The sequence below is a fragment of the Xenopus laevis genome, chromosome 5L (assembly GCF_017654675.1).
Source record: "Xenopus laevis strain J_2021 chromosome 5L, Xenopus_laevis_v10.1, whole genome shotgun sequence".
In the NCBI taxonomy this organism is placed as follows: Eukaryota; Metazoa; Chordata; class Amphibia; order Anura; family Pipidae; genus Xenopus; species Xenopus laevis.
In genome coordinates this window covers 119,235,141-119,295,456 of record NC_054379.1, presented here as the reverse complement: position 1 = coordinate 119,295,456, position 60,316 = coordinate 119,235,141, and the positions used below count along the sequence as shown (strand labels likewise).

Below are 60,316 nucleotides of genomic sequence, written 5' to 3'. Positions count from 1 at the left end.
TCTTATGGCGAATTAGTGATGTGAGGGCTGACCCGAACCCAACCTCGCTCACTCCTTTCCGCAACCTTCCAAATACCGACTTCCGGGTTGAGCTTTTATAGACGTGCGCCTCTTGCCCCGCATGGGGCAATTCAGGAAGTCTGGCGCCTTATGAACTGTATTAAGGGCGTTTTGTGGTTTTCCAGGAATCGCCTCATTCTGCGGAGGGAGAGGACAAGCATCCAAGACTGCAGCAGACTTATCCAAAGTCTGCTGCGTGACTACAACATCCGCCACTGCCTTGAGGAAGAAGAGGACTAAATACCATTTCCTTCTCCCTATTCTCCCCTCACAGTTTAAGCAGAAAATAAAGTTTCGGGCAAACCAAATCCACTATCCTCACCCCTCCCCCATCCCCCCCCCCCCCCACAAGCTTTATTATTGTACAGAAAGACATTTTGGAAAAAGAATTAATGTAAAGTCTTGTGTGTGTATATATATATATATATATATATATATATATATATATACATACATACATACATATATATATATATATATACACATATATACACACACATACACAAGACGTTACATTAATTCTTTTTCCAAAATGTCTTTCTCTACAATAATAAAGCTTGCGGGGAAATGATCTACCATATATTAACATTAGGAACAGTAACAAACAACACAGACACAGGAAAATACATCAAATAAAATAGTACAACACATATATTATCAAATATATTTACCGTTACATGAACATTTAATTGGAGGCATAATAGACAGAGGATGAAGGAGATGCCTCTCCCACAGAGCTTACAATCTAAAAACAAGCAGCCATGCGGAATAAAATGAAAATCCCCCGTTGCTATTATTGCTCTGCCAGACAGCGGCCAAAGGAAATGCACAACTCGCTAACTTATTAGATAAACTGAATGTAAACATGAACCCTTCACGTGCCTGCGCCTGGCCGTGAGCGCGCTTCCTGGACCCGCCCCCTGCCACGTCACCAGACAGGCCGGAATAGACATGGCGGAACGGAGGAGACACAAGAAGCGGATCCAGGTAGCCGGGGATATCCCTTTGCTCTAGGGAGATTGGTAGTTTAGTGATGTCGCCGGAAACTGAGGCGCCTTTACATTATATGTTTTGTTGCATGGCCCCTTTGTTACTGTACGTATACCTGGGCTCAGTTGCTCTCCCCTTCCACATATACACATACAGACATATTCACATTCACATACACAGACAATGGCGGAGGAGGCCGAGCCCCCAACATGATTTCTACCTCAATTGAGGGGCTCGAATGTCACCGTTACAGCAATATAGCGGCTAGCGTCGTGTTACACCTCCCAGCTTCTTTCTGGTGGGGCATAGAGAGATGTAGTTGTACAACAGCTGCACAGACAAAGGCAGAAGATGAAGCAGATGTTTCAGGGCAGGTGAGATCGGGCAACGCTACCCAAACCTCACACGTCTGTCCCATTGGAAGTAACGGGATGCTACATATGTGCAAGTAATTATTACCAGTGGGGGTAGTGCCCTGCTCTGGATTGGTCAGTCTGCAGCTCCACTTGCTCCCCTCTTTGCTGTATTATAGTGACACCCCAGCTAATAAATCGTGTGCCAATGTGACTGCTGGCTAATGGAGATATACAGTATATATATATATTTATATATGAAGCTGCACACCTGGCATGCTCTTGAAGCATGCAGTTAATACAGCGCTGTGATTGTGCTTTTAGTTTAAGAAACCTCAAATACTTGGCCTTCCTGCTACCAATCAAATAGACTTCACCCTAACTAGCCTTCACCCCAACCCCCACCCTAACTAGCCTTCACCCCAACCCCCACCCTAATTAGCCTTCACCCCAACCCCCACCCTAACTAGCCTTCACCCCAACCCCCACCCTAACTAGCCTTCACCCCAAACCCCGCCTAACTAGCCTTCATCCCAAACCCCACCCTAACTAGCCTTCACCCCAAACCCCACCCTAACTAACCTTCACACTGCCCCCCCCCATCACTGCTTCTTATTAAACAAGTCCCACTTATCCTTTCTTTGGAAAATACCTCACCCCAAACCCCACCCTAACCAGCCTTCACCCCAAACCCCACCCTAACTAACCTTCACACTGCCCCCCCCCACCACCACTGCTTCTTATTAAACAAGTCCCACTTATCCTTTCTTTGGAAAATACCTCACCCCAAACCCCACCCTAACTAGCTTTTACTTCAAACCCACCTAACTAGCCTTCACCCCAAACCCCACCCTAAGTAACTAGCCTTCATCCCAAACCCCACCACTGCTTCTTATTAAACAAGCCCCACTTATCCTTTCTTCTGATTATTTGCTATATAAACTACTCCCAACATTCTTTAGCAAATAAGGATGTTTCAGTGCATGCTGGGAGTTGTAGTCCACCAACAATTGGGGACCCAAGTTTAGAAACAAGGGGCTATAAGGCAATAATCTAAGACAGCGGCCCCCAACCACTTGATTATTTCAGAAACGCTACAGAATTTTTAATTGATTGTATTACAAAGTTTCTTATTTCAGTATGCTGAAACTTGTATTAAATTTTCATTTTCATGATCGTTTCCCTTTAAAAGAACAGGCAGACTTCCGTGTATTATATATGTCCCAATAAGGAACAAGCCAGCTTTTCAGCCCACCTACAAGGACTGTTGTAGCTGTGTCTTTGGAAATGTATAATATAATGAAACATGGGTAAATGTGTTCAGTGTGCACCTGTTCTTTTAATTTACTGCTTTAATCTGCTCTGCTGCCATTTGTACATGTCCAATCCAAACAAATACAAATAACTCCTGCTAAACAGGCCTAGTGAATGTAGATCCAAATGTAAATAAGAATAGTAAGTAATGTAGTAAACTAACTGAGGTAACATTGCCTGGGAATTTGATGTAAAATAATAGAATAATTTAAAAAAAACATAAAAAAAAAAAAAACACTCTGCAGCCAAGTAGTCCTTTATTACCCAGCATTACTTGGAAAACCATTCAGGTCTCAGGCAAATGGGATGCTTCACCAAACTCAGCACCCCGTGTTTATGGTTTCTCCTTTTGAACAAGTTCTGTATTGATGAGTAATATAGAACGGATTGGTTAGATGGCAGGTATGTGATTTTGGGACAGACAGAAGGCAGACTATAATTCAGTGCCTTTGCAAACCCCTGGGTACATGTTTTGTCCAGTATATGGAATGGCACAATGCCATGGGCAGACCTGTGATTTTTGGGGTAAACAGATCGCATATTGAAGCTCAGCTATGTAACTATGTAAATGGTGGTTGGCAGCTTGTTAGTTAGTTTGCTTCCGTTTAACTAGGAAAGTTGAGACTAAAGACAAATAATAAGCTGGAAATCATTGTTTGATTCAATAATATACAAAGTTACAACTTGAAAATAAATGAAGTACAATTGTTTTGTTTCTTTTTGTTAAAGGAGACATATAGGATAAATGAAAACCCCCTAATTTTGTTGGCAATAATGTATACTGTCTTCAAAATTAGCCCCTTTACTGCTCCCCATAGATGTTCTCTGGTCCCTGTCTCTGTTTCAAATGAGGGGTGACAACATATCCTAATGGTCACTGCCAGAAGCACAGTAGGAGGGGGACAGCCAATTACAGCCCTGTAGACAGTTCCCTATCAGGTCAGTCTAGTTGCTGATTGGTTCCTATCCTACAGTGAAGAGTGCAGACGGCTCCCCTGCACAGCCTGGGAGAGGAGGCAGTAGGCAGTGGAACAGATGGGCGGGACTAGTAGGGTTTTTGCAGAAATTAACCAGTAACCAGAAACACTACCTTTTAAAGCAAATTTCTAAAAGAGTTTAATGCACTGGCACATTCTTGTTTTTTTTTTTTTACAAAATGTCCCCTTTAAAACATACTGATGGACAATATCAGTTTATAATTCACAAAAGCCATGAATATCTTGTAAATTATATCCTTATAAATGGTGAGTTCTGATGTCATCAGTTATAAACGGTGAGTTCTGATGTTATTTCTGTCACGACTCACTGAAATTTGTGTATAATAATAAATAAAGTACTCCCAGTTGCAAAATATGAGGATATTAGAAGTTACCTTAGCGTTCCATGACCTGTATAAAAACACTCAGCATTTGGCCTCGTGTTTTTATATGGTCATGAAACTCCTCGGTAACTTATAATATCCTTATAGTTTACAAGAGGGGGTACTTTATTCACTATATAATACACAAAAGCCATACATATCCTGTAAATTATATCCTTATAAACGGTTCTTAGTGATGTCATCAGTTATAATCGGAGCTTAGTGATGTCATGGAACTCCTTTACAATTTTGTTTAATGCTAAAATACTTGTAGAAGTAGGCTGGGAAAGGCCACTACAGTGTACAGGTACCAATTTAAAAACAGTGCATAATAAAATGAAATAATGTTGTGTCTTGCAGGAAGTGGCAGAGCCAACCAAAGATGAGAAGGCAATAGCCAAGTACCTGCGCTTCAACTGCCCTTCCAAATCAACTAATATGATGGGCCACAGAGTTGACTACTTCATTGGTATATTGCTTCTGCATGCTATATGATTTATGTTTAGCATGGAATCTCCTCCAACACATATACACTCATTTGTAATCATTGGTCCAGTTATTTGTAGCTTCTCACTGGCTGGGGTCTCAGTGGATGGTGATTAGGGTAAGAGCTCTAAAATGACTTCAGCTGCTGAGTAATTTAAGAGCATCTGTGTGCTCCCTAAAGGTGGCCATACAAAGGCCATTAAATCTGCAGACGGACTGTGTCGGCAGGTTATTGGCCTGTGTATGGGGCCCTCCGACAGGCTTCCCCCATCGATATCTGGCCGAAAGTCGGCCAGATATCGATCGGACAGGACTAAGAATCCAGAAGGATCGTGGCCGCATCTGTTCGTTTATGCGGTCCCGCGATCCGACGGCCCATATTCCGTGAATTATGATCCAAGCTGCTCGTAATCTCTCTCTGTGTAGTGCCACCTTTAGACTCCAGCCAGTAAAAAGCAACGGGGTATGAATCCAATTAAAGAAACAGTAAAACCCAAAAAATTAAAGTGTTTTAAAGTAAAGTGTCATGTAGTGCACTGGTAAAACTGATGTGTTTGCTTCAGAAACACTACTTTAGGACATATAAATAAGCTGCTGTGTAGCAATAGCAGAAATTGTAAAAAGGCTATATGGCACAGGTGAAATAGTGGATAACAGATAACACCATTATGTTCTACAGAGCTTATCTGCTGTGTAAGCTGAGTCTTTTCTCCTTTGAATGGCTGTCCATTGCTACATAGCAGCTTATTCATATAATCAGTAGTGTTTCTGAAGTAAACACAGCAGTTTTACCAGTGCATTATATTTGTATTACTTTAAAACACTTTCATTTTGTGATGTTACTGTTCCTTTAATGCATCCTGAGATAGTGATGTCTGTAAACTGTTAGAAGCAAGTCTAAGCGAATCTACCTAGTTTGTTAAATAGAGTTTAAAGGTAGAGTTATGCGTGTGAGTCTAGGTACTTACGTGTTCTATATTCTAAATGCTTCTTTATTTCAAGTTCTAAAATAGTTTTAAACACTATATATTTTCTAAATCCTGAAATGTAAGTTCTAATTCTAGTAAAAATGTATTAATATATCCTGAAATAAAAGGTTTTCCAGGTCTGAAAACCAAACCTTTCCTCCGTAAGGAACAGTGCTGCTGTCCTATAGACAATAAAGACAGTTTTATTGAAACTGGAGTTCTGTCTACTGGAAGAAAATCTCTGTAAGGAACCACAAGAATTCCACATGCTTATTCCTTCCAAATCATGGGCCCACCCAACTGCAGGAAGTGACACGTAGCTGCATATTGGGTGCATCAGAATGCCAACTGGCTCTCTGGGAAGAACAGGGCTTTTGGCTGGTAAAGGGAGTAAACTTGCAGTACAGACCTTAGGTGGGGCCTTGTACAAATACTACAAGCATTGGCAGTTGAATGTCTCTTCTCTAGGTAGTCTATTAGGAACAAGTTGCTGTAGTCCCTAAGGTTGTTCTAGCTCAGTGGTCCCCAACCAGTAGCTCGTGAGCAACATGTTGCTCTCCAGCCCCTTGGATGTTGCTCCCAGTGGCCTCAAAGCAGGTACTAATTTTTGAGTTCCTAGCTTGGAGGCAAGTTTTGGTTGTATAAAAACCAGATGTACTGCCAAACAGAACCTCAATGTAGGGTGACAATCCACATAGGGGCTACTAAATGGCCAATCACACCACTTATTTGGCACCACAAGAACATTTTTCATGCTAGTGTTGCTCCCCAACTCCTTTTACTTCTGAATGTTGCTCACGGGTTCAAAAGGTTGGGGTTCCCTGATCTAGCTGGAAAAAATGTACAGCCTATTGAATTAGAACAGAAAGAGAACTTGGGATGGAAGGAGGCAACGCTTATAGCAGAACTCTTTCTGTTCTGTCATAGGTGGGTGGAAATATCTCTGTGGGGAGTGCTGCAGAAAGATGCTAAAAAAATCCTTTAACTTAGCCTCAGAATATCAGCTCACTAACTTATGTTTTCATGCAGCTTCCAAGGCGGTGGACTGTCTAATGGATTCGAAATGGGCAAAAGCCAAGAAAGGAGAAGAAGCTCTCTTTACTAATAGAGAGTCGGTGGTTGAATTCTGCAATAGGTATGATTATGCAATAATTATATTCATTTTAGTGGATTGTACCTGTTCCTGGTTCAAACATTTGCATGTAGTAACTTTCCAGATATATTCGGGAAAGGGCCATAATGGGAAATAAAGTCCCACAGATAACTTGGAATACAAAATTATACCACATATTTCTTCCAGGGATAATTCGGGAAATAGATATGCCTATTACACACAGACCACATATTCCTGCTAGGGATGCACCAAATCCAGGATTCGGTTGGAGTTTTGCCTTTTTCAGCAGGATTGGGCTGAATCCAAGTCCCTGGCCAAAACTTTTGGGACTTTTCATGTGACGCAAATCAGGAAGTTTTTTTTTTTCTGTTTGGCTCTTCCTGGTCCTATATTGAATATGCAAATTAGGGTTCCGATCAGTTCAGTATTTGGACTAATCTTTCAAAAAGAATTCAGGGTGTGGCTGAATCCCAAAATAGTGGATTCTGTTTATCCTTATTCCCTGCTCTCAGCCATGAGTTGAGATAACCGGTTTAACAGAATGATAATTGACAGATTATATAGGACATGTATCTGGAAGGGCCAACTTGCTCTTTGTATAATATTGATTTCTTACTCTTTAAAATACATTTTTAGTAAAACCTTTTTCATTGATAAAATGCACAGTGCAATACACAGCAAATAACTTTTTCGACATAAGTTGTTTGTGGAAGTATAGGTAGCACTTATATGTGTTCTAGTTAATATGTCAGGGAGTGGGCAGTCTCTCATTGCTTTTGGCATTCTTTCTACTCCTACTTGAACTCATCTAGTGCAGGGCTTTTTCTAAGTTTCCCTGCATACATTGCATAACTGACCATTGAGACTTTTACTTTTCCAGTGCAAATCGAGTAAACCTACAAATCACTCATTGTGACTGTCCATTAAATGACACAAGTTTATGCTATGCAAAATGTCTAATGGCATCCAGTATAGGAGTCACAGTAAATGTGTGGCTGGGCAGACTGGACCTAAGATATAGTAAACTCACATTGCTTCTGACTATCACAGTGGATAATATGAAGTGAATCAGTGAGAGCAGCACAAGAAATAATTAAAGGACTCCGATTTGACTAGATAAAGCAACAAGTAGCAATGATACTAGTCAGAATAAATCCACAGATAGGCAAGAGAACCAAGCACTTTATTATTATCAATTAGGGATGCACAAAATCCACTGTTTTGGGATTTTACTGAATCCCAAACCAGGTGTTGTCAGTTTGTTATGCCGAGGGGCTAATGAGTACTGTGCACTTTAAAAATGTTATAACGTGATGTGTGTGACAGAAAGTCACTTGGTTTTAAGGATTTGGTTAGATCAGGCACTTGGATTCGGAAAAATCCTGCTGGAAAAGGCTGAATCCGAAACCAAATCCTGTCTTTGGTGCATCATTAATATTATTTTAAGGTATATATGAGATTTATGTTGAGATAAGATGTTTTCTTGTTGAAATATCCGTAGTGTACAATTACCTGGAAGGACCTTAATGCAAACATACCATGGTGAATGCAGTAAATGCTCTGTCTAGTTTAATAATGTTTTCAGTAAAATCAGCTAAAGGAATGGTAAGAAACTGAAGGCATCCTTCTCTCTACCCACACATTCATTTTTGTACCAGTGGCTCGCAGACGTTTGTTTGTTGGTGACCTTTTCTTTAAATACTATTTTTATTATTTATAACGTGTCACTGTAACATTGCAGTTCAATGTTTATTGCATTAGTCCATAGTAGTTTCCTCTTAAACTGGCATATCCAGGTTTGTGTTAGAAGATTACTCCAGTGGCAGCTAGGTTTACCAGGTGTTCATGTTCCCACCCTCTCCCCCAGAAGTTCAGTTTATTAGGACATCAAAATTCAGCTGTTAAATGCCAGATGATGCAGGGAGCTGTAGGTCAACACCTACAAGACTGCAGGTTGAGAAATCTTTTTTTTTTTTTTTTTTATTGTTAAACATTATTATAAGACTGTTATATTTGTTTGTTTGTCAGTTTCATTGAAACAGGTGAACATTTATTGGGTGGGAAGATATTGAAATTTTAAACAAATGTGTGACAATATGGTGATCTCTCCATGGTATAGTAATATATAGTTATAGTTAATTCACATATTATGTGCAAACACCAACTTAACTTAAAGCGACTTGATTTGGTCTCCATTTTAATTGTAGTATTAAATATATAAAAATATATATATAAAATTCTACCCCCCCCCAATCTGTTTTAGTTTGTCACAGTAATCCTTTTACCGTGATCTCTTTTTAGACTTCTGAAGAAACAGTTTTTCCATCGAGCGCTGAAAGTGATGAAGACAAAGCCCGAAAAGGAGGTGAAAAAGGAAAAGGAGAAAGAAAAAGGAAAGACTGATAGTGGAAAGGAAGATGAGAAAAAGAGCAAGAAAGATCCTCCCAAAGAGGAGAAATCAAAAAAGGAAAAGAAAAAAGAAACTGAAAAGGAGGAGGTAAAGAAGGTGAGTATGAGAACTGCTGAAAACTATGTTCTTATGTAGTACATACAGTATATGTGGCAGGATGAGGTTAGGAGAGTAGGTAGTAATCTGTATTCTTCTGTTTTTGGCACAGCACATCTTGACCATGTTAAAGAAACAAATATTTACTGCATTATTTTCTGACCTTCAAAGCCAAGGCTCCTCCCTTTTTTTTTTTTTCAAAACTGTTTCATGTATCTGTTATTACAGCTTCAGGGAAAATAAAGAACTTTTTTGCACCTTAAGATGAAACCTGCTTCATGCTCATTTCAAAAGGTGCCCTTAGATCACAGAGTTTTGAACTTACATACACAGACTATATGAAGGAGGGGTTTTAAGTACAGGTTGGGTATTTAAACGTTTCATCCCAGTCCTTATTATCTAAATCCACTATTTTTGTTTTGCTCACACCCAAGCTTTAGCAGTGACTTACTGTGGACTGAGTGGTGGAGATTTACATCCAGATTAGATATTAAACCTTTAATAGCACTCAGTTTGAGTTAAAGGAAAACTATACCCCCAAAATGAATACTTAAGCAACAGATAGTTTATATCAAATTGAATGACATATTAAAGAATCTTACCAAACTGGAATATATATTTACATAAATATTGCCCTTTTACATCTCTTGCCTTGAACCACCATTTCGTGACTCTATCTGTGCTGCCTCAGAGATCACCTGACCAGAAATACTACAACACTAACTGTAACAGGAAGAAGTGAGGAAGCAAAAGGCAGAACTCTGTCTGTTAATTGGCTCATGTGACCTTACATGTGGTTTGTATGTGTGCACAGTGAATCTTAAGATCTCAGGGGGCGGCCCTTATTTTTTAAAATGGCAATTTTCTATTTATGATTACCCAATGGCACATACTACTAAAAAAGTATATTATTATGATAATGGTTTATTTACATGAAGCAGGGTTTTACATATGAGCTGTTTTACTCAGTATCTTTTAATAGAGACCTACATTGTTTGGGGGGTATAGTTTTCCTTTAATCAGGTTTTTGCCATATATACTGTACATGCTGATGCCTTTGTTTAATAGGATGAAACTCCTGGAACTCCAAAGAAAAAGGAGACCAAGCGCAAGTTTAAGCTAGAACCACATGAGGATCAGGTTTTCCTAGATGGAAATGAGGTGGGTCAGTATCTTTAGCTTGGGGTTTTGTCTGGGTTGGAGCTGGAGTTGTTTTTCTGCAGCAAATTCTGTTATTACAGTTTAAAGAAGCTTTATTGTGGTACTGCTGGGGGAAAGATAAAAACTTGAGGCACACTGGCAAACATTGGCTAATTTTGCATCAGTGCAGTAAGCAATAGTAACTAATCAGGGATTTACTTTTAGTTTGTAACTCGTACTGGCAGTACGAGAGTACTGGTAGTAAGTACGACAATTTAAAGCTGTTTGCCTTTGGTTGCTGTGTACTGCTCTTGTCCAAAATAGCACAGGGTTTGTTCTCAACATGCAAAAGAATCACTGTTTTCTGTGAAAGGTCTGCCTAGAAGAATTCATCCATCTTTGTATTCTGTCACAGGTTTTTATACTTTTAGCTTAAAGCGATACTGACACGTTCCTATAAAAATCATAGGAATGTGTTCATATCTAGGAGCTGCTGCACGCCAAATAGTTTCCACTAAAAGCCCCCCCCCCAAACTGCCCCCACCCTGCGAACCTTCTACGTTGTTTCAGTGATGCTGGGCTGGGGGTGGAGCAATCCTTCCATAGGCTGCAGTCCTGTTTTCATTTTTAATTAGAATATGGATGGATCGCTCCGCCCCCAGCCCAGCGTCACAGTAAAACAACACAGAAGATCATTTAGCAGTGTGAGAGGGTCGGCTTAACGTTTGCAGGGCTGGGGGCAACTTGGGGGGGCTTTTAGAGGAAAATATTCTACATGCAGCACCTCCTAGATATGGATACGTTCCTATGATTTTTATAAGAACATGTCAGTATAGCTTTGAGGGCAGTGGCACATGGGAAGATTTGTTGGCCATGATTTTTTATGCGTGGCTGCAGGTGACAAATCTCCCGAAAATGCCTCTCCATTGCCAATAATTAAAAAATCACTGGCGGTAATCCCAAATTATCACCTCTGGAGGAAACTTTGGGTGATTTAGCTTTTGTGCCTACCCAATTTTTGCAATGAGCCTATCTCCTGCTCATGGTTACAAAAACATAATTATATCATTCACCTTTCCACAGTTGCAGGGAGAACAAAGTTAATAAATGAGCATTTACTCCCAAATTTCAATCTCACTGTATTGGAGGGGGCTGGGGTGTTGTTTAAACGATTGTTCTAACACGCTACCCTTGGGGAAGAATCAGCCTTTGTGAAATTAATAATTGTTTTCCCACCTTAATTTCATTGTTTTCTACATCTTTAGGTATATGTGTGGATATATGACCCAGTCCATTTTAAAACATTTGCCATGGGCCTCATTCTTGGTAAGTAAGAGTAACCGTTCAAAAAAGTTTTGATCTTTTACCTAGCCAAGTGTTTTTTGTTAGTCACTATTTTTAGCCAGAGTTAGTATGTGGCATTCATACATGCTTGTTGAAAGTTTGTTCAGTCATGTTGTCATATAAGAGTGGTTAGCTTGCTTTCGCAAGTGCTGGGGCCATTGGTTCGATTTCAGCTAAGGCAATTTGTAAGATGTCTGTATATTATTCCAACATATACAAGTGCTGCAGAATATGTTGATGCTATATAAATAAAGGATAATAGTAATAAAAGAAGTTTACATTTTCAGCTCACTACATGGCTTTTTTTTAGCAGTTTTAAAGGGCTATAGTTGAGCCAATTTGTTGATGGTATACTAGGAAGATTATTACTCGGGGAGGACCCCCACAGTCCCCAGTAGTGGATAAATATGGTTAAATACAGTCAAAAATGGAAGCCATTGTTAGAAGCAGTGAGAATTATCTTCATTGTAATATTTGCCTCCTTACCCACATTTCTCTTTCTTTTTAAAAAAAAAAAAAAAATATATATATATATATATATATATATATATATATATATATATATATATATATATATATATATATATATATATATATATATAATTTTTGAAACCATTTAAAGGATGAATAATGCTGCCAGCCTTTTTGATTTCCATTCTTGTATTTATAATACATTGCCGATGTTCTAGTCTTTTTGCTAATCACATACTTGGGCAACCAGGGACACACTTGTAGTGCAGGAAGGTATACTTGATGCAACATATTGACATTGCAGTCAAGAGAATTTAGAAATGCAAGTTCAAAGCACTAAAATGAACACAAAATTGAATGTGCATTGATGCCAGTAATCAAGGCACTTTTAATCATACATACTCCCAGCAATTTGCAGCATGCACCAAAGATTCAAAGTTAAAATTTTCAATTCTAATTTTTTTTTTTATGGCCAAAACTGTAAAATTCAAATAGGGAATTTATTAAAATTTGATTCGATTTTTTAAAAAAAATTCAAATTAGATTTTCGAGATTTATTCTACACTGGCCCTTTAAGAACTCAAATTCAACTATTCCCCACCTTAAACCTGCCAAATTGGTGTTTTAGCTTATGGAAGACATCCTAGGATCAATTTGGAGTTGTTTGCAGCCGTCCTGACATTCGGTTTTTTTTCTGAGAAAAAACTAGGATCGTGTTATTAGGTTTTTTTTTTTTTTTAATAAATTTCGATTGGTCGAATTTTACGTTTATGGGAGTTTTAAATAACTCCCATGAACTCGAAATTCGACCCTCGATAAATCTGCCCCTTAGTATGTTCTACAATGGTCTTTTCGTGTTTTTATAGTTTTTTAATTGTTTGACTTCTGATTCTTTCCAGCTTTCAAATGGGGCTTAACGATCCCATCTAAAAACAAAAGCTCTGCAAGGCTACACATTTATTGTTATTGCTACTTTTTAGTACTCCTCTTTCTATTTAGGCCTCTTCTATTCATATTCCAGTCTCTTATTTAAGTCAACTAATGGTTGCTAATGTAATGTGGACCCTAGCAACCAGATGCTGAAATACCAAACTGGAGAGTTGCTGAATAAAAAGCTAAAAAACTCTAAAACCACAAATAATAATAAAAAAGGAAACTAATTGCACATAGTCTCAGAATATCACTCTCTAAATCATACTAAAAGTTAATTTAAAGGTGACCAACCCCTTTAACTAAAGGCGACCAACCCCTTTAACTAAAGGCATTATGACATATTTATATTATTATTATTAACATGTATTTATATAGTGCCAACATATTGCGTAGCACTGTATATGCCATGGGGAGATCCAGAATGGCAAGTGCCCGGCTCAGAGGGGTTTCCAGCTTCGTTCTTCCTTAAACCCTCTTTATCTGCCTCCATTGTAAAGGTTTTTAAAGCCACTTAAACAAAACATAAATTATCTTCCTCCTTCTTGAAAGCTAAGTCTCAAGCAAAGAAAAAAAACCTCACTTCCCAGTTAGCTGTAGACCAATATCCAGCGGCATACCGACTAGAAGCCCCCTCCACCCCCCCCCCCCGCAAAAAAAAATATATATATATATATATACGGGGGTCCAGCATGCACTGAAACCTTCACGCACGTCCTCTGCACGCATTTAAAATTTCCGCCATGCACACCGGCCTGCTTTGTCATGGCTATAAAGGAAGCTTCCCCTATAGTTACACAACTGCAATATCCTTGGTAAATGACAATCTTATGGCAAATTATTAAACAAGTCTATCGAATATCATACACTTTGACCAGGTCGGATTAATTTTGTGCAGATCTGAACATAATAAACTGGATCAGATCTCTCTATACTAACCCTACCACTAGATTTAAAATAAACTACTCACTTTCAGAACATAAAACATATTAACCTTTTTCTTAAAAATGTTACATAAATATTTTTGATAGAACTTACAAGATATATTAGATACAATATGCACAGTAAACTGTATCACATCACAGTTCAAATATAAATTATTCCAAGTGATTAAAAAAAATGCATCTGTAATAAATGAACTCACAGACATGGATGGTGCATCATTATACTGTGCACAGGTTGTGCAACAAAGGGCCATGCAGTTCTGTTGAAGATAAACAGTATAATTGTTTCTTTGAGGACAGCAGCCGATTTTCTGCCTGTCCCAATCTGTATCTGAAAGGCCCAGGTCATGTATCAGCTGGGTGAAGGAATTGTTCTGGTCAGGACAGACAGAACTGGTAGCTGGTGTTATTCTGCATTTGTGCAGAAAGTGAATGAATCCTCATTAGATTTAATGCTTTTTTATCAAACACAGTTGCTTATCTATTCCATATTGAATAACAAATGGCTTTCTTGTTGTAGTTATTGCAGTAATAGCTGCGACCCTTTTTCCTTTGTGGCCGGCTGAGATGCGCGTCGGGGTTTACTACCTCAGTGTTGGAGCAGGATGTTTTGTCGCCAGTATTCTACTTCTTGCTGTTGGTATGTATTTTCGAACGGGGGAAAATCTTCAGAATGACACATTACCATTAAAGGAGAAGGAAAGCTACGGAAGCAGTTTATTGTAAATAGATTAGCCACAATAGTACAAGCTATAACACTATATTTATTCTGCAGAATGCTTTACTATACCTGAGTAAACCACTCTAGAAGCTGTCTCTGTTTGTTTAGGATAGCAGCTGCCATATAAGCTTGGTGTGACATCACTTCCTGCCTGAGTCTCTCCCTGCTCAATCATAGCTTTGAGCTCAGATTACAGCAGGAAGGGGAGGAGGGAGAGGAGCAAACTGAGCTTGCCCTAGAGGTTTAAGCTGAAAACAGGAAGTCTGATACAGAAGTTCATGTATACATAACAGAAGGAAAGTCAGATGATATGATCCTTTATGTACACTTCTTGATTGCAAGGGGGTAAAATATTAGTATGTACTCACTAGAGTGAACTTTCTATTTAGTGTATGAGTTCAGTTATGAATAGCCCATGAATGGCCCAACCCCCAGTGACAGGTGGATGCCATTCATGCAGATCAGAACCGGTATTCTTGGTCAACCAATAAAACACATGACATTAGCTTTACGTTGCGCTGTGCGTTGGTGTACAAGTAACATAATACTGGTTGTAAACATCATGGTCCTGCTTGAATTATTTCCTGTATGTGTTCTGTTTTTAGCAAGGTGCATTCTCTTCCTTATCATTTGGCTCTTGACTGGAGGAAGGCATCACTTCTGGTTCCTGCCTAACTTGACAGCAGACGTTGGTTTCATTGATTCCTTCCGACCAGTTTATACACACGAATACAAAGGACCAAAACCTGACCAGAACAAAGAAGAAAAGTCTGAAGAGAAAAAGCCACTAAAATCAGACAGTGAGGATAAATCCGATAGTGAGAAGAAGGAAGAAGAAGACAGAAAGGCTGAAGCAGCTGAGGGATCAGGGACTGAAGGCTCCGGTGCAGAAAGGCAGTCAGATACAGATAGTGACAGGCGGGAAGATGAAGGCTCACAGCATAGTAGTGGCAATGGAAATGATTTTGAAATGATCACAAAGGAGGAACTTGAGCAGCAAACTGATGAAGGAGACTGCGAGGAGGAGGAAGAGGAGGAAGGCACAGCTGAGAGTAGGCCTCTATGTGAAGAATCTTAAGACTAGACTGGTGTTTGTGACTGATTAAGTGCAAGTGGATGGATATTTCCTTAGAGTGATCACCAAACATCACATAGTTTCCTTCACTCTTCTTTACGATATGCAGATTCTGTAGGGATCATCAAATGTGTTAGGATTTAAAAAAATTAATTGCCAGAAAATAAATTGCATTGGAGGAAAATCCAGTCTTTGTCAGCGAAACAAAATGCTAATTCAGAAGTTGTGACAGTACGTGCTGGCCTTTTACCTTACTCCTTCTATCCTGTTGCTGTGTAGCTGAATGTGATCCATGTGTAATATTGCAACTGTCGGGTTCATCTATCTGCATGCAGCACAGACTCATTGCTGCTTGTCAGGTGCATCCCATATAGGTCTGGTCATTTCAGGAAGCTTTTGGTATAACATCAGCAACCAGATGTAGCGTATTATTTCATTCATAGTTAACTCTATGAAGAAATGTTTGATATCCCTGGAGGGGTGCTGGGAGTTGTAGTCAAACAACAGAGTCAGAATAGCATCTTTCAGCATCTTCCTAGACTTTTCCACCAGTAACACTGACACCATTATTCTATAGCCTATGAGTGTGTTTTGGATAATTCCAACATCATTTAGAGCAAAATGAGAATGAATTTGATCTATACCGTTAAGCCCTTAAAGTGTTTATTCTCTTAATGATTTTGCTGATCTCTAGCTTACGTATAGTTCATATATATCAATTAAATATATATAAAGAAACTTTATTTTATAAAAAAAAAAAACTTTAATGACAACCTTTCTATCTAATGGTTGAACAGAGCGTGTTAGTACTACATCGTTTTTATATTTCTGGTACTACCAATTCTCCCCTATGTTAAATTGTTTAGACTAAATCGAATAATATAAACACATGCAACAGGCCCTTATACAGAGAATGTCCCAGGTTGATTCCCAGCACCAATTCCCTGTGTGTAGTAGTAGTAGTATTAGTAGTAATGTATGTCTTTTTCCTAAAAATCCCCATCACCACCACATTCAATGAGTTGCTTGGAAGTGCTCCCTCTGCATTATGTTCCTGATCATAAATAACACCAATTTAGTATATGTAGCTGTTATTTGTGTAATTGAATGTCACCTGATGGGCCAAGATGAGAAGAACAGATGGTGGCTAAGGAGCATACTAATATATAGTAGATAAGAGAGAAGTGAAAATAACTTGTTTTTATAACTAAGTGCACCTTCATGGCATAGTGTACAATGTTTTGTCCTGCAAAAATATAGTTTACAAATAAATATTGGTTATTTTAATTGAATTGAGATGGTAATACTGGTGGTCACTGCAAAAGTTTGATGAAATACTGGAAATATTGGACCTGGCATGTGTTTACAGTAAAAGTCCAAGGCCCTGTTAGATACAGAGGCTTGTATCCCTAGGAATTGGGGAACTTGGGAAGCTGCTAGAACCTATTCATGTGCACTTTTTCCATGCGCATAGTGCTTAAAGCAGGGATAGGCAAGGTTTCAAGTGTTGCAGTTAGTGCACCAAACCTTACCCGTGCCTTAGCATAAGGGTGTACCTATAACCCACATGATATAGAGATCAGTGTTCAGGTGCAAATACACTCAGTTCTGTGAGTACACAGCAAAACTTTAAAGGAACGAGTCGTAACTGTAGTTACTCTGTGGAGACGGATTTCCTCTATAGGCAGATGTAACTCTTTTCTAAATTATTGACTTATTTTAATTGTATAATTCACCTTTCAAGATTATAATGCCTACAGGACACTGTCCCATAGTATGCTTCAATTCCAGTCAGAACTTTGATGGAGGTTATTACAGGCATTGTGTGTCTTTAGTCATGAGAAAGCCCTGAATTGTGTACAGGGAGTTTTTCTGTGGGATGTAGTTGTTTCCAGGCTTTAGTTTTGTGCCAACATTCCATGTATGTAAGTATAAATAAAACAATGCTTATTAAAAGTAAAGGTGACAAAATACTGTGTCTGTGTGTATTGTCTTGTCCTTCATTTATCATAAACATGCATGCGGTGCAAAGCAGTGTCAGGAGACATCAGGCATTGTAATTGCAGACAGATCAGCAAGAGGTGCTACTCATACAAATTCATGATAGTAGTAGTCTAAAACTGCTAATACCATGAAAATGCAAATTACAAAAGTGCAATTTTACATTTGAATTTCCCAGGGCAAACGCAGTTGTACGAGAGCCAACTTTTTAGTTAAAGTTCGGGCTGGTGCGGTTTTCTGCTGTTAGGAGCACCGGCCCGAGGGTTTCAGGTAAGTCAATACAATCACTTGGGGGTGCCTAACATTTGGCACCCCCAAGTGTACGATGCCTTTCCTTCTCCTTTATTATGTTCTATGAATGATGCTATATCTGGCCCACGGTACCTAAAATCAATTGGGTGGATGTCCCCTTGGATTGTACAGATAGAATGGGCACTATTTATTGTTACCCTTAAGTTATACAGAGCTAACATGTTCGAGAATGTAAAATTATTCCTGTCCTTCCCATTCCACTTTTAGATTCAGATTCCGTCAAATTCTATCATAGTCTTAAAGTAAATCCTGAATAAGGTACATTTGCTTTACAAATGATGTATTGGTATACATACAATGGTAAAATATACAGACCTTCCAGTAGGTGGTACGGTTTCCCAGCAGAAACGCCATATCTGTTTAATATGAGATACGGAAGAGAATACTGCAGTAAGAGGAGAATATTCACTTGGTGTTTACACATTTATTTACAACAAGGCATCCGCACACAAGTATGGCACATATACTAAACCTTTTCTTTACATTTTGTTGGTGGAAACCCTCAACCACTGTAGCACTTGCCTATAATAAACAAGCATGGCCTGTGCGTTCTCACTGGGAACTGAATCTGAATAGAAGTATATTATAAGTGATAGAGGAGTTCCATGTAAAAGCACAAGGCTGAAGGCCAAGGTCATGGAAGCAGGTGACCAGTTAATGCTTCCTGCTGATTGGTTTCCATAGGTTAATGAACCTGTGCAAACATTGTCATTTATTACATAACCCCATATGATTTTAAATGTTAGAAAACATTTTGGGGGCCCCTATTGCACTGACTTACTGTATAAACATATTACAGGTATGGGACCTGTTATCCAGAATGCTAGGGACCTGGGGTTTTCTGGATAACAGATCTTTCTGTAATTTGGATCTTCATATATTTAGTCTACTGGAAAACCATGTAAACATTAAATAAACCCAGAAGGCTGGTTTTGCTTCCAATAAGGATTAATTATATCTTAGTTTGGATCAAGTACAAGTTACTGTATAGTATTACAGAGAATTTTTTTTTTTTTTTAAATATTTGGATATAATGGAGTCTACGAGAGACAGCCATTCCATAATTCGGAGCTTTCTGGATAACAGGTTTCCGGACAATGGATTCTATAATTCTTCAACAATTGAACCCAATGGGCCCCTAAGCTGGGACCTAATAATTGGACCAGTGTTGTTAGTGGAGTACCGCAGGGCTCTGTACTAGGTCCCTTACTTTTCAACTTGTTTATTAAAGACCTGGAGGTGGGCATTGAAAGTACGATTTCTATTTTTGCAGATGATACTAAATTGTGCAGAACTATAGGTTCCATGCAGGATGCTGCCACTTTGCAGAGTGATTTGTCTAAGTTGGAAAACTGGGCAGCAAACTGGAAAATGAGGTTCAATGTTGATAAATGCAAGGTTATGCACTTTGGCAAAAATAATATAAATGCAAGTTATATACTAAATGGCAGTGTGTTGGCAGTTTCCTTAAATGAGAAGGATCTAGGGGTCTTTGTAGATAACACGTTGTCTAATTCTGGGCAGTGTCATTCTGTGGCTACTAAAGCAAATAAAGTTCTGTCTTGCATAAAAAAGGGCATTAACTCAAGGGATGAAAACATAATTATGCCTCTTTATAGGTCCCTGGTAAGGCCTCATCTGGAGTATGCAGTGCAGTTTTGGACTCCAGTCCTTAAGAGGGATATAAATGAGCAGGAGAGAGTGCAGAGACTAAGTGCAACTAAACTGGTTAGAGGGATGGAAGACTTAAATTATGAGGGTAGACTGTCAAGGTTGGGGTTGTTTTCTATGGAAAAGGCGCTTGTGAAGGGACATGATTACATTTTAATAGTACATTAGAGGACATTACAGACAAATGGCAGGGGACCTTTTTACCCATAAAGTGGATCACCGTACCAGAGGCCACTCCTTCAGACTAGAAGAAAAGAACTTTCATTTGAAGCAACGTAGAGGGTTCTTCACAGTCAGGACAGTGGGGTTGTGGAATGCACTGCCGGGTGATGTTGTGATGGCTGATTCAGTTAATGCCTTTAAGAGTGGCTTGGATGATTTTTTGGACAGACATAATATCAAAGGCTATTGTGATACTAAGCTCTATAGTTAGTATAGGTATGGGTATATAGAATTTATCTAAAAGTAGGGATGGGTGTATGTATGGATGCTGGGTTTTCATTTGGAGTGGTTGAACTTGATGGACTTTGTCTTTTTTCAACCCTATGTAACTATGATAGGAGAGAGGTAAGTTTATGAAACATCAAATATACTGTAGATAAAGTCTTAATAAAGTCTTAATCCTCCCCTGTTGGCTTCTGTAACATATTACAGACTTAGATGCCCATGATAAGACTGTCTCATCTCTGACCTACTAATAAAGGGGAAATAAAATTCAGTTTTGCCCAGTGAAAGCTAATTTAATTAAGCAAATTTTTAATGATGTATCTGTAATATAATTGCCGCTGAAGCCAGTATCTGTCTCCTTTGCTATTACCTGCACTGTTTGTCCTGACTGTCTGTACCAGCTGTTCAGCAGCCATCTCTCATGCAGCCAACAGTGCCATTCCCACAATAATCCATAACTGAGTATATTCCCAGCTGTACTGGGTGGTGGGATTTGGGACCTTGGCTGGAAGGGATTTCGCAATGAAAGCAGAAGGTTAGTAAATGTGGCACCTGTGTGAATGTTCTCACATTTCTCTGTCCCAGGGCCTCTCCCTCTCGGCCCTGCACACTGTTGTCCTTACTTTAATTTTCAGCCATATTATCTACAAAAAATCTCCTTCATCTGCTGTGCCTGTATCTCCCTTTAGGAAGGGTGTGTACACTCCTCAAAGGTGTTACCTAGCAACTCCCTGCTGCCACTTTGCCTTGGTTACCTCAGCAGTCAAACGATGTGAGGAAACGATTCATAACATCCCCTACAGTAATGTCCAATCACCATTATGTACTTTTTCAGCACATTCTATGGATTCTGTGCATTTTCCCAGGGATCAGCCTCACATTTTAAGCAGATATTTGGAGAACACTGAAGCTGCATGAAGTTATTAGGTACATCACATGGAATAAATGTCCGCACTAGCGCACACTTCAGGATTAGGGTTGCCACCTGGCCGGTATTTTACAGGCCTGGCTGGTAAAAATGATGGTCGACCCCAATGTTATTAATAGGGAAAAAAGCTAAATATATAGGAAGGCCGGTATTTTCATATTCAGGATCAGCGGCCTGATATTTCTTTCTATTTGTTCCTGCCACACTGCTCTATGCTACTGAATGTTCAAGGAACCTAAATGCCATCCTGAATTACAGTAACATATCCATAGATAAAACAAGGAATTCAAAAAATGTTTCTGATTTATCCTTTTCCAAACAAAGTGGTAATGGTGGACTCTGACCTAATACATACATGCAGTACATTTCTGTTAGGGATGCACCGAATCCTCTATTTAGTATTCGGCCAAATCCTTTGTGAAAGATTCGGCCGAATACTGAACCGAATCTGGATCCTAATTTGCATATTCAAATAAGGGATGGGAAAGGAAAAAGTGGAAAAATTGTTACTTCCTTGTTTTGTGACCAAAAAGTCACATGATCTTCCTCACCACCCTAATTTGCATATGCAAATTAGGAATTGGTTCAGACAGGCACAAGGATTCAAACAAATCCGAAACCAGTTGAAAAAGGCTAGATCCTTGCCGAATCCCGAACCAAATCCTGGCTTCATGCATCCCTACTTTCTGTACATTTCTACAGAGTGTGGGAGCTGATTTATCATTGATGACAGCAGCTTGCTAGATTTATTTGCAGTAAACTGGTATAAATGTCATCAATCGATTTGTGATTGATGTCTAAAATTCATGTTAAAGGGGTTGTTCACCTTTGAATTAACTTTTAGTATGATGTAGAGACAATTTGCATTGGTTTTCATTCATTATTTGTAGTTTTTGAGTTATTTAGCTTTTTATTCAGCAGCTATCCAGTTTGCAACATCAGCAGGTTGCTAGGGTCCAAATTACCCTAGCAACCACTCAGAGGGGCAAATTCACTAAGGCGGAAAGCGCCAAACGCTAGCGTTAATTCGCTAGCGTTTGGCATTTTCGCTACTGCGCAAATTCACTAACGAATGCTGGCGTAGTTTCGCTAGTGTTACTTCGCAACCTTACGCCAGGCGAATCTTCGCTAGCGACGCAACTACGCAAATTCACTAATTTGCGCAGTGTACTGAACGCTACCTTTTACGCTAGACTTCCTTCGCCACCTCAGACCTGGCGAAGCGCAATAGAGTAGATAGGGATTGTTTCAAAAAAAGTCAATTTTTTTTCTAAGTCCCAAAAAACGCTGGCGTGTTTTCTACATGATGGGTGATAGGCTGAAAAAGATCGAAAATTTTTTGGGGCTCCCCGTCCTCCCCCCTACATTTCCTGACTCATGGCAACTTACCTAGACAGTGGGCACATGTGTAGGGCAAAATAAAATTTTTATTTGCTGATTTGAAGGTTTTCTAGGCATTTGTAGTGCAGATACGTGTTCCTCCATTGAAATTTGAATTTCGCGCCGTATGCAAATTAGCCTTCGCTAGCGCAACTTCGCTTTACATAGCGAATCAACGCTAGCGCAACTTCACAACCTTACGCTACCCCTGTGCGCAACTTCGGATTTTAGTGAATTTGCAGAGCCCTGGCGAAACTTCGCCTGGCGAAGTGCGGCGAAGTTGCGCCTGGCGCAACTTCGCATCTTAATGAATTTGCCCCATTGATTTGAATAAGATACTGGTATATGAAAAGGAGATGGCCTGAATAGAAAGATTAGTAATAAAAAGTAGCAATAAAAAATAAATTGCTAGTCTTACAGAGAGTTTGTTTTTGAGATGGGGTCAATGACCCCCATTTGAAAGCTGGAAGGAGTTAGAAGCAGACATAAAATAAAAAAACTATAAAAAAAATGATGACCAATTGAAAAGTTGCTTAGAATTAGCCATTCTATGAACCACCCTTTAAATACATACAGAAACCTATATACACTGTATTTATGTAGACCAAAAATCTACAACCTATTCTAAAAGTATAATATGTTATACTTATTACAGTGTGTGTGTGAGCCAACAAGGCCAATTTGAAAAAAGGCCATGCAGGCCTGAAACGTCGTGTTTGTTCGAGATTGAGCCAGGAATCCAATAAAGGCTTTTATTATTCAGCAAGATTATGGTGCTGTGATTTTGCTACCAACAAGGCCAATGCCTGACTTCTAAAAAATGTAATTAATGCTTATTTAATTATTTATAATTAAAGTTTTTACAAATCTCATGATTCAGGTTGGGGCTAGAATGGGACAGCACAAGATCCAAATATATCCCTAGTAGGTTCATTATGTTACTGCCACTACAATATGGATAAATTGGCAAGCTTAACAAGATTAAAAGCTTAAGACTGCCACTGCCCATGCACAACAAGTAGAGGAAGAGGGTAATGGCGTGTGTGTATAGAATATGTTGTTTTTCCCAAAAGGCCAATAAATGATATACTGAAATCTATTTTGAATAGTTCATCGGGAACTGGCCCATTGCAATTCCTGCTTGTTAAAATTGAACCTCCTCTAAGCCTTTATTATTATGTAGTGGGGAGACACAACCAGTCGGAGAATGGCACAACTGTGCGAGCGATTGAGGGTTGCAGCGAGCGCTGGGCCACTCCATAGAAATATATATACTGTATATAGTACACCACTGCGTGCAGACCATCATTGGTATGTGGTATACTCAGTATATTACCTGCAGTTAATGATAATTACCAAGTTACAACTACTCAGTAAGTTACTGCTGTGCATCTCTGCAGTTTCATTACTATTACTACCATGTTTCAACTATTCAGTATATAAATACTATTGCATCTCTGCAGCTTATCATTTTCACTATGCTGCATTTCTGTATTTCATTTGCTTACGTGGTAACTATTAAGTATATTAAAACTGTGTATCTCCGTGGTTCATCAATATGGCCAGGTTGCATCTACACATTCTGTAGTTCATTGTTATTACCATATTGAACTACTCGGTATATTAATAATGTGCATTCTGTAGTTCATCATTAATACTATGTTGCAGCTACTCAGTTTATAACACTGTGCTTTTTGCTGTTCATTTTTACCATGCAACTGCTGTGCATTCTGTAGTTCAACATTATACTGTATTGCAATAACTCACTGTATGGTACTGAGCATTCTGTAGCTCATTATTAATGCTATATTGCAAGTACTCAGTGTATTAATGCTGTGCATTCTACAGTTCATCATTACAATATTGCAAGTACTGCAGTACAGCACTGCGTATATAAGTAGTGCTATATATAATAATATTACTTAGTATATTAATATTGTTGCATCTCTACAGTTAGAATTATCATTTAACAACCGCTGTGTGCATCTTTGTATCACTGCATTTCTGTATTTCATCATTATATCTATGTTGTAATTAATAAGTTTTTTAATACTGTGGTTTTGTCTGTAGTTTATTATTATTACCATGTTGCAGCTACTCAGTAATACTGTTTGCTTCTACAGATCAGGTTTCTTATCTCTGCAGTGTATTTGTGTTGCAGGTAACTACTATTGGGCGTATTTGTTAACACTGGAGACAAACATTGCAGGTGATGTTGTCCATAGCAACCAATCAGCAATTAGATTTGAACAGTGACCGAAAATCAAAGCAAATATCTGATTTGTTGCTACGGGGCAACCTTACCGGTGATGTTAATAAATGTACCCCTAAAGTGTGCTAATTTGGTTGCATCTCTAGAAGTAATAATAGATACCATGATTGCATCTTAAGTGTATTACAATTGTGTAGCATCTGCCGTTTCATGTACCATACCTCCCAACATTTTGGAAGTAAAAAGAGGGACAAAAAAATTTTTTCCGCATGTAGCACAGCAATTTTTGACCACACCCCTTTCTGTGGTAACACCCCCTAAATACCATGTTTGTTTTAAAAAATTTGGCAGGTTATGAAAGTTTGAAAATATTTCTCCTTATCTAAACTGTGTTTTTGTGTCTCAAAATTGTTACAAAGTACCTTATTTGCACCTGTTAGTTGTTCTGGGCTCTCTGCTTAATGCCAATTAAGTGAGAAACTGTTTCTTTTTCTGGCTGTTCAGTGCAGAGAAAAGAGGGAGTTTCCAGTACAAATGAGGGACTGCGGGTTGAGCTGTCAAAAGAGGGACTGTCCCTCCGAAAAAGGGACAGTTGGGAGGTATGATGTACCATTTTGCAACTACTGTATGCAGGGTGTTAAAATTTTCTGTAATTAATCTTTAACACCTGGTTGCAACTTTTCAGTATTGAATTGTCTTGCAGCTGCAGGTATTATCATATTGCAACTACTCGGTGTGTTAATACTGTTGCATTTCTTCAATTAATGGTTGCTTCCACGTTGTAAATTTTCAATATATTTAAATTTTGTTGCAGCTGCAGTTTATTGTTACCATATAGCAATTTCTCTGTGTGGCGATATTGGTTTCTTTTTTGCAATTAATCTTTAGCATGTTGCAATTTTTCAGTATATCAGTATTTGCATCAGGAAGTTATTTTTCCATACTGGGTTTGCATACAGTATATGCAGACTGTTTCAAAGTGTGTAGCAGTTATGAATTATAAATACTGGCACTTGTTAGTTTTGCATTATTACCATGTTGCAGCTACTTTATATAATTATTGTAGTTATCAGTGTATACTGTAGATGCTAAGTGCATTGTGCAGTTAGCACATTACTACTGGGTTAGCATTATTACTGGGTTGCTGTTTCTCAGTGTAGTTTTATCTGTTGTTGTCTGCATGGATTGTTTGTTGTGGGTTATATAGGGATATTATAGTAATATTATTATTAAATACAGGTTCCATAGGTGCTTCTGTGTGCATTACTGTAGTTTTTCTATTATACAAACATCTATTGTTGCTTCTTACTGTGTTATTCTATGTCTGCTGCCTTTAAAGGGGACCTTTCTCCCTAAGAAACAATTCCAAATTATCTTCTATCATGTTAGTTGAGCAAAATAAACTTTACTTACACTATATTTATTTTTTAAATTTGGTTTCCTTCAGTCTTGGAATTATACTATCACAGCAAGCAGGCAGGAGTTAAGATAAATTGTATATGACCCCAAAATCTTGTGTAAGCACGAGAATGGGGAACCTAATGGCCAGACACAGTCCCTGCATAATTATAGGGCCTGTGGAGGGAAGGGGCAATGTTAGAAGTGCAGTGACGTGTAGGAAGCGCTGAATGGAAAGTGTAAGTAATTGACTGCCCCGCCTCTATGCCTCAGGCATAGAGGCTGGGCAGATAATATTTGATTGACAGCTCAGATATTTAAACAACTTTATAACAGGTATGAAAGGGTTAATGAAAAATGTATTTGTGTTTCATGTTAAATTTGCAAAGGACTTTCATTATGCAGCTTTTTATGTGTAGGTGACAGGTCCACTTTAACAGTTTCTTACTACAGGTATGGGACCTGTTATCCAGAATGCCCGGGACCTGGGGTTTGCAGGATAACAGATCTTTCGGTAATTTGGGTATTCATGCCTTAAGTCTACTAGAAATTCATTTAAACATTAAATAAACCCAATAGGCTGGTTTTGCTTTCAATAAGGATTCATTTTATCTTAGTTGGGATCAAGTACAAACTACTGTTTTATTATTACAGAGAAAAAGGAAATCATTTTTAAAAATTTGGATTATTTGGATAAAATGGAGTCTATGGGAGACAGCCATTCTGGATATCGGGTTTCCGGATAAGGGATCCTATACCTGTATCATACATTGTTTGTATGCTGCTACCACCCATACCAATATTGCACATTTTAAATGTTAAAAATGTGCTAAATGTGTTAAAAACTATTGTTCAAATTTTCTGGTATTGCTGGTTGTATTATTACTGTGGTTTGGGACTTGTTATCCAGAATGCTCGGGATCTGGGGTTTTCTGGATTTTGGATCTTTTGGTAATTTTGATCTTCATACCCTAAGTCTACTAGAAAATAAATCATGTAGGCTGATTTTGCTACCAATAAGGATTCATTATATCTTAGTTTGGTTCAAGTACAAGCTACTGTTTTATTATTACAGAGAAAAAGGAAATCACTTTTAAAAATTTGGATTATTTGGATAAAATGGAATCTATTGGCAACAGCCTTTCTGTAATTAGGAGCTTTCTGGTTAACGGGTTTCCAGATAACGGATCCTATACCTGTACTAATCTTATTGCTTTTTAGCAGTTTGAACCTGTGGTTACTGCAGCATGTCATTATTATTTGCTACTTATTCTATTCTTTTTACTTTAATACTGTCACTGTGTGTATTTTTTCTTTTACAGGTTTTCGTTACAGTGGCACTTCTAGCTGCTACATAGCATGTTAATATAATGTGAATCAATGTCTTGAATCACTTCTATAATGTCATTTTGATATTATTTGAAATATGACAGTAGCAAATTTTTCTCAGTAGCTTTCCAAAATGAATTACTGTATCTATCGTTTCAACAAGTTGAAGTTGCTTAACTGGCTTTTCATTTAACCTAATTATGAAAAGATTCATTGTCCATGCTATTGATAGGGAGCCCTAAAATACTACAAGTATTACAGTTACAGAGTGGTGAGTATGGTTTGTTGAATCAGTGATACTGTTTTGGTAGTTACGGTCAATGGGCAATGATGTTGCCATGCCAGTCAAAGCCAGACTGAGGTAAAATAGGGCCCTTATTAGAGTAGTGATTTAGGGGCCCAATTCCCCCTCCCAAAAAGAAGGTGTTACTGTTACTTTAAGTTGCTTCTCCTTCTTCCCCAAGAAGATATATATGTTAGTTATTTTATATTCCTTAGTTGCCTACAGTATAAATGTCTATCTGTCCTTTGTCAGTTTTGTGTATGCTCACTATTTAATAACAAGTCCGTCCTAGGGTATAACTACACGGGCACTTTGACATCTGATACTTTCCGTTCCGACGCGAGGAAGCGCAGGCGTCATATAGGATGTGCCGAATCTAAAGTAAGTAATAGGAATGTCGGACGTAGTCCCAGCGTGCATCCGACATGACACGACTGTCGGATGAAGACGCAACATGCAGCGTTCGAATCCGACAAGCTGTGACAACGTCCAACATTCCTATTAATTGCGTTCAGCACATCTGAAGTGACACCTGCACTTCCTTGCGTTGGGTCAGAACGGAAGGTATCGGATGTTAAAAGCCTGTGTAGTTCTACTCTTATATGTTTAGTGTGTTCTTTAACAATGCAGTGTTTAGGGCTTTAGCACACGGGCAGATTCAGGGAGATTTAGTCGCCTGGCGACTAATAGCCTCTTCTTCGTGGGGGACAAGCTCCCCGAACTGTCTTCCCCCTGCTAAAATGAAAAATCGCCTACAGCAAAGCACTCGCGGCGCTTCGATTTCCAAAGTTGCCTGAAGTTTCCTTGTGAGGCAACTTCAGATCGAAGCGCCGCAAGTGCATCTATATTTCATTTTAGCAGGCGGAAGGCAATTCTGGGAGATTGTCGCCCTGAAGAAGAGGCAATTAGTCACCAGGCGACTAAATCTCCCCGAATCTGCCTGTGTGCTAAATCCCTTAGTAACATAGTAACATAGTAACATAGTAACATAGTAAGTAAGGTTGAAAAAAGACACATGTCCATCGAGTTCAACCTTTTTTTTTTTTTGTTTATTAACTACCTATCTGCCAGTTGATCCAGAGGAAGGCAAAAAACCCATCTGAAGCCTCTCCAATTTGCCTTAGAGGGGGAAAAATTCCTTCCTGACTCCAAAATGGCAATCGGACTAGTCCCTGGATCAACTTGGACTATGAGCTATTTCCCATAACCCTGTATTCCCTCACTTGCTAAAAAGCCATCCAACCCCTTCTTAAAGCTATCTAATGTATCAGCCTGTACAACTGATTCAGGGAGAGAATTCCACATCTTCACAGCTCTCACTGTAAAAAACCCCTTCCGAATATTTAGGCGGAACCTCTTTTCTTCTAATAGGAATGGGTGACCTCGTGTCAGCTGGAAAGACCTACTGGTAAATAAAGCATTAGAGAGATTGTTATATGATCCCCTTATATATTTATACATAGTCATCATATCACCCCTTAAGCGCCTCTTCTCCAGCGTGAACATCCCAATTTGGCCAGTCTTTCCTCATAGCTAAGATTTTCAATACCTTTTACCAGCTTAGTTGCCCTTCTCTGTACCCTCTCTAATACAATAATTTCCTGTTTGAGTGATGGAGACCAAAACTGTACGGCATATTCTAGATGGGGCCTTACAAGTGCTCTATACAGTGGAAGAATGACCCCCTCCTCCCGTGACTCTATGCCCCTTTTAATACAGCTCAAGACCTTATTTGCCCTTGATGCTGCTGACTGGCATTGCTTGCTACAGCCAAGTTTATCATCTACAAGGACTCCAAGGTCCTTTTCCATAATGGATTTGCCTAGTGCAGTCCCATTAAGGGTATAAGTGGCTTGGATATTTTTACATCCCAGGTGCATGACTTTACATTTATCAACATTGAATCTCATTTGCCACTTAGCTGCCCAGATTGCCAGTTTGTCAAGATCCTGTTGCAAGGATTCCTGGATGGAATTAATTGGGCTGGATAATTTTGTGTCATCTGCAAACACTGATACATTACTTACAACACCCTCCCCTAATTCATTAATGAACAAGTTAAATAAAAGTGGACCCAATACTGAGCCCTGGGGGACCCCACTAAGAACCTTACTCCAAGTAGAGAATGTCCCATTAACAACCACCCTCTGTACCCGATCCTGTAGCCAGTTTCCTATCCATGTGCAAACGACTTCATTAAGCCCAAAAGACCTTAGTTTAGAAAGCAGTCGTTTGTGGGGCAAGTATCAAATGCTTTGGCAAAATCCAAATAGATCACATCTACTGCCCCCCCACTATCCAGAATCTTACTTACCACATCATAAAATGCAATCAAATTCGTCTGACATGACCTATCCTTCATAAAGCCATGCTGATTGTTGCTAATAATGCCATTCATTAGGACAAAATTTTGAATGTGATCCCTTAACAAGCCTTCAAATAATTTGCCCACCACAGATGTCAAGCTTACTGGCCTATAATTGCCAGGCTGAGATCGTAATCCCTTTTTAAATATTGGAATAACATCAGCTTTTCTCCAATCCATAGGCACCATACCAGATGACAGTGAATCTGAGAAAATCAGAAATAAGGGCTGGTCTAAAACTGAACTAAGCTCTCTTAGAACCCGGGGGTGTATGCCATCAGGCCCTGGAGCCTTGTTTACATTAATTTGTATTAAAGTTTTTTGAATCATATCCTGAGTCAGCCACTGACTAGATTGAGCTGAACCATTCGTGCAGTTATTAAGTGAGCCTGTGAACCCAGACTCCTCTATTGTATACACTGAAGAAAAGAACTGATTTAACACATTTGCCTTATCTGTATCTGTTACAACCATACTGGTACCATTATTTAATGGAGCAACACTCTCAACCTGCATCTTTTTACTATTAATATATTTAAAAAACTTTTTAGGGTTAGTTTTCACCTCCACCGCAATTAACTCTTCATTTCTTTTCTTAGCCTTCCGGATTGCTGATTTACAACATTTATTACAGTGTTTATATTCATTAAATGCAGCTTCTGTCCCTAAAGATTTGTAGTTTTTAAATGCCTTTCTCTTCTTTCCCATTAACATCTTTACCTCTGTATTAAGCCACACAGGATGATTCTTAGAGCTTCTACGTTTAGTCCTTAAGGGAATAAATTGAGAACAGTAATGATTTAATATCATTTTAAAGGACAACCATTTCTGTTCTGTGTTTTTAGCTGAAAACCTAATGCCCCAATCAATGCTCTGTAGGGCAGCCCTCAAGGCACTAAAATTAGCTTTGGCAAAATTCATGGTTTTTGTTGCCCCAGTATATTTTTGTTTTTTGCACCAGACATTAAAAGATATAACATTATGGTCACTATTACCCAGGGGTTCAATGACTTGCACATTTGCTATAAGTTCTGGGTCATTTGAGATCACTAAATCAAGAATAGCATTTTTTCTGGTAGGCTCCTCAACAACCTGTGCTAAAAAATTGTCGTGCAATAAGTTTATAAACTTGTTCCCATTAACTGATCTAGCAGTACCGTTGCTCCAGTCAATATCTGGGTAATTAAAATCCCCCATTATCATTACTTTACCTAAACTAGCAGCCTTTTCTATTTGCATTAGGAGCTTTGTCTCTTCCTCCTCACTTACATTAGGGGGTCTATAGCATACTCCTACAATTAATTTGCTGGATTCTTTACAATTGGTGAAGAACTCCACCCATACGACTTCTGGCCCCTCATTTTCTAACACAACCTCCTCCTTTATATGAGCTTTTAAATCCTGCCTAACAGCTGCCCCATCATCATTGAGGTGCAGCCCATCCCTAGCAAAGAGCCTGTAGCCGACTGAAAAATCAGCCCAGTTCCCCAAAAACCCAAAACCCTCCTCCCTACACTAATCTTTTAGCCACGCATTAATCTCCCTACGCTCCCGCTGTCTCCTTAGCGTTGCTCGTGGCTCAGGTAATATCTCTGAGAAAAGTACCTTGGAAGTCCAAGTAACGACATGGAAGGCAGGGTTTAAAGTGCATAAAAATATGTGCCCTGTTTTTGTACTATGCACCCTGCCCTGCACACTAAATGACTGGCTGCAGGTATCTGCATTCCAAAAAAGAGTAGAGACCCTCAGCTCTCCCCATCCCCATTCATGAAGCTCATAATTTAGTAGGCACAACCCACAAAGGGGCAAAAGTGTTCCTCTTACTGCTCCTGAACCTGTAATAAAATATTGATTTTAGAATTAAGATTTGATATGTTAATATAGAATAGGCTGTGCTGTATTGTACACCTTTAGGGTTTTATAATGATTTTATTTGAACTCTACAATAGCAAATAAAATATATACCATATGTGGCCCTTTATGTATTCATATCAGTTGTTTTTTATAATAAAGTTATTATGCATGTATTGGAACAGCTGTTTTACTGTTAAGGGCTTTTTGTTTCTGTATTTGCTTTTTATACAAGGGCAAAAACCTGTTTAGCCTGCTCACCAAGATAACAAATGTTTGATGATTTATTTTTTCTGTGATCAGCAATTACAGTTCCTGGTTACTGGAATATTCAATAGGGAGGTACTACCTGGAAAAGCATTATAAAGGTTACTGTTTAGGCAAAGCTGCACTTTTACTAAACATTTTACACGGAGAAACAGAGTTAATTATTATCTTCAGAATTAACACACTGCTAATCAGTTGTCTCAATCAAAGGAAAGATAAGACACAAAAGGAGTGTACTCCCACACCTCACCTGCTGTTCCCACACTTACAATGTCCCGATAATCTTAACAATCCCATAAAGCATTGCAGAGCAATTTGTGGCTTCCACCTTGGCTGGGCAAGTGAGAATGTGGCACGCCCTAGAGATCATTAGGCTGTGTGTCTTTTTCCTTGTACACCAACTGCTGGACCTGTGACTTAGTGGCAATTTTATTGCAAAAGGGAGTTGTGTGAGTGCAGATACGTGAAGCAATTTATTATTCACATTAACAGGAAGTAGCCGACACTTTACATGTATTAACAAAGAAACATATCCGTAACAATGGTATTTGCATACCTAGGGAGCTGCCAAGCACAAATAGACAAGGAAGTTTAAATAATAGGAAAAAAGTATAGCTTTAATATGTACAGAATTATATATATATATATATATATATAAATATAACCATTGACCCGCTCTGACAGTAAGGGGCAAATTTATTATGTGGTGTAAAAACAGCGGGATAATTCGCCACACATCACCAGGCTTCGTTGTGTAAAAACTGGAAATAAAAAAACGACATAATTTTACACTTTTTTTTTTTTTTTTTTGAGTGCTGGAACTTGCTTACAAAGTTCTGAAGCAATGTAAAATAACAGCGGCAAACCTGGTGTAAGATAAAACAGTTTTTTACACCGTTTTTTCAGAAATTTTGTTTATCACAGCATAATAAATATGCCCCCAAATTTCTAAGCATGGAGCAAGAGAGAGGGGTGGCATCTGAATCTGCTATGACTATGAAGACCTAATATTATGTCCCTGACAGTCTATACTTACCATAACCAAAATATTAAAGCAAAACTAAACCGTAAAAACAATATGGGGTAAAATTTGATTTGCTGTATACTGAACTTACTGCACCAGCTTAAAGTTTCAAAATCTCTATGACATTAAGGCTGTGGGCACACAGTCTGAAGGCTGTGGCTGTTGTCAGTCAGCATATTTTTGCAGGCTGAGAAGCAGATCTACCGTACTTTCTGCCCCTGCTCCATTGATTTGAATCTGACCAGCTTGTGCACTCACACACAGTAGAGCTGAAGCTGAGGTCAGGCCAAATACAAGAAAGGAGGCATCTCTAGGTGGACTTTAGGACAAGAAGCACAACAAGGAATATAATTGGGACAGGGTATCCAGGAACTCAGATAAGGGAGGAGTTCAGGACAAGCAGCTTTGTTGGGAGGTATCAGGCAATGATCATTTTATCATACACCCAACTGCACACCTTGATTAGGGTATCCAAGATGCAATGCTGACTCTACCTTATCTTGTGTGCCAATAAGTTAGAGCTGTTGCACCCAGGTTGGGTTTTTTTGGCATGTTATGGGTGTTTAAAAAGCGGGTTTAAAGGAACAGTAACATCAAAAAATAAATGTGTTTTAAAGTAATAGAAATATAATGCAGTGTTACCCTGCAGCCTGCACTGGTAAGCCTGACCTGTTTGCTTCAGAAACACCACTATTGTTTATATAAATAAGTTGCTGTGTAGCAATGGGGGCAGCCGTACAAAGGAGAAAAAGCTCAGGTTACACAGCAGATAGCAGATAAACTCTGTAGAACATAATGGTGTTATCTGGTATCCACTATTTAACCTGTGACATATAGGGGCAAATTCACTAAAGTGCAAATCGCCTAACGCTAGCGCAAATTCGCCAGCTTGACGTCATTTCGTTACTTCGCCGATTTACTAACGGGTGCTGGCATAATTCGCTAGCGAAGTGGACCTACTCTAGCGCTACTTCGCACCCTTACACCAGGCGAAGTTGCACTATGACGAAGGGACATAACTATGCTAATTCACTAACTTGCGCATTTTACTGAATGTTACCTCTGGCGCCAGACTTGCCTTCTCCACCTCAGACCAGGCGAAGTGCAATAGAGTAGATAGGGATTGCTTCAAAAAAAGTTGAAACGCTGGCGTCTTTTGCTTTTTTAAGGGTGATAGGCTGAAAAAGATCGTACATTTTTTTGGGGTACCCTCCTTCCCCCCTACATCCCTACATTTCCTAACATATGGCACCTAAACTATACAGTGGCCACATGTGTAGGGCAATATAACACCTCTATTTTATTTTATGAAGCTTTCCCAGGCTTGTGTAGTGTCATGTATTTGCTGCTACATATACATCCAACTTGGCGCCGTATGCAAATTAAGCATCGCTAGCGTAACTGCGCTTTCCTTGACGAATTAACGCTAGCGCAACTTCGCTACCTTTTGCCTCCCTGAGCGCAACTTCGGATTTTAGTGAATTAGCTGCGCCCTGGCTAAACGTTGCCTGGCGAAGTGCGTCGAAGCCTGCGCTAGCGCAACTCTGCAGGTTAGTGAATTTGCCCCTATGAGCCTTTTTTAAATTTCCACCATTGCTATGCAGCAGCTTGATTATATGAATTGTAGTAGTGTTTCTGAAGCAAACGGGTCAGTTTTACCAGTGCAGGGCAACAGTACATTATATTTTCATTACTTTAAAACACTTTCATTTTTTGGTGTTACTGTTCCTTTAAGCACACCTAAATACATCAGTGTTGGTACCCATTTGTGTTCAGATATGAGTTTTATTGAAGCTACTTTTTGAAAGCAATATTTTTTTATGTCTGACTTATGTTCATTATACGATACAATAGAGAGATGTGTGTTGCACTTACAAAACTGCACTAGATTTATAAAACTAGATTATAAAGCATATAAATGCAAAATAAATACATAAACGCACAAGAAAATGCCTGTAGGAGCCCTAAAAGAAAATATAGATCAGGCATGCTACAAAGTTCTGATCAGCAGGGGCAATTCTCAACACCCTGCCAAAACTGTAAATTTGGCTCTCAGTGGCAGATTTACTCGAGGGCAAACATTCGGCAGCGACAGCTTCGCACCCATCGCTACATTTCGTCAGGTGAAAATTCGCTCAGACAACCCTAATTCACTGGAATGCAGAGTTTCGTCGTGGGTGGAGAACGCTGGCGACGTTTCGCTAGCGTTACTTCGGCAATGTGAGCAATTGAAAGCAAAGATGCGCTAGCGTTCATTTATGCCTAGTGCAAATTCGCTAGAGGTCTTGCGCTCAGGTTAATTTTCATACAGCGGGAAATTTAAAGTTCAATGGACGTATATGTTGCAGGAAATACATTACATTACATAAGTCCAGGAAACCTTAATAAAGAAAATAAAGTTGTTATAATGCCCTACACATGAGCTCACTGTATAGTTAATGTTCCATATGTTAGAAAATGTATGGGGGAACCCGGTTACCCAAAAAAAAACTTTTAAGGAATTTTGCAAGCTATCACTCTGAAAAAAGGAAAAGACGCCAGCGTTTTTTGGACTTAGAAGCTTTTTCCACTAAAAAATATGATGTAATTAACAGAGGATTGAGGAAGATCTATGCACTCCAGTGCACTTCGCCTGGTCTGAGGTGCCGAAGGCAAGTCTGGCGAAAGAGGTAACATTCAGTAAAATCCACATTTCATTGAATTTGCGGAGTAATGTTCATTCGCCAGTGCGAATGGTCGGCTGGCGATAGAGTGCGAATGACCGCTAGCGTCTTTCGCTAGCGAAGTGACGCCTGCGCCCGTTAGTAAATTGGCAATGTCCCTGCGGGTGGTAACACTAGTGAATTGACTCTAGTGTTCTCCCTCGAGTAAATCTGCCCCTTACAGTTACCAGGAGTGGCTTTTGGTCCCTGGTGGGGAGCTTTCGCTGTAGGTGAGTTTCCCAACTCACCTCATTGGCGCAGCACACCTGGTGATGAATTTACTTTTATTTCTGTGTATCAGTTGCACAACAGGTGTCAGTGAATGATCTGTACCAGCTGGCTAATACATTGCTGAAATTGTCAAGAAAAGCCTGAAAAAGAGAAAGATGAAAACATCTTAAAGGTCAAAAATTAATTCTCGCTCAGAGTGATCCTCTCTGCACTTTTGCAATACGCAAGTTTTAGTGATTTCTTAGAAATCAACAGTTTAAGACCAGGCTTTTGGATCAAAAACTCTCTCTGAAAGTCTACTATAGGGCTACCTGACTACAGGAAGAACATAGAAAGTGCACAGACAGTTAGGGATGCAGTTATCTGATCTTCAAAGACGGCTGTTGAGCTGAGTGCCTTGTATTAGCAGTATAAAAACTCAAACAACTGAAAATAGAAAATTATTTTAAATTGCAGAAGTGAGTAGAAGATCACTCTGTGTACAGTAAAGCTGGCCATAGATGTAAAGATTTTTAAAAGATCCAATCGTTATTGTGAGAGCACAATTATCTCTAAATGATCATTTAAATGTACGATGTGTCCATCAACTAAAAAGACCATTTCAGGTGATATTGCCAGCAAAACTGATGGGTAGCTGCCTTCTTGGCCCTGTAGACATACAGTAAATAGATTGCACTTGGACTGATAAAGATTTTTTAACCTGGCCGATCAATTTTCTGACAGATGTCGGACAAAAAATCGTAAGATGTACGATCGTTCGAATCCCACTAACCTCACGAAAATTTGACAGATTGGTTGGACTTCGCTAAAATCGGTCGTTCGGCAAAGAAAAATCTTTGTGTCTATGGGGACCCTAAGTTTATTAATGAAGCAAATACTTCTGTAGCATAGATGTAGGGCCAGGCAGCCACAGAGCATTAGGTCCAATAATCACATTTTGGAAATGATGCATTACAAACATTCTAACTCTCTGCAAACCCCCTGTGTAGTAGGTCTCCTTGTGGTTCCTGATCAGGAGTATGGTTACAGGCAAATACAAGTTGTATATTTTATACATAATATACACTGTACATAAATATAGGATTGATCTATCTTATCTGGGGTTTTCCAGATAGGGATAACCATACATTAAGGGGCATATTTATCAAAGGTCGAAGTTAAAAAAACTTCGAACTTCGAATTCAAAAAGACCAACCAAATGGTTGTCGAAGTTTTTTGGGGTCAAAGTGGGCCGAATTTGACCTACTTCGAATCGTACGATCGTACTTTGATTCGAAGTTTTTTTTAAAACAGCACTTCGGCAGCTTTTAGGTGGCGAATGGTCGAAGTTTTAAAGAGACAGTAAAATAAATTCGAACTTCGAATTTTGAAGTTTTTTCAAATTCAAATCAAGCATGACTATTCCCTAGTCGAAGTACACCAATATGAATTTATGCAGCTTAGTCACCATCAAGTACCGTCAATTTCCTACTCCTGAGACTCCCATAGCTCATTAGTTCTTATTAACCAACAAGGTCAACGTCACCAGGATTTTAAGGGCTCCATGTGTGCAAAGCTTATCTTCACCAGAGATATGGGTCTGAACATATATATTCACAGTGTATTATACTGTGCATTCCCAATGCTGGAGGTGGCTGCTTGTATTCAGCTGTGCCAAGTCTCAGGAGAATCCACAGGTTGTGACTAGCCTAGCTCTTGGGCTGCCATCTGGTCAAATGAATCGGCATTGTTCCAAATAATTATCCCGGATATAATTATAACTGGATGAATACTATTCTAGGGAAAAAGAAATTGCCATAAAAGAACATTTCCTGAAAAATAGGTTTCAGTTTCAGACGGACAAATCGTTTCAGAATAGACAAATGTAAAATGCACATTTACTGTAGCTCCAATGAATAACAATCAGTCCAATTTGATCCTAAGTATTGTTCTGGATTGTATTATGCTATGTAGCAGCTGTATCAACCGATTACTAAGAAGCTATAAGAGCCATATGTATGTATGTATGTATGTATGTATATTAAATAAGTACTTGTATTTAAGGGCACTAGAAATGAGGAGCCAAAGTATACAAAAGAGTGGCCAGTTCATAGGAGCAAGTGCAGGATTTTCAGAATGGCCACTATATTAATAGATTTCACTAAAATGATAATTTATTCATATATAGATGAATAAGTCATAATGTTTTTTGTGCCTTCAAATCACACTGCCCTGTAAAGAAAGTACTGTGCTCAGGCAGTCAGGTTGGTCTGTAGTATTTTGGCCCCTGCAAAACAAACATTACACAGGTAATGGGTTCAAGTACAAGGCACGGTTTTATTTTTACAGAGAAAAAGGAAATCAGCTTTAAAATTTGGACTATTTGGATCAAATGGAATCCATAGGAGATGGCCTTCCCATAATTTGAAGCTTTCTGGATAACGGGTTTCTGCATAACAAATCCCATACCTGTAGTACCCTATAAGTACCTATGGTATTATCTAGTAGGCAACCCAGTGTTACTGCCACCATCCATTCCTCCAAACACCTTCTTGCCCTGATACACTTGCTATACTGAACTATACCTCTCAATATCTGCTACTCTGTGGACTTCACTATTTATAAGGGCCTTGGAAATCAATAAATACATTTCAATACAAAGATACAGGGTTCCCCCCCCAAAAATGGGATGAAAAACATCATAGCTCTGTACTGTGTGAAACAAGGCAGGGAAAAATAGTGTATGAACTCCAACTACAAGCCTATATAGTTCAGTTATAATGAATTGCAGTTCAGAGCATGGGTAACTCCTCGTTACACTTCATGCAATATTATGGTACAAACGTCTTCAATTCATTCTTTCTGTTTTCATCATAAAAGGGAAGAAAAATAAAGAAGCACAATCAGTGGCGTAACTAGATATTACTGGGCCCCACAGCAAATTATTTTTCAGGCCCCCAAAATGTTTAGAGGTTGACTTGTTTCTCCAATATTTATTGAAATTGTATATGAATTAGGGCCTCATGGGGCCCCTATACCTCCTGGGCCCCCCTGCAGCCGCAGGGTCTGCTTCCTCTATAGTTATGCCCCTGAGCACAATGAGCACTTTCTGTCAAGCTCCTTTCATAGCAGACTGGTGAAAAACTAATTTCAGAAGACATGGGAAACTTTGTATAGCCATTTAAGCAAAGATGGATAGCTATACACAGAATTAAGTAGAGTGGTCCCTACACCCCCCCGCACGTTTTGGGAATGAAAAGATGCTCTCAGATGTGATATTTAAGGGTAACCCATATGATGATATTCAACCTCCATCAGGCAGGTAGTGGTACAGCTCCAGTGACACGAGATATATCAAAATCTTCACTACTTGTTGTTTTCTGTGCCACTGTGCACATGGGGCAAAGAAGCAAAATACAAAGGTATGAGTGCTTATGCAAATGTAAAAGGTACATTTAACCCCTTTACCTGCCTCCAGCCTTCAATCTGCATTTGCTGATACTCAAATTAGCAGCTTTCAGGCACAGTAGATTTTATGTAGTAGTATCTGAATTCTGTTTGTTTATTCTATGGCTACTCGGCCCCCATAAAAATACTGTATGTGTGTCCATATTTCTTACTTAATCAACGTTTTTTTTTTCCTAATTATTAAGTTTTATCATATGTGCTTTTATTAGTTTTGAATAGCTCCAAAAAAAAGGTAAGCTCTTGACTCGTTGCAGCTTGCTCACAGCAAAACATTTGACTTGGTTTAACCTGTAAGTGGCAGGAGGCCTGTAGGAGCATTTGGTCTGCTGCTATGTGAGAGCTTGCTCATAGTGCCCAGCATTTATACTCACTATACAGTAACACTATTTACAGTGACAAAATGAAGGAAGAACTGTAAAGGCCCCCAGTAAACTGTTTACTATGGATGCCCTGAATCTATAAGGAATATTTCCTTGGGAGGCAGTTTAGAGGCAGCTTCAGGTGGACTTTTTTGCCTGCCCCTAAATTAACTAATACAGGGTACGGAACCGCTGGACCTAGGGTTTTCCGGATAAGGGATCTTTCCGTAATTTGGATTGTCATACCTTAAATCTGCTAAGAAATAAACCAAACAGGCTGTTGCTTCCAATAAGGATTAATTACAATTAGGTCCATAAATATTTGGACAGACAAATTTTTTTCTAATTTTGGTTCTGTACATTACCACAGTGAATTTTAAATTAAACAACACAGATGCAGTTGAACTACAGACTTCCAGCTTTAATCCGGTGGGTTGAACAAAATATTGCATAAAAATTGTGTTTTTTTTAACACAATCATTAATTTCAGGGGCTCAAATGTAATTGGACAAATAAAAAAACTGCTAATAAAATGTTAATTTCTAATACTTGGTTGAAAACCCTTTGCTGACAATGACAGCCTGAAGTCTTGAACTCATGGACATCACCAGATTCTGGGTTTCCTCCTTTTTAATGCTCTGCCAGGCCTTTACTGCAGCGGCTTTCAGATGCTGTTTGATTGTGGGCCTTTCTGTCTGAAGTTTCTGGACCTACCAGAATATCTTACTTTGGATCAAGGTCCTATTTTATTATTACAGAGAAATAGGAAATCATTTTTAAAAATTTGGATTATTTGATTATAATGGAGTCTATGGGAGACAACTGTCCTGTAATTCTGAGTTTTCTGGAGAACGGGTTTCCAGACAACATATCCCATACCTGTACACAGGATTTACTTGGTCAAAAGCATAGAAGTTGATAGATGTATTTGTTTTCAACTTTAACTTTTATATAACAGCATAATAGTTAATCCCCCCTCCCCAAAAGGATTCTTACAAAACACAGATGAATTCAAGAAAGGAATGCAAATGTTGTGTAAAGGAGCCTTCATGAGGCTGCCTTTAAAACAAAAACATATCCGGGAACTGACAAACCTGAAGAACCTGTCTGACCATGCCTGTCCCTATAAAATGTTGGTAAGCAGGTCTCGACAAAATAGGCCCTGGCATTTTAAGTAAACAAAAGCCCAACAGCCCCCGACCTGCCCAATAAATAGAGACTGTCTATGACATCCTACAGCTGCCACTCTGGCATTTACCAGAATCCAAAGATTTCCAGTCTGTCTCTATCTAACATAACCTTTGCTATGCCCGATATTGTTTTAGGTTTATACTCTGTTTATTGCTATTTTAAAATGTATAAAAAATGATTAACCATTTACCTTATGAGAGGTGAGGCACATTCCCCTTCTGTATTGATCAGTAGTCCAGCAGAAAGAAGAGCATGGAATTGGAAATAGAATTTCTATATAATACACAAGAGCCATGAATATCCTGTAAATGATCTGTTTATACGGTGCTTACTGATGTCATTTCTGTCACGAGTCTCTCTTAAATTTGTATTTTTAATAAACAAACTACCCTTGTTATAAATATGAGGATATTAGATGTTGCATGGCCTTCGTCCTCATCTTGTCATAAAATGCCTTGGTGACTTTTAATAACCTTGTATTTTACAATAGGGGGCAGCTATGGGTGACTGGGTATGGTGCCTGGAGACGCAGTAAAACATGTATGTAGATGTATGGTGTATTCACTTGAACCAGAAATCTCTGCAGTTTATGTGGCACACAGGGTCGCCGGGTCTACTTTTTAAAACCAGCCAAAGTCAGCTACAAAATCAGCCCAAAACTAGCCAAGAGGCTCTTCAAAAGTAGCACAATACGTGCTGTAAAAAAGGTCTAAATAAATAAATGAATATATCTGAAAATACGCCCTTTTCAAATTTTCACAGATTTGCTAATTTCCCGACTCAGTCCCATTGCATGCTGGGTATTGGAGTCTTACATTTAACTTAGTGGGCAAATTAAGTAAAAACTACATTACCCAACATGCACTGGGAGACCCAGACTTGGCACATTAGGGAAGAGAAAAAACTTTGGCAGGTTTCCAAACTACAAACCAGCCAAAGGCCCAAAAAGTAGCCCAAATCCGTACCTTGGCTAGTTTGTACTTTCAAAACCCGCCTGGAGTTTAAATAAATAGCCCTGGTGGTACATTTGGTGATCATGTGACTGGCACATATGTCTGCGCTTGGATTTCCTCATCCTCGCTGTGACACCTCAGAAGCACAGCAGCAGCAACACTTGAGAAGAGTCCAACTCGTGCCTGACAGAGAGAGCCCACCCTGAGTGAACTATGAGGCAGTGCAGCAGGTGACTCTGTAGAACCCCCGGGGTGTATAGTTATTAGGCGGCTCTGCTCCCGCCGGTAGGGGCGTGTTTGAATGTGGAACACAAGGCAGCGCTATATGTTATGTGTGCTTCAGCCAGGAATCAGAGATGAGCTGCACCTGAGTCTTAAGTCCCGTCTTCCTCCTCCCCCCCTCCCGGAGCCGCCCCATGGTTCTCCCTTGGTGTGTACCTGCTGCGCCTTCTCCAGCGTCACAGTTGCTCTCGCTGAAGCCGCACTTATCTTTAGTGAGCTTCGGAATCCGTCAGAATGTGAGCTCCTGGGGAGACGTACAGTACAGGTTAGTAATCATAGGGGGAGAATGAAGCTCCGGACAGGCGAAGGGATCCGAGAATGCTGTTTGTTCCGCGCTGTACAGCTGCTGAGGCTGCGGGGGTTCCAGCCTGTTGCTGGACTATCGCATGGGCTGTTTTAGTAAAACTACAAATGAGTGCGCTGTTATTTAGTTTAATGTCATCTTTATGCTTTAGTACTACCGGCTTAGAGGAAACTGTGTTACCCACGGGTAAAATGTATCTCTAATGGTTTCTTCTGAACAGCAACACCCACCCCTGACATCCAGCCCCATTATTACTTCACTTTTGCTGTTTTTATCTTATGGGGTCCTCAAGCCTCAGTCTTGGCGGATGAATCTGTAAGTAGAAAGCAGAGAGGTAAGTTCCACCTGTGCGGTTGCCTGATGGACTGTACCACCACACAGAGACTAGGGGAAATAGCAGGAGAGCTTGTTATAGGCATTGCAGTGGGACTGGCTGTCAGGCTGTATCTGACAACCCATTTAATCGCTCCATATCTAATAAGGGCTCTTACACACAGGCAGTTTTATCTGCGCTCCCCTGCTTTGCACGTTCAGCCGCAGGGGAGCACAGGAGTAGACGCACTCAATTATTGTGAAGGAGGCTGTACTCACACAGACGCATGTATGCGCCGAATGCAGGTGAAAAGCAACATGCTGTGTCCCAACCTGCGTTTGCCGCTTAAATGCGTCTGTGTGAGTACAGCCCCATTGACAATAATTGAGTGTGTCTACTCCTGCGTTCCCCTGTAACGCAACACAGGGGAGCACAGGTAAAACCGCCCGTGTGTAAGAGCCATAAAATATGCAAAGTTTGCCCAGATGCAATAACCCATAGTCCCCAGTAAATGCTGCCTCCTGATTTGTTGCTGCAGGTGATTAGACCTGTGACAAGCACAAGCCTATTAAAGTAGCTGTATATCCATCTGATTGTAGCAGCCGTGCTTTTACAGTGACTGATATCTGTGAGACTAATTGTGGGGTGTAGACATGTGTAAATAATGTTGTAAGGTGCTGCACCCACATTAAAGCCTTTCACCCGTGTCAGTCATCCAACTTGCCGATTCCAGCCCTTCCCATGTTTTCTTACAGCAGCTGCATGACTTTGTCTCTGTTGTTATTCAGCTGAAGGGCTGGAAGGCGATTACCCCAATCACATCCACAATCGCCTCTATGTCTTTGTGTACCGGATCTACTGCTACGGAATTATATTTCATCAAATTGTCACCATTTGTAGATGTTTCTTGTAAAATCTGATGTACAGGTATGGGATGCATTGGCCCGGAAACCAATTATCAAGAAAGCTCTGAATGACTGGAAGGCCATCTCCCATAGACTACTATTTAATCAAGTAATTCAAATGTTTATAAATGATTTCCTTTTCCTCTGTAATAATATGAGTACCGTGTACTTGAGCCCAACTAAGATATAATTAACCCTTATTGGCAGTAAAGCAACCCTACTGGGTTTAATTATTGGTTAAATCATTGTTTTTTGTAGATGCAGATCCAAATTATGGAAATACCCCTAATCTGGATAACATGTCCATACTTGTACTAGAATTGATGTTGTTTGTACTCTTTTGTAGCCTTCCCCAAGTGATGCTCCTTTGCCTCTATGGGAATTCTGGGAAGCCAGTGTCACTTGCTATGTTATGGCAGCACATTGCACTGCTACACTGCTTACCCACAGCAGCTGCCCATTGTACTTGCTCTGCCAATGTCAAGAGGAGGCAATGCCTTAGCAGAGCTAGCAACATCTCCTAGGGCTGCACTGTGTGACTTAAAGCATCTATTTTAGTTTCATTTTAGGTGTAGCCCTATAACATGTTGCAGTTTAAATTCAGGCTTGTTCTCTATGTTCCAGAATTATATTTTGTATTTATTTACATTTAAATATGCCTGTGCTGCAGTTGCAGTCGCCACTATGCTGTTATAGTGCAGTTTAGTCGCAACTGTGCCGTTTTAGTTGCAACTATGCCGTTTTAGTGCCGTATCAGTCGCAACTATGCCGTTTTAGTGCCGTTTCAGTCGCAACTATGCCGTTTCAGTTGCAACTATGCTGTTTTAGTGCCGTTTCAGTCGCAACTATGCCGTTTTAGTGCAGTTTCAGTCGCAACTATTCTGTTTAAGTGCAGTTTCAGTCGCAACTATGCCGTTTTAGTGCAGTTTTAGTCACAACTATGCTTTTTCAGTTGCAACTGTTTTAGTGCAGTTTCAGTTGCCGCTGTGCAGTTTTAGTGCAGTTTCAGTTGCCGCGGTGCTGTTTCAGTGCAGTCTATGATGTACCATGGTGCTACGTTAGGGCTGTCACTTGATCAGGGGCACAGTCATAATTCATAGTGAGTGACATTCTGCTGCTGTGTAGTTCAGGCTTCAGTGCAATTGTGAAAGCACATTGTTTGTTTGGAAGGCCTCCTCCATGCAAACAATAGACGTGCATATATATGTGTTCCTATACACACAGCTTAAGCCATAACAACTTAAAGGTAGAAGTGCTATTGAATTCCCCATGAGAAAGGGTTGAATGCGGAAATGGAAAATTCAGACTGCCCTAGCTCTTCAACCCAGGGCTTAGCAACCTGTTTCCCTTCTATTGTCTCCTTTAAACCCAGTTCATACCAGTCACTTGCATCCAGTGGCTGTCACTGCTTGGGGCTGTAGTTACATTGATTTAAATCAAAATGATATATACTGCCCGCGGAGCCCTTCCATCTGATTAGAATGATGGGTATGTCGTTCTGGGGATTGACTACAAATGAAATTCCAAGCAAGACTCCCTATAAAAGTTAGCACTTATATTCAATGAGAATAAAAAGCCCAAACCTAGTTACTCATAGCAACCAATCAGATGTGTGTCAGTGTTTTTAAGCAACTGTCAATTCTACCTCCTGACCTTGGGGCTTGTGCGGTTTTGTTGGATGGTGCACTGGACAAAAAAACATGTCCAATGTTACATATGAGCTGTTTCAGGGGGTATAGTTTTCCTTTAAAGGACAAGGAAAGTTAAAGGGATACTGTCATGGGAAAAAACATTTTTTTCAAAATTAATCGGTTAATAGTGCTGCTCCAGCAGAATTTTGAGCTGAAATCCATTTCTCAAAAGAGTAAACAGTTTTTTTTTTAATATTCAGTTTTGAAATCTGACATGGGGCTAGACATTTTGTCAATTTCCCAGCTGCCCCAAGTCATGTGACTTGTGCTCTGATAAACTTCAATCACTCTTTACTGCTGTACTGCAAGTTGGAGTGATAGCACCCCCTCCCTTTCCCCCCCCCAGCGGCCAAACAAAAGAACAATGGGAAGGTAACCAGATAACCGCTCCCTAACACAAGATAACAGATGCCTGGTAGATCTAAGAACAATACTCAATAGTAAAAACCCATGTCCCACTGAGACACATTCAGTTACATTGAGAAGGAAAAACAGCAGCCTGCCAGAAAGCATTTCTCTCCTAAAGCGAAGGCACAAGTCACATGACCTGGGGCAGCTGGGAAATTGACAATATGTCTAGCCCCATGTCAGATTTCAAAATTGAATATAAAAAAATCTGTTTGCTCTTTTGAGAAATGGATTTCAGTACAGAATTCTGCTGGAGTAGCACTATTAACTGATGCGTTTTGAAAAAAACATGTTTTCCGATGACAAGATCCCTTTAAACTAAAGAAGTAGGCTAGAAATGTTGTACATTATGGTTTGGGCTTCTGTACCAGCCCAAGGCAACCACAGCCCTTTAGCAGTAAAGATATGTCTCCAAAGATGCCCCAGTAGCTCCCCATCTTTTCTGCTGATTCACTGCACATGCTCTGTGCTGCTGTCACTTACTGAGCTTAGGGACCCACTCACAATATACAGTACACATAGAATAGAAATGTCACAATATAAGGCTGATTAGTAATTAATACAGATAATTACTACATGGCAGCACAGAAACCAGTGCAACTAGCATCAGAATCAGTCCTGTAGCATCAGCTTATATTACAGGCCAACCTCATTTTCTGCTTGATAATTTGCGACGACCCCTAAGCTTAGCTTCTCAATATTGTGTATTCCAGCTGCTCAGAGCCCACTGAGCATGTGAGTGTCACAGACACTTTCCAAGATGGTGACCCCCTGTGACAAGTTTGAAGTCCTGGATCATTGCTGCTATTGACAAGCTGAAAATGTAGGCTGGTGCAACACGTTCAGTATATAAAACATGGCATTTTAGCCCTATTCATTTTTAGGGTTTAGTTCTCCTTTGAGGGTAAAATGTGGCTACTGGTAGGACCCTGGGGGCTGCATTCCATCTCTATTCCCAGCTACATGCAATAATCTTAGGTGCAGTGGGAGTGATTAAAGATGGTGGATCATCATAGCTAGCCAATGTGCATAGCCATCTTGCTAGTAGCAAATTGGTTTTCTTTTTACTGAGGGGAGTCCAGCTCTTCATCCATGTAGTCTGCACAGTAGTAAACAATGAAATCTATTCTAGGCCACAGAAATTAGTTGAGAGTAACTGCTAATGTAGTTTAGCCATTAGAGACTGGAAGCAGCTAGCGTCACAGCCCTTCATGGACAAGTACAACCAAGAGCATTATGGAACTGCAGGCATCTGTATCTCACAAAAGTAGAAGCAAAACTGAAATGAGATCCCTGATTAGAAATGCATTAGTGACTACTGACTTATGTTTGGCCAACTGTGCAATTTACTCCAGAATCCAATTAACATCGAGATGTTTTAAATAAATACTCTTAATTACTAATTTGTCATAGAATATCTGTATTACTTTGCTATATGAAAGAGTCCGGGTTTTATTGAGAAACATCAGCATTCAGGAAAATTCATTTAAAAAGACCCGATGAGCCTCATGTTACTAGCTAGATACTGGACTTGTTGGAGTATTGGTGGAGTTAGCATTGGGCATTAAAGCAAGCTGTATCCAGTGCTATTTCTATATCCAGACTGGCACTTGAGGTGCGGACAACTGTAGGGTAATAGGGGGTGTGCTCAGTATTTAAAGATTTTGTTCACCTTTGAATTAACTTTTTGTATGAGGTGTTTTTTTTAGTTGTGTAAATTTTTATTTAGCAGCTCTTCAGTTTTCAATAAAAATACATTTGTAGCCTTACTAGGGATGCACCGAATCCAGGTTCGGTTCAGGATTCTGCCTTTTTCAGCAGGGTTCGGCCAAATCCTTCTGCCTGGCCAAACTAGCATATGCAAATAACGAAGTAAAAAATGCATGTGCAAATTAAGATTCGGTTTGGTATTCGGCCGAATCTTTTGCAAAGGATTCAGGGGTTCAGCCGAATCCAAAATAGTGGATTCGATGCATCCCTAAGCCTTACAGAGCATTTGTTTTTTAGATGGGGTCAGTGACCCCCATTTGAAAGCTGAAAAGAGTCAGAAGAAGGCAAATAATTAAACTATAAAAAAAAAATTAAGACTTAAAGGTAACTTTAAAGATAAAGTGTTAATGTGTCTAGGTAGTATAATACAGAGTATTCTAAAACCACACAATATCTCATGATAATAAGCAGGGTTTCTCTGAAGGGTTGCTCTTCGTTTTAGTAACAGAATTGTCTGCCATTCTCAGAGGCAATTCTTTTTTTATTATTATGGGAGGTATCAGATATTTGTCTCTTGCCTAAGGGAGCCGTTCATGTAGGATATTTGGCTTTAGACGAGGTTTTGTTCTAACTATCTCCACCTGTGTAGCTGCTTTCCTTAATAGGTCACACCAGTCAGAGCAAATCTAATGCTTAAACAATGAGGTGTAGGATGGAGCACACGGTACGCAGACTCTGCAGCAGACGTTTTTATGAATCACAACATGTGTCAGATCGGCATGGATCCTTTTTCAAGTTTGGCTTGGCTTGTGAGTGTTTTTCCAATCACTGTGAATGCCAAAGTTCGTTGGGTGCATTACAGGTATGGGATCTGTTATCCAGAAACCAGTTATCCAGAAAGATCCCAATTACGGAATGGCCATCTCCTGTAAACGCCATATTATCCAAATAATCAAAATGCTGAAAAATTATTCCCTTTTTCTCTGTAATAATAAAATAGTACCTTGTACATGATCCAAACTAATATATAATAGAATTAATCCTTATTGGAAGCAAAACCAGCTTATTAGGTTTATTTAATATACTATATTTGGTAGTTCAACATGAAATAGTAACTCAACAAGTAATGGAAGATGCCCTGAGCCTTCAGCAAGGGGTGCGGTTCAAACCAGAAAATTGTTAAGCTGGCACTCAAATGAAGGCAAACTTCCACCACAAAACGCGTAAGGTTATATATGTGACATAATAAATAATTGTACTTAGACTTATTGCCTGGCGGAAGATTGCCTTCAAATGGAAATGCCTGCCTTAAAATTTTCTAGTTTTGTTTACATTATTTTCTAGTAGACTTAAGCTATGAAGATCCAAATTACAGAAAGATCATTTATCCTGATAACAACAGATCCCAAATCTGTACTGGTTACAGCTTTCAGAAAGCTGTGTGTGGATAGAAATCTATCTGAATTTGGTGCAGGTCTGTTTTGGAGCACAGACGACTATGTGTAAGGGCCATGTAACCTTGGCCTTGTGCTTTTATATGGTTATGTAACACCTTGTGACTTATAATATCCTTGTATTATACAATAGGGGGTACATTATTCACTATATAATAACTTCCTGTACCGGCTGTAAAGAAACCTATAGGGCTGTTCTTCCTCCTGCCTTCCTTGATCTTCATCACGTTTGGACACTGCAAGGTGATTGTGATCAGTGACATCACACTATTGACCTCTAGGCCTTACCCTCTGTGAGTGTCGGGATATTACATTACAAGTTTCTGGGAGGAGATACATTTAAAACCAGATATGAGTGGAAATCATATGCACTTTGTTCTCGGGTAACTGTAGTGGCAAACAAGAAACCATTGGCCTTTGGAAAAATATTTATTTTACAAAGTTCTACAAAGGTGGACATCTCCTTTTACTATTTACTCTGACTCCAAATTGTAACACACAAAATCCACATCAGGCATGTGACCGTCCAGCAGTTTTTAGGGTTTAAAGGAGAACTAAACCCTAATAATTAATATGGTTTTTGAATGCCATATTTTATATACTGAATTTATTGCGACACTCACATGCTCAGTGGGCTCTGAGCAGCTATTGAGAAGCTTAGGGGTTGTTGCAAATGATCAAGCAGAAAATGAGGTTGGCCTGTAATATAAGATGATGCTACAAGGCTGATTATTAAATTCTGATGCTAATTGCACTGGTTTCTGTGCTGCCATGTAGTAATAATCTGTATTAATTACTAATCAGCCTTATATTGTGACATTTTTATTCTATGTGAACTGTATATTGTGAGTCGGTCCCTAAGCTCAGTAAGGGACAGCAGCACAGAGCATGTGCAGTGAATCAGCAGAAAAGAAGATGGGGAGCTACTGGGGCATCTTTGGAGACACAGATCTTTACTGCTAAAGGGCTGTGGTTGCCTTGGGCTGGTACAGAAGTCCAAAACATAATGTAAAGCATTTCTAGCTACTTCTTTAGTCAAGCGTTGGTTGTCCTTTAAGAGGTGCACAAATGCCCTGCTCTGTTTTACACAGATAGGCACTTGGTAAGGTCTTGGAATGGGAATGTTGTATGTCCCCCTCTGTACAATACCAGGGGCATCAGTCCATCATCCTTCTGGCTCAACTTGTCTTTCCCACTGCTGATTCCCAGTGATTACAATAGAAGCTTTCAAGTTGTACATCTCCATATAAATCATAAATATATTGTGCTAAAAAAAAATTAAACTGTCTCCATCTTTGAATTTGCAGGAGAAAAACAAAAGAAGTTGAAATGTTGGTGCCTCCTTGTGGCCTCCAAGATCCAAGAGACTAGTTTCCTTGTACCCAGAGCATGCCAGAGCCGGATGCAGTGGAGTGGCCTGTGGCCCTGGAGCCGGACATGGAGGTAGAAGTGTATGAGCCCAGCTGTTTACTGATACTGATCATAACTGGCAAGATCATAATGAATATATTTATTTTTGGGGCCAGACGCAGGAAAGTCCACACAAGCTTCCTGGGATGCTTCTGTGTCTCGTTGGGTGTTTTGGACTTTGCCCTTTTGGTTACCACTTCAGTTATCCATTATTTCCAGGACTTTGCTATTTGTGGCATGAGGTTCACTAACTATCACATCTGCCTGTTTACTCAGATCATATCCCATGCGTATGGCATTCTGCACTATCCAGTCCTATTAACAGCAGGGCTAGATTATTACATTAGTGTTGTTAAATCCGTTAATCTCCACAGGTTTTCTCTTGGCTTCCTGCACGTGTTACTTACCCTGCTCCTGTGGATGGCAGCACTTTCCTTTGCCCTCTATTCTTCTGTTCCTCCTCCAGCCTCAGGCCCTGGACTGTCCTCATACCAGTGCACTTTCTATGTCAGCAGCCAGACTTACTATTTATCAGCCGCAGTGGTGTGTACCATTGTATTGATTCTGGGAATATGTTGCTTTGAAGTGGTGGCTTTCATAAAGTCCATGAAGCTCATCTCCTTCACCAACAAGACTGTCCTGCTGTTTTCCTGTGGAGACAAGTGGCCTATCCAAGGAACTAGACGTCTCTTTACAGCTCTTGTGTTCTCATTTCTGGGCACTTGGGCTCCATATGTCCTCCTTCAAATTATTCTCCTTATTTTGTGTGCTCCAATCCCGGGTTACATGGACATGAATGTGGCTTGGCTTTATTTTATGAACAGCTTTCTTGTGGGAATGGCCTATGGCCTTGCGTATCCTCGCATTGACCTGACCAGAGAGACCTTTTCCATAGACCCTTTCATCAGCTGGAAATATTGCATTCTGCCTTTTATTGACATGGACTACAAAGTGGAAGATTATTTAAAGGAGCAGTTACATCCATTTATGATCGTTTGATTCATTGCGGGTTCCATACTACAGACTGTCATACTTATTCAGTGTAAAGGTGGCCATAGACGCACCAATATCGTACGAAGCAAATTTTCGTACGTGTATGACGTGAGACGAGCCGACCGATATCAGCAGAAGACTTGGATATTGGTGACTCGTCGATCGGGGTGGCCAGAAAATTTGCCTTTGAAGGCACCTGAACATCAGCCATTGTTAGTGCTGAACACGCGCTACACGTCCGTATTGAAATCAATGATCTTTCCTGCGACCAGTGGTTACAAGAATGATTGTAATTGTTACATCTACGGCCATCTTTAAACAGGAAAACTACTCTCAGGTTCTTTTTTTTACTAGATGTTCATAAATATGGTGTCTGTACTCCAATGTCTATTGCTATTGTCATACAGAGGATACTTTCTTCTGCTATTTACATTTTTTAAAGGAGAAATAAAGGCTTGGTAAAAAAAACAAACCAAGGTAAATTAACTCAAGGTATCCCCTTTGCAGCACTTTTGCTGTTTTGTTTCCTCCAACACCTGCTACAAGTCAAGGATACCACACCATTTTTCTTTTTTTCCCCAAAATGTTATTGTGTTACCATTTAATTAAAAAAAAACTGTTAGAAAGGCATTACAGGGTATCATGTATTGTTTACATGTGTGTCATGTGCTATCTTTGTTGATCCTTGTCAGCAGATGGGGTCTTCCAGATAATGGATCTTTCTGTAATTTGGATCTTCATACCTTAAGTCATGTAAACATTAAATAAACCCAATATTTAAATGGGATTAATTATATCTTAGTTTGGATCAAGTACAAGGTACTGTTTTATTACTACAAAGAAAAAGCGAATCAATTTTAAAAATCTGGATTATTTGATGATAAGTCTACGGGAGCCAGCCTTTCCGTAATTTGGAGCTTTCTGGATAATGGGTTTCTGGATAAAGGATCTCATACCTGTATATTCCACAGAATTAAGAGGGTTGGGTGGTATTGAGGTTGGCATTGCACGGCATTCTGCACCCATATCTTATGGCCTGGCTCTGACCACCTGTAGTGGTAAAACCTGCCTATTATAGTTTATTACAGCATGGGAAGCCAATATTAGATCCCATAGATGACAAATCCCTGATCTCTAAAATAAGATAATTCAATTAATGATTCAATTAATAGTGATTAACTCCTGGTTTGCCTTCAATTGTTGTTGGCGCTGTGGGTTTAACCTAGAATAAAATAATACATTTTCTTTACAATTGAACAATACACCTTGGGTGGCTGTAGAGTCTGAGTATTTATTTATTTTAAGAGTTAATCTTTTTCTTTCAAATAAAAAAAAAAAGGTTAAAAAATCTTTGTCTGTCCCAGTGCAATCTCTCTATGTTTGCAGGGCCAAGCAGGCAGCTACCCTTTGTTTTCCTGGCAAATTGGTCTTTTTAGTTGATGGACGATTCGTACGATTGTTCCGTGACAATCATGGTCTCACGATGACGATCGTATCTTTTAAAAATCTCAACATCTATGGTCAGCTTAAGTTAATATTTTGTCATACAGCATAAACTTATATATCCCATGTTTAAAGGACCAGATGGGGGCAAAATGTTAGGCACCCCCAATGAGTCAAATCGCTTATTTGTCCCAGTGCCAAGACTTTAGGAAAAGACTGTTCCAACTGGAGAAATAACTACCAAAGTGTCTCATTGCCATCTTACCTTATTGGGCATCCCCAGCAGAGTAAGGTTTTAGGATTTCCCTACCACTCAGTTGAACCAAAGAAGCTGCTTGGATGAGCGGTGAAAGATTTTCAACTAAATTCAACGTCCAGTTGCTTCACACGTGTTCCAACTGGATATTTCCTACGTCGTTTCACCACATTAGAATATTATTCCCTGAAACAAATGTTAAAATCTTGGACAGGGTATTCATAAGAATGAATGTATTTTGTATTTCAAAAGTATATGATGCAGTAAAGACAACAACAACCGTACAGTTTCATTAAGCAGAGCTTTAATAAGTCCTCAAGGGACCCTTTTAGTAGGTGCCAAATGTGCAGTGGAGCAAATCACGAGCAGGTCAGTTCATTGGTCACTGTACTTATTTATTATATATTTATTACTCATTTTATTAAACCTTGTCTCAAGTAGACTATAACAGATTATGTGTAAGTGAATCAAGTACTATAGGTGGCATCTTAACTGGGCATGGTGATGTACTAACAGACGTAGAGGACAATTCGCTAGCGAAAGAGACCGTCACTAGTGCAGTTTCGTGCCCTATCGCCAGGTGAATTTTCACTCAGATGAACGATTGTTACTCCACAAATTCACTAAAGTGTGAATTTTACAGAACGTTTCCTCTTCTGGCAGCTTTTTTTTTCCCCCCCCCCCCCCGAGTTTCCTTTGCCAGCTTAGACCTGGATAAGATGAAGCTACATCCTCCTCAATCTTATGTCAGTGACATCATATCCTGTATGCCGAACAGCTATTAAAATAATAAAAAACGCTGGAGTTTTTTCATATTTTAAAGTGGGTTGTCTCTAAGTTGCCACATTTGTTTAGAGCATTAGAGAATCTCTTTTGTCTTTAGTTTGCTTCCTTGGACATTTTTAATAATAAGTGGCCACTTCAAGAATTTCTCTAAATGAATCATCTCTAATAAAGACATATTTATATATGACCTGTATGTACCCGCCCTATTCAAACTGACCTAAGTGCAAGTGTATTAACGAAGTTTCCTTAGGCAGAAACTAACGTTATCGAAAAGCTCACTATGAAATGCTCGCACTGATGAATTAACGCTACCTAAACTTCGCCAGCGTTCACCCTACCAAGATGCAACTTCGCATTTTAGTGAATTAGTGTAATGGTAGCGAAATTGCGCCTGGTGAAGTGTGGCAAATCCACACAGGTTTTTTTCCCCTTTTTTATTAATACTTTTCCGAAAATTTTGTTTGCGGGGAAAACATTCGGCCGAATACTGAACCATATCCTAATTTGCATATGTAAATTAGGGTGGGAAGGGAAAAACATTTTTTACTTCCTTGTTTTGTTACAAAAAGTCACGCAATTTTCCTTCCTGTCCATAATTTGCATATGCAAATTCGGGTGCAGTTTGGCCGGACAGAATTATTCGGCCAAATCGGAATACTGCTGAAAAAGGCAGAATCCCGAACCGAATCCTAGATTCGGTGCATCCCTAATTGACTTATATGCAACCTCGGCAGGTCTGAGATGCCAGATTTTTACTTTTTCCATCCTCGGGGGATAATGAATCCAGAAAAACTTGTGGGGTTTTGTTTCACAAAAAATTCGGATTTTATTCTAAAAAAAAAACAAAAAACAAAAACAAAAATTTTTCGGGTTTTTAGCATTCAGCGTTTAGTAAGTAACCCCTAAATGTGTTGACAGGTGAATCACAGGTAGTTGTGCCAGAGGCAGGTATTGCTTGGGAATTCAGATTAGGCAATTCCTTCCTAGTGGCACCAGCTTGTGTCACAGGCAGCAGGTTTTGGATTCAGTTGAATGGGCTGCTGCTGCTGCTTTTTAATTCCCTTCTTCGAACTGGAAGTAGTGATCACTACCCTGGGTGCTATTAGACTAAAGTTTAAAATTCTACATTCTAACAATGATTGCTTAAAAATTCTTTTTCTTTGCTCTTTAAAAGCAATACAGTAATGCAAAGCTGTGACCAGAGTGCATTCAATATACTACACCATTTATTATTACTTCCTAAAGCCTTTTGCGGTGGGGTTAATATATAAATATATATATATATATATATATATATATATATATATATATATATATATATATATATATATAATATATATATATATATATATATATATATATATATATACCCAACCACAACGCCCTTCCATAAAACCCACTGAAAAATAGAATATATTTATGTGCGATATTTACAACGATTTTATTTACTGTTACTACAGCAGTGCCATTTTCAGGCACCGTCCCTTTAAACCCTCATGGCACCCGCCGTGTATAACAATTTAGGTACAGATATTCCCCAACATGCCACTGCTTAATATACATTTAAGGAACAGTTATAGAAGGGTCACTTACGTACTGTAAAGTGCAGTGGTTTGGGTGCTTTCCCTAGAGATTTCACTTTAAAGGAAAACTGTCACTAAAAACGAATTACTTATTTTCTAACTGTAGTAAAAGAACACAGGGTACACTGCTGTCCAACTTTGAAATTAGAAGAGAAGCAGAGAATATTAATATGGTGATATTATGTGACCTGCAGCTTCCAGTTGGACGGCTCTGTATTTGTAAAAATGAAAACTGATTTATTAAAGGTCAGTATCTAATCCACCAACAGAAAAACCACAGCAGCTTATTTATATAAACTTCAAGTGGCAGTGAGCCATGAAACGCGTCAAGCGGGCAGCCTAAGTCTGTGTTTTGCTGCTGTAATTATGGAGATTTTACATGAATTTTTGAATAAATCTTGACTTTTTTTGATTTTGAACAACTGGCCTCCTCGGTGCTCTGTTCTTTGAATTTACTATGGACAAGACATCACTGCAGGGGATGGCAGTGCACGTGCAGCACGCTGAAGCCAGTTAAAGTCTGGTAAGTGATCCCACTTAATCTATTTGTTCTGGACTGTATTATATTTGTATTACTTTAAAACACTCATTTTTTATATTACTTTAAGCAATCACAGAGCTGCTACTGTGTGTAAAGTGTCTGCCTATCATCTCCCGTTGTAGAAGCCTCTGAGCAGAATAAACATGTTATAGTTCAGTTACACATGCATGGATACACAAAGTAATCTATATACACAGCCATGCTAGATGTATCATTGCAGATAGGAAATAAATACATGTACAGCACCTCTCAGTCTTTACAACCAAAATCATAATTGTAGGTTGGCTGATTTCTTTTCACCAACCCCATTCTGAGGCTCCTAATTAAGATCCGTTATCCAATCTGAAATACTTTATCACAATTGACTGATTGGAGTGTTACTATATAACCGATACATTCCGGCAAAATTCAAGTCCAAAATCTTAGCTGAAGTAAGATTTATTCTGACAAATTATTATAGAATGAATATTTCTGCACGGAGCAGGCCAATCATTCAGCTTGGGGGTGACTAAAGATCTCAGCAGCCCTTTAACCCTGCTAATTCCCTAAAGTGACCCTTGTTCTTCCCCAAAAGCCACATGCAGTCTACTTTCTCTGTTTCCTCCTGTGAAGGTCAGTCAAACTGCTCTTTCTACTTACAGAGAGGACAAGCCAATGAAAGAGACAACATAAAAAAATGTCGTCCATAGACTTCAATGCATTTCAGCAAATTTTCCACGTTTTGCGCTGATGTTAAATATATGAATGCTGCCTATTGTGCTTGCTGAATATAAAAGCTTACGGCTTCCAAATAGTCTTTGCTGCTGCAGTCGTTTCTGAATTTTATGTGGTGTCCGTGCTACATGTTACATATTATTGCAAAGGGGCTATGCAGAACTACACACAACCGTTATATACAGATAACAGAGTAGAATTGCTTCTAAATCAGTAGGACACATACTTCTATGGCCAGTGCTCAATGACAGAGCTCCATGTACTTTCAATAAAGAAACTCTGTCACAGGGAGAGTGATTCACGGCACACAGAATAATAACGAGAGGGCACAACAAATTTACAGGGCTAGCACTACATACTTTTTATCAGGATTAAATATGCTGACACTATTGTGCAAGGTCTTAATGGAATACACTGACAAATAATGTCCAACTTTGGATGGAATGCTGGAAAACAATCTTTGCAACAGTTTTGTATTCTTACTACACTATTTTATTTTTAATAATCCATTTTAAGTGCCCTGTCACTATACTAAGGGATCTCTGGAAACCCAATGTCCAGATTTCTCCAAATTACGGAAAGGCCATTTGCCATATCATTTATTTTTCTCTACAATAAAATAAAACAGTACCTTGTACTTGAGGGTAACTAAGCTGCATGATGAAAGCTTAATGTTTAAATATTATTTAGCAAACTTTAGGTACAGGTATGGGACCTGCTATCCAGAATGTTGGGGACCTGGGTTTTTCCAGATACCTTGAGTCTACTAGAAAATCATGTAAACATTAAATAAACCCGATAGGCTTCCAACAAGGATTAATTATATCTTAGTTGGGATCAAGTACAAGGTAATGTTTGTTAAAAATTTGAATTATTTAGATAAAAAGGAGTCTATGGGAGACGACCGTCCCAAAATTTGGAATTTTCTGAAATATAGGTTTCTGGATACTGGATCCCATACCTGTATAGTAATCCAAATTACAAAAAGTTCCCTTATCCAGAAAATCCCTGGACCCAAGCATTCTGAAAAAGAGATCCATACCTGTACCAGATTTAAGGATGTTTTTTTCCTACTATAGCAAATTTCTCTTGTATCTTTGCCACTAATTTCATTCTCAAGACCTGTGCAAGCTACAGTGACATCAATTACAAAAGCACAATGTCGATTAGAGATCTTGCAGTAAATTATTTGTACCCAGTCAGAAATCCTTCTGAAATCTGTGTCCTAAAGCAGAACATGGCTGCATTGTTACAGTAAGGAAGTAGAGATGGGCACAATCACAAAGAAATACACTTCTCCACACAAGCACACATCTACTATAACTTACAATACACTGTATGCAGCACAACTGCTTTGCTTCTTTTCATGACAGTATCCCTTTAAAGGAATGCAAGTACTTTTGGGGCTGCAAATGCCCATTCCTGCATAACTTGCCAACATAAGTGATAATGCAAAACACCAACTTACACTACTCTTACTTGAAAAGGTTGCTATTTTACATTATGACAATTGTCCGGGCCAGTTCTTACACGTTAGGACTCCTTTAGGGAGTTAATCCGAGCACAGATCTTCAGGGCTGGTCCTAACTTAATGTTCATGGTGCCCATGAGATGGTCTTCCTTTAGTAAGAGCAGAGCCTGTCCGTCAATTTCCTGTGTTCTGAATTCGTCAGCAATCTCGCGACATCCTACAATACAAATCTGTAAGTCAGGAAAAGGCAGAATAGACAAACATCCAAATGTGTAATAACTATGCATTAAATGTGGAAGCTTTGCCTTTAATTATTTTAAAGGAGAACTAAAGCTTAACTAAAGAAAGAAGACGCTAGAATTGTTGTACATTATGTTTTGGGCTTCTGTACCAGCCCAAGGCAACCACAGCCCTTTAGCAGTAAAGATTTGTGTCTCCAAAGTAGGGATGCACCGTATCCAGGATTCGGTTTGGGATTCGGCCTTTTTCAGCAGGATTCAGATTCGGCGAATCCTTCTGCCCGGCTGAACCGAATCCGCATATGCAAATTAGGGGTGGGGAGGGAAATCGTGTGACTTTTTGTCACAAAACAAGGAAGTAAAAAAGTTTTCCCCTTCCCACCCCTAATTTGCATATGCAGATTCGGATTTGGTATTTGGCCAAATCTTTCGCGAAGGATTCGGGGGTTCGGCCGAATCCAAAATAGTAGATTCGGTGCATCCCTACTCCAAAGATGCCCCAGTAGCTCCCCATCTTCTTTTCTGCAGATTCACTGCACATGCTCTGTGCTGCTGTCACTTACTGAGCTTAGGGACCCACACACAATATACTGAATATATAGAATAGAAATGTCACAATATAAGGCTGATTAGTAATTAATACAGATAATTACTACATGACAGCTCAGAAACCAGTGCAACTAGCATCAGAATTTAATAATCAGCCCTGTAGCATCAGCTTATATTACAGGCCAACCTCATTTTCTGCTTGATAATTTGCAACAACCGCCAAGCTTAGCTTCTCAACAGCTGCTCAGAGCCCACTGAGTATTTGAGTGTCACAGATACTTTCCAAGATGGTGACCCCCTGTGACAAGTTTGAAGTCCTGGATCATTGCTGCTATTGAGAAACTGAATAATTACATTGGTGCATTAAGGTCAGTATTTAAAATGACATTTTTAGCCATATTCATTTTTAGGGTTTAGTTCTCCTTCATTTTTAGGGTTTAGCATAACTATTGTTTTGAGCTTGGGTACCAGCTAAAGGCCATCACCATATTCTTTTTTTCTGATTTACAGAACAAGCTCTGGCCTGACATTAGTTACCTGAACATAGGTACTGACCAAAATATACACTATTAACACAGAAACCAAAACATTCGGCCTTGATTAATACCCAGCCCTGTAGCATTAATTTCTATAACAGATATAAGTTCCCTTACTTGCTGTTAATGTTTTGATGATTTCTGAAAGCCCCAAGCTACTTTCTAAAGCCAGAGCACACTGAAGATAGCCTAACAAGATCAATAGTTGGGGAGATATTTACCGCCATAAATAATTATTGTTATAGGGCTGGTAAACCTCTGGACCAGCACAGTAAGTTCAGCATATACTATTTCTAGCCATATGATTTTGTAAGCTTTACTTCTCCTTTTAAATCCTATCTGATTTTTGTGGCATACATTACAGTGTGCAAATATCAAACCGAATGTTGATGCATTTTGTTTTCCTTAGAAATGCTCATTTTAAGATCATCATAAATGTGTTTTTCTAAGCTTGAATTCTTTCTGCAGCTTAATTCAGACAAAGTTCATTAAAATATTCAATATTTAGTTCAGAGCAGCGGTGTAGTTATATACAGTAGTTCTTTGTTACAGTAAATTGCCATTCACACCAATTACAGTCCAATGGTTCTAGAATATTGTG

The 60,316-nt window shown here is 39.2% G+C and overlaps 3 protein-coding genes across 12 annotated transcripts in view; 2 read left to right on the top strand and 1 right to left on the bottom strand.

Moving 5' to 3' along the window:
- Window positions 1–974: 974 nt before the first annotated feature.
- Window positions 975–17,747, top strand: sec62.L (SEC62 homolog, preprotein translocation factor L homeolog). 2 transcript variants are annotated; one of them, NM_001093356.1, is given in 8 exon segments: window positions 975–1,047; window positions 4,438–4,546; window positions 6,561–6,666; window positions 8,947–9,151; window positions 10,220–10,312; window positions 11,557–11,617; window positions 14,501–14,620; window positions 15,307–16,537. In NM_001093356.1, coding segments are annotated over 8 exon segments (1,203 nt in total). In that variant the 5' UTR covers window positions 975–1,011; the 3' UTR covers window positions 15,780–16,537.
- Window positions 17,748–42,175: 24,428 nt separating this feature from the next.
- gpr160.L (G protein-coupled receptor 160 L homeolog) lies at window positions 42,176–52,945 on the top strand. 4 transcript variants are annotated; one of them, XM_041562069.1, is made up of 3 exons: window positions 42,176–42,674; window positions 50,502–50,637; window positions 50,979–52,945. In XM_041562069.1, the coding sequence occupies exons 2-3, from the start codon at window positions 50,597–50,599 to the stop codon at window positions 51,601–51,603; spliced, it is 666 nt and encodes a 221-aa protein (XP_041418003.1). In that variant the 5' UTR covers window positions 42,176–42,674; window positions 50,502–50,596; the 3' UTR covers window positions 51,604–52,945.
- A 4,918-nt stretch (window positions 52,946–57,863) lies between these two features.
- The window catches only part of phc3.L (polyhomeotic homolog 3 L homeolog), a 52,831-nt gene continuing 50,378 nt past the window's right edge, over window positions 57,864–60,316 (bottom strand). For all 6 annotated transcript variants that reach the window (XM_018263708.2, XM_018263707.2, XM_018263709.2 and 3 more), the window contains one exon: window positions 57,864–58,608. In XM_018263708.2, coding sequence (XP_018119197.1) covers window positions 58,454–58,608 — 155 coding nt within the window. In that variant the 3' untranslated portion in view covers window positions 57,864–58,453. The remainder of the gene's footprint in view (window positions 58,609–60,316) is intronic.

Coding starts and splice junctions, on each gene's coding strand:
- gpr160.L (XM_041562067.1), top strand. CDS start 50,584: ATGCCAGAGCCGGATGCAGTGGAGTGGCCTGTGGCCCTGGAGCCGGAC.
- sec62.L (XM_018261947.2), top strand. CDS start 1,260: ATGATTTCTACCTCAATTGAGGGGCTCGAATGTCACCGTTACAGCAAT. Junction 4,547..6,560: donor CAGAGTTGACTACTTCATTG/GTATATTGCTTC, acceptor GTTTTCATGCAG/CTTCCAAGGCGGTGGACTGT. Junction 11,618..14,500: donor TGCCATGGGCCTCATTCTTG/GTAAGTAAGAGT, acceptor TTCTTGTTGTAG/TTATTGCAGTAATAGCTGCG.